This window comes from Saccostrea cucullata, unplaced genomic scaffold (genome assembly GCF_032062105.1).
Source record: "Saccostrea cucullata isolate Sc308-1 unplaced genomic scaffold, CSIRO_AGI_Scuc_v1 ctg454, whole genome shotgun sequence".
Taxonomy (NCBI): domain Eukaryota; kingdom Metazoa; phylum Mollusca; class Bivalvia; order Ostreida; family Ostreidae; genus Saccostrea; species Saccostrea cuccullata.
The window spans coordinates 16,678-88,766 of NW_026933264.1; the positions used below are offsets into that span (position 1 = coordinate 16,678).

Here is a 72,089-nt window from a genome sequence, read left to right on the forward strand (position 1 = left end):
TTTAAAGGATCACTACTTAAATTACTAGGGCAAAATTCAACAAAAATCCTTTAAGTTCAGGTTGAGACCTTATATGATCTAGACGTCTTTGGAAGGCAAACAAAGTAACGCACATGCAATTATTATACCCCCGCTTGAAAAGTGGGAGGGTATACAGTAATCGGTATGTCGGTCCGTCCGTCCATCTGTTACGTTTTGGGGTACCCATCTCTTATCCGCAACTTCTCTTATACCACTGAGTGAAATTTAATGAAACTTTCACAGAATCGTTATTACATATTGCCATTGTGCACCTCCTATTTTATTTTTTGATCCGACACATATTTTGTGTTTCCCGGCCACAGCAAAGCATGGACTTTGCCATTTTAATTATTAATTTCAGTACCTGTTAATTTCAATTTTGATCAAGACCAGTTTAAATATTGATATTAATTCAACATTTGGATTAAAATATATATGAAAATAGAAAATAATAATACACTGTAATAATGTGCAGATCATCTACATGTATATAACAGTCTAACACTTGTCTTACAGATACTTTTTTCTAGTCAGTTTTGGGGGATCAGACATTATCATATTTTACGTAACTGCTAATCAAAGCTTGTGAAACTTCTTGTTTGTTAAATTGTTCACATTTATACCGTCATTTTAATAAATGACATTATTCATCTCTATGAAAGTGTTTGTTGACTTATACAAAATTAGCAAAAACAAGCTGCGATGTGCATAAGAATACATAAAGCTAAATTCTATCCATTAACGGGTATTGCTTATGTTGCAAACCAGCTGCATGTTGTTATGTAAAAAAGTTCAATGGATCTTGAGTTATGATCTGAAGATCTAACATTTGATTTTGTTACTGATACTCACTGATTTAAGTGACAAAATCAGTAAATTGTGGCAAAGGTGTGCACAAAATGTGATTTATGCATTTAATATAAATTTTCACAGCGCAGAAATTACTTTTCCTAGATAATTTGCTTGGCTAGGATAGTACATAGTATGCTCATACTTTAGAATGTATTAATTTGAAAGAATGACAGCTAGATCTAAATATGACAGATATTTTTAACAGTATTGTTTTTAATTATAACTTTTTTTTACATAGGTGTGTTGTTTAAAACTTGAATATTTTTAATTATTATGACTTATATTGAAATATTTAATTTTAATGTTGATTTTTTTACATTCGATTTCTTTAATTAAATCTCTTTTTCCTGAAACTGGTACACTTGTGTTATTTGAGTATCACTGAAAGTATTTTATAGTGTATACCCATTTCATATTAGCCAATCTTTGCTGCTTTGAAAAATCGAAAGGTATAGCTAAGTATTATAATTTATTAAAGTATTTTGTTTTGCTCGGTTACTTTAAAAAAATAATAAGCGTTCATGTGATAGCGTATAGGAAAAAGAAGACCAAATCACCGGAAGTTTACATCTGGTTTGACAAGATGCGTGGAGAAGAGTACTTAATGCGTATCGTTACCCAATTGGCTGAATTCAGGTATGTAAAGAGTTTCATTTTAAATTAAAAGTATTAATGTTTGAAATATCATTTAAAATGATGGAATGTAGGAATGTTACAGAAAATATAAAAATACCGGGAGAGATTGTAGGAGTGGGGATTGTAAATAACTGTAAATTTTTTGGCGTGGGTTTAATAAGTGTCAGAATGAAGTTTCAAATTACTGCCTGTAAATAACTGTAAATTTGACATATATATAAGACAATTTTTTTTTCTTTTTTTCATTTTTGGCAATAGGCCACATGTACTAGGAATATCATTTCTTTAGCAGAATTATCCCACTGAATTATATTTTTGTAGGCTCTTTGTCAACATGTGAATCCCACGTGCATTTCCCTGGGTTTAATAATTTTTGTGCATTAATCTTTATTTTCTCTCAGAATGAAGTTTCAAATGATACAATGGAAAGGGAATCAGTTAACACTGCTTAACACTGGGAGGGCATAAGGTTTGATAGAGTTCTATTGGAAATTAATTGGTACTCTTTTCCTTATATTGAGATTTTCATTCTAAAAGCCTTTTCTGGCTTTAAAATCAACTTGATTCTATGTTTAACATGTGTTTTTTCCAATGTCTTATACAAACAGTCAAACATCATCACTATAATTAAGTATTGAATAAAAATAATAAGTGTATACGTCCACATTTTAATTTTTTACAGTTAAAAAAGGAAATTTAAAGTTAAAAATAGACCCCTTAATAAAAATAATTATAGGAAAAGTTACAAATTATAGAATAACCTTGGATGCATGTATCAAACACATTCCTCAATGTACTTAGTCAAACTGATTTGATTTATGTTCAACAGACCAATGTAACATACGGGCTATTTCTAACTTTTCATGTCACATTAATTGTATTTATTAAAAGTCCACGCCTTTGTTTCACATCCCTTCTTTCAAGATAAAACAATGTTTTCAACAACTGATCACAAGGTACAGATAGAACATTTAATTATTGCCTTACAGAGCCTGGATAGCATTAATTGCTTAAATTGCGTGCTGAAAGTTATTACACATTCGATTGTTGGATGCCATATTTGATTTGTTAAAATGTGAACTGAAAAACACTTAACAGTTAGCATGTTAGTTAATAATCCATCGTTATGGAACAATGTACTTATCTTTCACCTTGACGGTTTGAAAACCCGTATTTTATTTGTGTTTATTAGTATTTTTCATTACATATAAAGAAAAAAATATTTCTAATAAATCTTAAAAGACGTAAATATGTGTTTTATTTAGTTAATAAGTCACCGTGGACCTCGGTTCTTGTCCATAACTTATTAGTGTTAATCAATATTCACCGATATTCTTAAATAAAAAATCTCTTTAATGTATCTTTTCTAGTATTGATATTAAAACCCACTGGAGTTGTCATTGACAACATCTATGTAGTATTTGGAGATTAGGTCTTTCACCTGAAATGCTAAATGGATAAACTGTGTTCATCAGTAACTAGCCTTTCTAATTTTTAAAAATTTTTATGAAGCAAAATTTTTCAAAATCCTCTACATGAGCTGAAGGGAATTCAATTCAACAAAACCATCACTAAGTAAATGAACTAGTTTAATTTATATATTGATACGTAAAATCCCAGCGGCATTAAAGGAGAAATATGTGATATCTCATAAGCAGACGATAGTGGAATATTGATATTAATTCATAAATGAGGAAAGTTGACGACAAAAAAGCTTTTTGTCATACAGTTCAGTTGTCAGTTGGTCCTTATCCTCTAAAGTCAATTAAACATTCAAATATGAACCTGATGTGGCATTCCTTTCTTTTCAGTTCATTAACTGGAATATATGGTGACGATATAGAAATGACAAGCAAATACAAATAGTTATTGCCTCCCGCCTTCGGTGGATTACACTCTATTATTTACGGCATATTGTGTCAAATATGCACGCCCTATCATATGCCATTCAAAAGCAATCTTCAAAGTTGTATCTTTTTAAATTAGGTCAAGATGAAGGTCAAAAATCGTATTTTATTTAGAAATTTGTATTGTAAAATATGAAAGACTTATCTTTTCTATTTCAAATTATGACCAATTTAAAGTAAAGTTAATGTTTTGGAAAATTAGGTCAAACCTCAAGGACAGAGATTAAAAAAAGCATACTTAGTATATTTGGATAGGTCTTATCACAGGTATTGAACATGTGATTATGAAAGCCCAGTAACTCCTCTATTCAAAAGCTACGATAATGTCTCTGTAACAGACTGACTGACGGACGGACTAACATCCACGAAAAGGCAAACTTTAGCTTATTAAGTCGAAAAAATGATATTGTCATTAACCTTTCTGGAAAAAAAGATAAAATGTAAAATATCTATTCATTTTTGTGAATTGCAACATTTTTCAGGTACAGTTGCCTTGTCACTTTGTATTTTTGAGCCTAAAAGTGCATGTGTTTGAACTACTCCTGCATGCTAGAGGCTTACAGCGAGATACTTTTACTTTAAACATATTTTATCAAATAATACAATAAGGATTGGGCAAAGGCAAGGCCTATGTTCACCCTCTCCTTGTATACTAGGTCAAGATACAGATATTAAATAATGATACTTATACATAATAATCAATAAGGTTAATATGGAAAATATAAAGATTCACAATCAAGTAGAGAGACTTTTGACCTGGCGACGCATTTTCTTTTCTTTGAAGCAGAAAATGAAACAAGGTGTCTGTTTAAAATTCGGCGATGGAATGCAGACAATCTGACGAAGCGAAACTTTTTTTAACAACAACGAAACTTTTATATTTTTCTGACTTGCAAATAGCAAAATTAACGTGAAGTCAAATTACTCCTAATTGTATAAAAATTTGTTTGCGTCAAATGTCGTACCCGCCATGCAAACAACAGAAACAAATCTACAGTTTTACAAAGTAGACTAGATGTACAATTAAAATATAACATTCAAGGTTCAGCATTAAAATTTAAAAAAAAGCTCAAAATGAACTTAGATTATTTACTGATGGGACAAAGGTTAGAAAAAGTTTTATGGCAATTTGATTATATTAAATTGGGAGAGAGATTTTCAAAAAGCGATGGTTCACTGCTTAGAATCAAAAGACTAAACCAATATATACACATTTTCCACGATAAATCGGAAGAAAGTTTACATGTTAAACATGTCATGAAGCAAAAATCGATGCTTTTGATTAAAATCAGTGAATCACCGGATAAAGTAGGAATTCATTCTGCGTCCTAAATATACCATTGTACTGAGACAAAGGTTAGAGAAAGTTTTATCAATTTATATATCTACCGGTTTATCATTGCATGTTCTTTTTGATACCGAATAATCGAATGAATCAATAATGGTATAATTGACTACCTTGTCTGATTTCTGATATCATTTCTGTAAGCTTAAATCATACTGCGATATCTTTCAGTTTTAACATTATTGAATAAATGATTTTTTCATAGGATAGAAAACAGAAGTTTGTGTTGAATCTCACTACAGAACGATTTATGAGAACGCTTTATTCGTATATTGAAATAGAATTTTTGCTTACAACAAAATCTCTCGGACAGACTCTTAGCCAAAGATGCTGTTGGTAATAAAAGTGAACAACCCTTAAAAATTCTTCAGATCTTGATTGCTGCAAGCTATAACATGTGCCTGTGAAATCAATTAAACATGCATAATAAAATTATTTCCTGCTGCGTATAATCATAAGTTGTTGGAACCATGCGTATAGATGATACTACAGAGGGTATATAATTTGAGAAAAAAAAGGGAAAAAAAGGTCTTTCAAGTGAAAACGGGGCTAAATATCGGATACAATATGTGTATAGGATGATAGATAATGGAATACTACAAGGTAAGTTTGTCAGTTTGAGACTCAGTATCTGACTGTCTCTGCAGGAATCAAATAGTCTGGTCCGATTTATAGAAAAAAATACTTCTAACGGCAAATAATTATTATTTGGTCCAGCATAGTGTCTTAACCTATTTTGAGTATGCTGAATCCGAAAAAATATGCTGGCCTTCATGAAAATGGCGTTAAATAGGTCAAAATGGCGATTCAAAATGGCGGACATCAAAATTTTCTAATTTTCTCTTAATATCCTTCAAAAAGGAGAAATAATGTGTGAGTATCTCACTGAGTGTAATACAAGTATAAAAATGATAATAAAATGCTAATATTATTAGTTAAACTCCGAAAATTCAGTCGTTTCTACACTTAATTCGAATTTTCTCTGATTTTTTTTGTCTATTGTTCTATATTCTTCTTTGTTCAGGATTTTGCAAATATCCATACACTGCAGATTTGTATTTTTCCTCTGCATCTCACTATTCTACAACTGAATGATGGTGCGGCTGTAGGTTAAAAGTCAAAATGGCGATCAAAATGGCGGATATTCATATCTTTTTTTCACATTATTTCTTAATGTCGTTTACATAGGAGAGGGGATTTGTGAATATCTTTCTGAGCATAGTACATATGTACAGCTTTGTAAAATGCCAACAGAACACTTATTTGATCACTTTAAATCGGAAAATTAAGTCGTTTAAATTTGAAATGTATTAATTAGCTCAAAATGGCGATTCAAAATGATGTCTTATACACTCGAATTTCTTATAAACTGCTTAATTCTGAGTCGTTTTGCAGAAAATAAATTACAGTTTGTTTTTATATATATAGTATATTGATTAATCCATTAAATATGAACAAACAAAAAATACTTGAAAAGATTCATTTTTTCTGGAAATAGTTAAAACAAACTCGACTTAAGAGTTTCCAATTTTCCCCTTCGTATTTGACCGTGTCCCAAATCCTTTGAGCCGCCATCCACCTAAAATCAATCCTGAATCCTGTCATTATCAACTCGCACTTGTACCTCAACATCGCTCGGCACACCATCAAATATAACTGATGAAATTCTTGTCCAATTTCATCGAACGTTTTGTGCTAGCTTTTTAGCACTTATAAGACCTCAGCATTATCCCCTAAATTCTTCTATTCCAGCTTTATTTGCTATATGTTTCAGTCTGTCTTCGAAATCTTGGTATTTTCAACAGTCAAGTAAAATGATGCCCCGTGTCAAGGATGACAACCCCCTCGGCACGTAAAAGATCGTTTCTCTGGAGTTTGAAAAAGAGTAAGGTCACTGAGGGCCGCCAGAGAAACCAAAATCCTTCAAAAACCGATTATTTAATAAAACTGATAGTCCGCCGAAACATGGCTGAAAAATTGCCGACTCGGCATTAAACAATATACATTCAGTCAACCAACACTCAAGGAACAACACATTTATGTTCAAATGTTAAAAGTCTATTTTGTTTTCCAAAATCTTATGCGGAATGAACTAGAGGAACTGTGAGCAATTAGCTCCCATATGAATATAATGACAATGTCTATGTTTTGCTATGGGAAACCCAAAATATGTGCCGGATCAAAAAGTAAAATAGGAGGTCGTAATGGCAATATGTAATAAAGATTCTGTGAAAGTTTCATTAAATTTCATTCAGTGGTATGTGAGGAGTTGCGGATAAGAGATGGGTACCCCAAAGCTAACAGACGCGGACGGACATACCGCGATTACTCTATACCCTCCCGCTTTTCAAGCTGGGGTATAAAAAAATCTCTGATATTCAAGACATGTAGCTCTTTATTTTCTGACCTCGTATAGATTTGTTGTCTTTTAGATTAGAAAAGTCATTCTATTAGCAAGAAAAAAACTTGATCATCTGGAATCACATTGTGTGCATATTTTGGCGAGAAAAGTTGTAAAATGTAATTTAAAAGCGCCTGCAGATTCCTTGTGATTGCTATCACTTACAAGCTGTCGTACCAATAGGCCTAAGCCATTCTTGATTTCGATCTAGTCAACACTTCTCTTGACAACAAAATTTTCTTAAACACTTCAAGAACTTTAGAAAGCAGCTTGACCCTCACTATTCTGTTAGGATAGTGTAAGGCTGTATCAAGAATCGAGGGGGGATTGCTTATTTAAGATTTTGTAAATTTTGAAATTTTTAAATTCAAAAACACTGTTCGATACAAAATTAACTATTCACATCATGAAATATTTAAGAATGCAGTTGAATTTTTTTGACTGAGAATAACAAAATGCAAATGTAGGGACACAGAATCAGAGCTGGACAATCAAGAAAGTTTATGGTTTACGTATATTATAAGTCTTAATAAATATGTGTATATTTGGACATATAATATATTCAGATTTATATGATGTAACAATTACTAGCCCTCTAATTGGTCGTGGTCAATCATTTTAAAAATTATACTAGGTTATGTTGCACTAGACCTTCCACATGGACATAAACATTTATTTTTTTCTACACTGGAATAAAAATAGATCAAGAATTTCCAACAACTGAATGTTCACTCGCCTTAATGCTCGGGGAATGCTGCTCTTGGGGTAGCTTAATTTTCATATTGTCCTCAGAACAACAATTATAGTATTTATATTATTAACTTTTTATATGAAGAGGCATGGTGGGAAGGTAATAGGTAAAATGTCTTTGGAATTGTCGTCAAAAATTTATCATAACAATAGAAGTAAATAAACAAAAATTCGTGCTATAAAAATCCTAAGTCATTAACAAAAATATCCTCCAACTTTCATTGAATATTTGAACATTATATTATGAATTTAAAAAAAACTGTAATTTATTTTCTGCAAAACGACTTAGAATTTAGCAGCTTGGGTATTTTACGAAATTAGAGTGTATAAGACGTCATTTAAATGAATTGCCATTTTGAGCTAATTCACACATTTCAAATTTAAACGACTTAATTTTCCGATTTAAAGTGATCAAATTAGTGTTCTATTGTCAATTTATATAGTTGTACTACGCTCACTAAGATATTCACAAATCCTATCTCCTATGTAAACGACATTACGAATTAAATAATTTGAAGAAAAAGATGAATATCCGCCATTTTGAATCGCGATTTTGACTTTTAACTTACATTGCATCATCATTCAATTGTAAAATAGTGAGATGTAGAGGGCAAAATACAAATCTGCAGTGTATGGATATTTGCAAAAATCCTGAACAAAGAAGAATATAGAAACAAAAGACAAAAAAATCAGAGAAAATTCGAATTAAGTGTAGAAACGACTAAGTTTTCGGAGTTTAACTAATAATGTTAGCATTTTATTATCATTTTTATACTTGTATTACACTCAGTGAGATACTCACACATTATTTCTCCTTTTTGAAGGATATTAAGAAAAAATTAGAAAATTTTGATGTCCGCCATTTTGAATCGCCATTTTGACCTATTTAACGCCATTTTCATGAAGGCCAGCATATTTTTTCGGATTCAGCATACTCGAAATAAGTTTTAAAACTATGCTGGACCAAATAATAATTATTTGCCGTTAGAAGTTATTTCTAGCCTTCTTTTTAAAAATCAGAACCAGACTAAAAGGGATGGAGGTAACAAACAGTGACCTATAAACAAAACATTACAAAACTGTAAAGAGGGCAAACACACGGAACCCTGGAAACTCCAAAGGGGGGTCAAGTGTCTAGAAAGAGAAACTAGACCGTCACACCCGACATGAGCCCTGGGTATTATTAGGATGGACGAATCATCCAGTACACAAAATCAGTATAAAAACAAAGACCTTACTATAGGTATGAAACAAGTCAGCCAAAAAAAATCGACCCAATAAGAGGTTATATTTTCTAAAAATGTCATTATAACAGCTATAAAATTTTCGAAATGCCGATTTTTAACGAGGGCGTTGAAACGTCAACTTATGTTTCAGTCGCCTGTGTCGATCGTGTTCGGAGCATGCTCTTATGTATCAAACAATTTGGGAAATGTAAACATTATATATGAGGTAATATGAAATTGTTTTTTTTTATTATTTCAGGTTCACTGGGATATATCGAATGGACATATGAATGAAAAGAAATATTTGCTAATTGATTACTTAGTACGTATCGTTGATATACCTCTAAGTCGAGGTGAAGGCCACTGTAAGTATTTTCTTCGTCTCATGTAGATTTTTCTTAATAAAGTAAACTTTATTGTAACAAAAAATCAGGCCAGCAAATGAAAAAGCACAAAAAGTTCCCATCGGAATGCCAACTGATTTTAAGAAGACCTGGTCTCCGAATGCTTTTAAATATATTGTCAACAAGAAACTCCAGCGTCGTTTTCATACTTACTTCAGAGTACTTTTGTGTACAATCAGAGTGATTTAAAAAGATTTTTTTTTATCGTAGGCTTATTGTTGGCATACTTTTTTTGTAGATTCAAAGTTTTTATGTACTTATTGTCTAGCGAGTACGTAGAGAGGGACCAAATCCTATCAAAAAGTATTTGAGAAGAATAATTTCAAATATTCGTATAATTAAAAGTTCTCATATGCCTTTAAATTCATTATTGTGCTTGTTAAATTATAAAATAATCATCATGATATAAAACATTTTAACATAAAAAAAAATCATATGATTATAATTTTTTAATGAGCAGAAGTTTAGGTAAGAAGAGTGAGTATGGATGTTTTAACAAAACTAGAGGAGGAAAACATCATTATTTACTTTATTTATTTATTTATTTTGTCCTCTTCGTGCTGGTCAGCACATAAAAGCCGTCACCAGAGACTTCCATGGTATACCTGCTGTCTGTCTTTGGATCTGCTACCTTGACCAGACTTCTCTTTTATTTTTATGCCTTAGTAATCGAAGATCAGGGATATTTAGTTTTTACCCTGTTCGTCCGTCTATCTGTCTGTTTGTCCACAAAAACTTTAACCTTGCTCATATCTTTTGAGTGGGTGGGACTATGAATTTCATATTTCACAGGTGCATTCTTGTAACAAGATCTTTCTTTGCATACCACCAAACTTTACCTCTTGACCTTTGAGTTTGACCCATTTTTACATGCATTGGAGAAACTTCAACCTCATCATAAGCCGCCATACGAGGGTATCAGTGTTTCTCAAATTTTTTAACACATCTTGCTCTCTCTGCAGGTCTTTTTTAAGGATACATATATAGAGCCAAGCTATCTTAGGGATTAAGCTATAGTGTGTGAAACATGGATCTTATGGTCTATGTTTGAAAGTTTTAACAGTACGTAATTCAATATTAATAATAAAATCTGACATTTTGTAAAAAGCAGGAAAGTGATGGATTTAACCATTTTTTATTTTGTATTGTCTGAAGCACATCGCTTTTCATCTCAATAAACAAAATCGTTCTTTTTAATGCGATTTAATTGAAAAAAAATCCTTTTTTAGAATATCCCACTTTAGTAAAGTTTTCTAATGTAACATGCATCAGCAAAGAGAAAATATATGTATCACAAATTAAATGTATCACAAATAAAAGCTCTGATTAGAATTTACGATGTAAATCAATTTAGGGTATTATTTTTATTGAATATACTGTTTGAGTGCATTTGAGGAACAAAGACTACATAATGGGGAAGATGTCAGAAATGTTTTTGTCAAAATCATTATTATATTTTGAACGAATAGGACATTTAAGTTTAAGAACATATTCTGAATTTCTCGATTCCAGTATAAATAGAATTATTCAGGATGCATGTAATGTGTATTGATAATTCGTAGTCTGTCTGTGTTCCTTTGACAAAATTTAAATGAAGTATACTCTGGAATAATTTGCTTTTGTTGGGTCAAATATTCATAGTTTGATTTGTAGATGTTTCAGATTGTTGCTAACAAAGTGTTGAAATGTTATTTAATACATTTCAACAATGAAATACTATAACTGATTTTACTTGAAAAAGACGTTAATGGTAATCTAACAATTAAGATTTATGATAAACGTGATGACTTTACATTTAACTTTGTAAACATCAGCTTCCCTTACTTATGCAGCGATATATCTTCATCACCTGTATATCTATACATATAAATTAATACAGTTTGCAAATAAATTCCAAAATGGGTGCACCAGAGTCCTTACTTTCTCCTCTATTAATACACAACATATGTATATGCAAGACGATGTCCGTAAACTGTATTTAAATTTCACTCGTATAGCAAGTATCGCACAATAAATTAAAATTCTAATTTTCTATGAACAGCCATGAAATAGCAAAAACATGAGTAAGATGGCGTTCCCGGTTGGCGGATCTAAGTTATTCGCAATTTTAAAGAAACTGGCAACAAGCAATCATTAATTTTATTTATTTCATAATACGTCATTAATCCGAATTATTCAGTCAAAACCTTATCTAAATGATATAAGAGACATAAAAGAGGTTGTGATAATAGATTAAAAAGGGAAATGTGCATATTATTTTTGTCATTCACCAATCTTAATATTAAAGAAGGTTTGAGAACATTATACATGTATAGTATCGAGCCCGATTTTAAAAGATAAACGGTTTTAGCTCATGATCATAAAGAAAAGCTTTTGTGTGAATGGTCATTGAAATAATAATAAATTATTAATAACACTATAAGTAATAAATATAGAAGGTTTTTCTTATAAATTTATCGGTGAAGTTTGAATTATCCTTACTGACAGCATCGTGGCAACGAAAATTGAAGTACAATATGTACTTCGTAATTAACTTGCCTACATGAAAAGAGAAAATTACAATCTGATTAAAATCAGATCCTTTGATTTGCTCACATAAATCACATCAATCTTTACTGATAAATTTATTGGAAAAACCTACTAAATATATGTAAATCAAAGGATCCGATTTCAATCAGATTGGAGGAAATTAATGAGTAAGATATTGTTCATATACAATTAAAGCTGTAAAGTTTTGTGCTTTAATTAATTCATTTCAGTATTTTTTCTGAATACAGCCCTTTATATCAAATACTCGGCTACTTCATGGAGCGCCAAAAGCCAAAAGCCCTTGGGTCGTGGTTTATAAATATGAACATGTTTGTACCTTAAACAATATTTTTTTTCACATCAATAAAGTACATACATATTTATAAACTAAGTCCCAAGTAACCCCCCCCCCCCGTTCACCGCAAATCAATTTATCCGTAAAATGTGCATATTCGCTGCTTGTATCATTTACAGAAATGAAATAAAAAGCATCTGAAGTACAATATCCATAACATAGTAAACAGGTTTCATAATAAACGTCAAATAATAAAACTGTTGTTTTACAAGTTCTTACACTAAAAGGGGGTGGAGTGGAGACGTACATCTACATGTACTTCATGTGTACTTCATGTGGGATTTTGAACAAAGAATTTCTTCCTTCTATAAGCCTGTAGGCTGTCAGTAGAACTAATGGTAACTAAAAATTCAATTCCCCGTGCTTGCGCGGGGTTTCATCTAGTGGTGTTTATATCTCTTAGTTGATTAGATACGTAAGAGCATGCTCTACGTATGAACAATTTCTAAAACGAGGTAAGTTATTGGGAAACAAGTTGATGAAACAAGAATATCAACAGTCTCGTTTCAAGTCATAATTTCGTAAGTTCTATGGTCGACACAATGACCTTGTCAGCAAATACAACTTATCAAATTATTATACACCCACTTGAAAAGTGGTAGGGTACATGTATATAGTAATCAGGATGTCCGTCCGTCTCTCTGTTACGCTTGGGTACAAATCTCTTATCCACAATTCCTCTCATACCACTGAATTAAATTTAATGAGACTTTCACAAAATATTTATTACATGTTGCCATTATGCACCTTTTACATGTATTTTCCTTTTTGATCCGACACATATCTTGGATTTCCCATAGCAAAGCATGGACACTGCCATTATATTCATAAAGGAGGCGGGGGTATCATTTATTGAGCTCATTGCTCTCAGTACCTCTAGTTTGTTGTGGATTTCTTTGGGTCAAATGCTAACTGACGTTTTTCATGCTTATTGTTAAAAAATTACTTAAACACTGAATTGTCGACTGATTATTATTGTTATTTCCTGATCATGACAAGGAGCACACGGCGAGTGTGACCGGTCGGCACGAAATGCTTACTCCTTCATAGCACCTGATCCCACCTCTGATGATTTGGAGGTCCGTGCTTGCTCTGCTCCAATTTTGCATTGATTTAAAAACAAGTTAATGGAATATGATATTAGCTATTTCTGTTCTTTGAAATTTGTTCACACTTTAACCGAATGTTTCTTAAATAAATAATTACAATCTTTAACTGAAAGTGTATTAAATAATTATATCTTTGTAAAATTGCCCGCAAATGATATACAACAACAAACTTTATAATGAAAAAAGTTACATTTCAAATGTTATAATGCCACTTTGAAGAGGAAAAAAGGAAGAATAAAGTCTTCATAGAAAAAGGCAAAAACTAATGAAATGGCAATATGTCATAAATGAATATCATGCAGTAATCTGTAATTTTCGTTGATCTTGATATTAAAATCTTAATATTATAGCTACAATTTGGTGTTGTTTGACGATACAGCTTATCAAAAATCGATGTCAAGTCCTCAAAAAATGCTTAGTTAAATATCAAATGCACAAATTTAACAAGTGGCCCAGGAGCTACACCACCACCTGCAGATGCTTTTATATAAATCTGACCAATAATGACTTCACTGTTCTTGAGAATAAAATTTTTAAAGATATTTCCTATATTTTCATATGTAAAACTTTGATGAGCCATTGCGACCCCACCCTACCACCCGGGGTCATGATTTGAACAAACTTGAATCTGCACCACCTGAGGATGCTTCCATATAAATATCACCAATCATGGCTATGCTGTTCTTGAGAAGAAGATTTTTAAAGAATTTTCTATATATTCCTATGAAAAATTTGATCAGCCATTGTGGCCCCGCCATACCCACGGGGGTCATGATTTGAACAAACTTGAATAAACACTACCTGAGGATGCTTCCACATGAGTTTCATCTTTCCTGGCCCAGTGGTTCTTGAGAAGAAGATTTTTAAAAGATGCCATTATTTTTTCACTAAATCATAATTATCTCCCCTTGGAAGAGGGTGTTGCCCTTCATTTGAACAAACTTGAATCCCCTTCACCTAAGGATACTTTGTGGCAAGTTTGGTTGAAATGGGCCTAATGGTTCTTAAGAAGATGAAAATGTGAGAAGTTTACAACGACGACGACAACAACGAGAACGACTGACAACGGACAAATTTTGATCAGAAAAGCTCACTTGAGCCTTCGGATCAGGTGAGCTAAAAAGTTCATAATATCATCACGCATTAATGATGGTCAACAGATTTCTTATACCTACTGATCAAAAGAAAGAGAACAATGGATTGGTGCAATGGAGCTTAGTTTTGGTCTAATCATCTGTTAATTTATATTCGAGTATACTGATTTATAGAATAAAAAGGTACGCATATTTTGTTCTCATTTTTTATCTTTTATATCTGGTGCGAGAGAAAAATCGATGTTTTAATTAGTATATGCCTCAATGCCTGTGCAGCTATAAGTTAACTGACAAAATAAGTGAGAATTCGATGCAAACCAGTTTGTTTGCAATCAGAATTTGAGATGGTTGCAACAAAAACTTATTGCTTAATTGCAGTTTTCCTTTATATTTTATGCAAAGGAGATGGACAAAGTTATTCCAGAAAAAGTAAGTTTTAATTTCTTTATCAGTATGGCCATTTACCTTGGCGGCTTTAGACAATTGAAGACATTACTGATGTCATAAGTGTATGTACATGTATGTTTACATTGAAGTCCACCAAAAAGAATGTACTTTCTTAATGTGCAATTTTTTAAATGAAATATTTTTTTATTCATATCAGATTTGACTTTTTTTTTCCTTTGAAATTTTATAATGCACGAGCAATAATTGCATATAAATAAGTGTGCAGATTGGATGATTGTCTTAAATGTTTCATATATTTGTCACTTACGTTAAATAATTTTTTGTTGCCTATTATAATGAAGTTTTGATAATTAAATGAATCCTAGTCACTTAAACAGAGATTTTACATTTTGTTAGAATCAATATTTTTACCCGTGATTCTCCAGTTTAATATCTTGACAAAAATATATGCTAAGCTCAGATATAATGATTTATGGAAATTTCTTGGCTGTGGGTTGTATCAAGGTATAGATAAACAAAATATTGATTTGTTTCAATATTTTTATGCACTAAATTACATAAAACAAAATGTTTGTGCATTAAATATTGGATATTTGGATATGGCCAAAATATTATTTTTTTTTTAAAGAAACAATGAACTTCCCGAATCACTAAAAATCAAAAAACCAGTTTTTGATGTTGTTCCTGTCCTGTGATAAAATGAAAACAAATGGGAAAAGTACCAAATGCTCGAAAACGTGTAATTATTGTAAAAGCTTGTAAATAAAATCATTTCAGAAATTGAGTTTAAAACCATTCTTTTTTTCGAGTTGCTTTAATACATTTGAACATTAGCTTGTATGGTTGACTTGTCAACAAACAATATAAATCAGGTGCAGAGCCATAATCGACCTCTCAAAACATCATTGGTGGGATCAGGTGCCATACAGGAATGAGAATCCCCTAATGACCAGTCACACGCGCCGTGTCATCTTCCAAAAGGGAAAATCGTAGACAATACAATGTGTAAATAATGGCTTAACAATAAGTAGGAAAACGTCAGTCAGCATTTTAATCAATTTTTGCTGACAAGGTCAACGAATCAAGCAAAAATCTTTCACATTGATGACTTCAAACTAGATTGTTGATATCATTGTTTCATGCGTCGCTGATCGATATTTCTAAATGTAGAGTGAAAATCCACAATAAGCGTTTTATTTCTCTGATGTGAAAGTTTTGAAAAAAAATCTGCTCTATATGGACACAAAATAGATCTGGAAAAATCGGGGCGCAATTGGGCTATAGGAATCCGGACAGATTATTGGAGGGCTTGATCTCCAAAACTTACATTATATAAATGTACTACATGTCATGTTCAGCATGGAATATGGAGATAAAGAATAGTAATCGAACTGGAAAAAAAAATCCACTACAGTAATGCAAACATGGAACTCTAAAAAAAAACTTTAGAGATTGGAGCAATTGCCATGCATGAGTGAGCATCCCCTGTTAACAGGTCTCTCCCAAAGCTTCTTCCTGATCGGGCTAATTGAAAAATTTTCTGACAATTAATTGTGTAAATAATTGCCTAATGATTTATTTGAAAAACGTCAATCAGCATTCGACATAGATTGATAGATTGTATGTGCTGACAAGACCATTATACGAACAGTTGAATTGGTAAAATATGAGACTGTTGTTATTCTTGTTTCATCGACTTGTTTGTCAATGGCTTAGGATATATTGAAACAACTTTGAATGAAAATGTATATAATCTAATAAATTGTAAGCATATAAATATCGAATTAAAGGACACACCAAGTCCAAGATTTTTTTTACAATAAATTCTGCTTTATATAAATACAAAGTTAGATTTGCTTATTACGCGGTACAATTGGAACCATGGAAATTCCGACGGATTTGGGGGAAAACTTTTTTATTTTCCAAAAACTACTATTGTCAAATTATTAACAGAAGTTATTTTGTAAAATTAATGAAAAATGACTTATTACATTTTTATTGATCAGACACAGATATGGCGAATGCTATGTCATCCATATAGCAACTGGTACCAATAATGACATCCACACAGGAAACTTTGCCACATACGATCCATATATTATCCTCATATGAAAGGCAATGCCCATGTGGATCATAGGTAGCGAAGTTGCCAATGCACTTCTGTGGCATTTTTACTTAACAAGTTAGACAATTGAAATACATGAAATGCGCTTAAATTATATATATATTTTATGTTAAATGACTTTTGAGGCGGTTTTTGGTGTACTTTCGAGGGGCTAAAACTACCAATTATAAAAATACGTACATGTATTGAAGGAAAAGAAGACATTGAACAATAAAATTCGATTATATCTCACGTTGTGAAAACGTCTTCCGCTATTAGAACTACGGTATTTTATATCCGCTTGAATAAACAAAAGTCATCCACTATAAAAAAAAAAACACCCATAGCTATACGAGACCGATTTTGTCCCTTGATTTCGTTTTGTTAATTATCATGTGTTTACGGTTCTATCATACAGCGATGGCGGAAATGATTTTTTGGGGGGGGTTTATAATTAGTTTTATTGAATTTTTTTAATGTACGAAAAAAAAGATCACGTTTTTTTCCCCTCTACTATATATCTTTATTTACAGCCAACATTAAATGACAATGTTAAATTAACTTTTTCTGAAGTTTCTGATATTCTTACACTTAAATGCACTTTTGCAATCAACGGATGTAATAATTGGTTCGCTATTTTTTTCTGTAAGACAATAAAGCTATATATGTGTATATATGTAACTTATTCTGATTTTTTTATTTTGATATAATATTTCATTATTATTTCTGATGGAAAAGTAATACACTAAATACATGTAAATGTTAGCTAATGATGAAAAATTACCTGCTCGATTTTAACAACTTATGATAACTAACAGAACTTTGTACCTATGACATTTAGATCATTAACAAAATAGTTACGGAATTAGAAGAAAAATATCACAAAAATATATATCATCAGCAGAAAAAAATATCTGATTTAATTTTATTTATTAATTTTTTATGTTTATGTCTACACTATCTTTTAATTATATATTAAAAGTTACACTCTCCATTATTTTCTTGTTTTGACAAAGTTTTGAAAAAGATTTATGTTCTAAAAACATTACAAGAACAATATTGGATATTATAATAATGCCAAAATTCTATCAGTGAAAATCTAAAGGACCATAGATCCAAAATAAAACAAACACTTGCCGTGACCTTCAACTCGACATATAGATATGCCGACGACGTATTGTCAATTGACAATCATGGTTATTTCCATTCTTATGTCGATATGATATATCCCATTGAGCTTGAGATAGAAGATAACACAGAGTCTGATACTTTTGTTTCATATTTGGATATTGTACTTGAAAAATATGTTAATGGTAATCTAACAACCAAGCTCTATGATTAACGAGATGACTTAAACTTTTCAATCGTCAACTTCCTTTATTTATGCAGCAGTATACCTTCATCGCCTTCATACGGAGTTTATATCTCTCAGTTGATTCGATTTGAAGAGCATGCTCTACGTATGAACACTTTCTAAAACGAGGTAGATTATTGTCAAACAAATTGAAGAAACAAGAATATCAGCAGTCTTGTTTAAAGTAATCATTTTGCAAGTTCTGTGGTCAATAAAATAGTCATAATAATAATGGTCATAATGATTATTGAATCAAAACCCTATTTTCTCATGCAACTTTGTAGTGGTAAGCATATTATATTACATTATTGTTTCCTTACATATATATTTACCACTAAGAAGTTGCACGAGAAAAAGGCTTATGATTAAGTTAAAGTATATAATATTTATATCACATAAGAATTGAATCTTATTTTTGTTCAGATTTTTTCAAGAATCTGACCTACAATTCATCTTCGATTTTTTTCTTGGTACATTAAAAAGTAAAAGTGCAACAAATCACACATATTCACGTGAATGAAAAAAAAACGCATTAACGCATGATTACAATTCACACACCTACGCAGCTTTTGAGTTCAAAGCCCCATAAATACCAAATAGTACACGTGTTCTTTTTTTCCTCGTTTCTTAACATCAAAACCATATGTCAGTTTTGAATATTTTTAATACTTCAAACAACCAAAAGCAATTTGAATTACCAATCTATGTTGGATTCCAAAACTTCGTAAAAATCCTTAGAATAAAAAATACATAGCGGGTTCCAGCAAACGTATTACAAAGCCTCTTTCTTTACTCCTTACTAAGATAATAACAGTAGAGAAGGAGGAACTTCAAGTACTAATGTACTGTGCAACAGTATATTCGAGAAGTCGTATAAACCAGATGTGGATGATAAAACTTTTGAAATTACAAAATTTTACCAGAATTCAACAACGTAAAAACCTACGACTTTTCAGCTTTATATAGAACTATTCCCAACGATAAATTAAGGTGTATTCTTCTCATACAAAAATGTATTAGTAATGAAATATTCACAGAAACAAGCGAAATCACTAAGTGATGGTATCAGTTGGATTAGTTTTGACCGTTTTATATTAGATGCAAGGTCTGGTAAAGGTTATTACCATTTCCCTGTGGATACTTAAAAATTCCAAAGAACTTCTGGACAATTTGAAATTACAAGATATCAGCAAAGTCAACAGCTTAAAAACTTATTATAAGACTTTTCAAATTTATGCATAACCATTCCCTACGATAAATCGAAGTCCAGGGGTTTTTATATCATTGACAACTGCTTTTTCAATGAAAATGGAATTCGTAAATTTACATACCTTGTCAATTGTCATTTACAAAATTATTTTGTTAAAAAACATTCTGATTTTCCACACAAGTACTCTCAAGTTGACATAAAAAAGATGCTTCAGTTTCTGATTAACAATATCTATGTCGTTTTAGAGACCAGGGGGTCGTAACATAAAGCATGCTAAGTTTTTGTCTTAAGTACGTATTAAGCACATTTTTAGGACCTACATAAGTACTACTTAAGTATGTCTTATACCGTAACATACATACTTATGTATTGAATTAAAATATTACACAGTGTAAAAGTTCATAATGTAGCGTTAGTTATTACATGTAAGTGTGATATTTACTCACAGACTGAATATTTTTTACTTCTTTAATCACGCCTGGCTATTGTCACAGTTGTCCTAAGGGACTTTTAGTCTTTAAAAATTCCGTCACGTTCTTTTTCACTGGGGTTTGCTTTTCGTTTATGGAAGATAATGGCAACTGTATCCTGTGACTGATACACATATTGTGCAAAACCGCTGTCTCAACTATCACCATAAATTGGAGGGAACATTTAATATAGTATATCAAAACATATTATTGGTTTTAAAAAATATACATTTGATATTTTCATAAAGTTATTTGTTTATACCTTGCATGCATTCGAAGGATGAAATAACAGAGGACCTCCAGTTTTATCAAGACAGCGAAAACGGCCCTTCACACACCAAAAGATCTTTCAATAGAGTTTCTAGTTTTCATATGACGAGCATAATACTATCATAGTATTTTATGATAATAATCTTATGAATATCACATTCTTGTTTAAATTAAAATGGGGTTGTACTAGGGAAATCGAACAAAAAAGGGGTGGGCGAAACCCCTTCCTCAAAGAGGTTGGTAGTGTTATGCTCCATTTTCTTCAACTCATTTTTCTCTTAAAACATTACTAAATTTGATACCATGATTAAGATATATAAAATAGAAAAGTAAAATGTTAAATTTGAAAAAATATATATATGTGTGTGTGTGGGGGGGGGGGGTGGGAGGTCCTTAACTGCTTACTCAACATCATACAATTTTCAAATGTTAATAGATGCATGAATATTTTATATAGGAGAAATTAGCTAGGGATGACTCTTGGGTGATTCAGCATATCCACTAAGACCATGGATGATGACCCCATATTTACAGCCTTCTACTCCCTCAGAGCATCGTTCTTTATCCTCCCACTTTGTAGAAATATATAAGCAGACGCCATTCGTGTAATAATTGTGTATTCGAACTTAACATCTTATATCTATTGTGAATAGTGTTTAATTGTGTCTTTATTCACAGACCTCTGAATACTACTCTTAGTTTCTCTGTGATTACCGGCCAAGTTAACCTGCCACTGATTTTCAATCATAATTAATGTACACACATGTATATCCTATGGGGTTATTTTGCTTCCTGTATATGTTTAAATTGCTATATACATGTACACAAGACATAATTGCTATTTATTGACTTGAAGAGGTATTAGAGTATCTTATTAATTAATAACAGATGAAATAATTACAATATTCATCGTTATATTTTAACAGTTTTACGTATAATGTGTTCATGTTATGTATAACACGCACTTAAGTCACCTATGTTGATCGCCTAAGTTTTGCTAAGATTTGTATTTCTTAACATCCTTTATGATACGGACTTAAGACAAATATTGTACTTATGTCTTACTTAAGGTCAAGATCTAGTAAATAACTTTAGACTAGTTTTTTGGTGCTAGATCCATTATGACGTCATAATCAATTTCAACTTTCTTTTTTCCCGTACTTTACGACTTTAGCAGAATTATGTTGAAAATAGGGTATTTTCATGTCATTCAATTTGAAATCATATGAAAAGTAAACCGGATACCTATATTAAATTTGATATTGATTTAAAGAAGAGGCCACGAACATACTAATTACCGTTTTCTGAGAGACTGTAGGCAATCTGGATAAATTTCCTTTGTCGAATATTAAAACAAACTCCAAAATTCATGACTGGTTTTCTTAATTTTTCATTGAAAATGACAGTTTAAAATACAGTTTTTCATCTTGTTTACCCACATTTTATTTAACGAAACACCTTATTTGACCAAGCTAAAGTTGTAAAGCATCAATAAAGGAATTTATTTCTTAAGTTTGATAAATCTGTAGGCACCTTTCATTTACTAGATCTTGACCTTAAGTATGGTCTTAGACTTAAGTAATTTGTATGTTACGTGCCTGGTCTTTCAACAATCGATTGGACTTCCCATGTGTACTAATTGCACCCCGTTATTAGCAGACTTATTTTTGTATTCATATGAAGCAGAATTTACAATGCGCAATATTCTAAATATTAAGAGATATTAGCAATTATACATTGAATATTTCATCTAGTCAGAAACAAAAGAAGAATCCTTCCTTAGCATTCGGGCTTTTTGATATCACTGACAGCTGCTTTTTCAATAAAAATGGAAATCATAAATTAACTTACCTTGTTATTGGTCATTTGCAAAATTATTTGCAAATGAATTTTGTTAAAAATTTTTCTGATTGTACACACAGGTACTCTGAAGATGATATTAGATGATGTTCGACTTTCTGAAAATATCTATGTGGTTTTTGGAGACTATATCTTCCAACAATCTATTCGATTTCTCATGGGTACCAATCGCGCCACGTTATTAGCAAACCTATTTTTGTATTCATATCAAGCATAATGTGTTCAAAATCTTATACCTGAAAAGAAGTAAACACTTGGCCTTCAACTCGACATTTATTTATATCGACGACGTATTGTCAATTAACAATTTTTATTTCCATTCTTATGTCGTTACAGTATATCCTGCTGAGCTTGAAATTAAATATACCAGAGTGTCTGACTTATCTGTTTCATTTGGGTATTTTATTAGAAAAAGACGTGGTATTCTAAAAACCAAGCTCAATGACAAACGAGATGACTTTCACTTTTCAGTCGTGAACTTCCCAGCATTATACCTTCATCACCTGCATTTTTATATAAATGACACGCAAGAGCATGCTCTATAAAACTATAAGGCATTTTTCATTCAACTTGTTCAACACACAACTTACCTCGATTAATACTTTTTCGAAGATTTTAAATCGAGGTAAGTTATTGACGAACAAGTTGCTGAAACATGAATATTCCAGGTTCGTTTCATTTCGTAGGTTCAATGGTCGATACAATGACCTTGTCAAGAAGTACAATTTATCATTTAGTGAAATGCTGACAGGCGTTTTTCTTACTTATTGTTCGGCCATTATATACCTACTGGGTTGTCGACGGATTTTTTTTTTCAAATGAAACATATGGAGATAGCGAACAGTATTCAAGATCAGTTTTGAAGATCAAAAGTACAAAAACAATACAAAATAGGAGCAGAGCAAACATGGACCTCCAAAATATCAGAGGTGGGATCAGGTGCCATGGAGGAGTGAGCATCCTCTGCCGACTGGTCACATCCATCGTGAGCTCCTAAACATGATCGGAAATAACGGGAAAATCCGGCGTCAATTCAGTGCATAAATAATGGATTAACAATTAGTATGAAAAACGTCGGTTAGCATTTGACTCAATGATAAATTGTATTTGCTGAAAAGGCCATTGTATTGACCATAGAACTTACGAAATGATTTTTTTAAAAAAGACTACTGATATTCTTGTTTCATCAACTTGTTTATTGGAAGTTGGCGATAGAAAAGTTAAAGTCATCACGTTTATCATAGAGCTTGGTTGTTAGATTACCATTAACGTCTTTTTCAAGTAAAATATCTAAATATGAAAAATTCTAAAGACTCTGTGGTATTTCCAAATAACAAGGAGCAAACGGCAAAAAGAGTACAAAAACAATACAAAATAGGAGCAGAGAAAACAAGGACCTTCAAAATATTAGAGGTGGGATCAGGTGCCATGGAAGAGAAAGCATCCTCTACCGACCGGTCACACCCGCCGTGAGCTTCTAAACATGGTCGGAAATAACGGTAAAATCCGTCGTCAATTCAGTGTATAAATAATGGACAAACGATTAGTATAATAAATGTCGGTCAGCATTTGACTCATTCGTCGATGATTTACCTCGATTTATAATTTTTCGAAGATTTTAAATCGAGGTAAGTTATTGACGAACAAGTTGCTGAAACATGAATATTGCAGTTTCGTTTCATTTCGTAAGCTCAATGGTCGATACAATGACGTTATCAAGAGGTACAATTTATCATTTAGTGAAATGCTGACTGGCGTTTTTCATACTTATTGTTTGGCCATTATATACATACTGAATTGTCGACGAATTTTTTTCAAATGAAACATATGGAGATAGCGGATAGTATTCAAGATTAGTATCAAGATCAGTCTTACTTTGGGTATCAACATGTCTGATTTGCATTTTAGAAAATTTAACATTCGCTATGTTGCATACGGTGCTATCAGTGTTTCACAGACACATTTTGTTTTAACCTTGGATTTCAAATGCTTGTTATTACTATTTTATTTTCGGTAAAACATATATATCCTTGTTGTACAAATAGTTCGGTTTGTTTCAGGTACAATGTTTTATGAAAATTTGAAAAAAGACATTGTGTAAATATTTCTTTCCTTTATTCTAGTTCTAGTGGTTATGACAAAAAAATCCTCTTTGGGGCTAGAGGAAGTTTGGAATACTTCCCAGGGTATAAATCTCGGAAACGGAAGTACAGAAACACTTCCGGTAGAAAGCGTGATACTAAATGGCACCTTTAGATCGACATCGGTGGATAACTGGTCTCAGTGACCCGCCAGATCATGTATCACTTTATTAACCTCGACAGACATCTTTATCTACTTTTATTTCTTTTTAATTTTATTTAACGCATGTTATGAAATGAACAGACAGAAGTGGCAAGTGAACAAAATAAATGAATAGATTTGTAATAACAAAAAATGTGTCTCTTATGAATTATAATGCTTGAAAAAATGTATATAACTGGATGATAAGTTTACCTTGTATTTATAAAAGCACGTTTTGTTGATTTTACTACAAATTAAAATTTAGGCTTCCTTGGTGGTGACGAATGCAATTGGCGACACCTTGTGGTGGATGTTTTTAAATACTTCCGGTACCCACAGTCCTTTGTCTTCTTGGATGACAACTTCTAATATTCTCAACAGTTCGGCCAATTCAGTCCCTTCCATTCATGAATCCAGTTTTTACTTCAAGTATAACAAGTTTAATTTGTCTAATTTCTAATTCTAAGTTTAGCAAACTTTTATTAATCTATTATAAAACAGCATGAACATTTATAAAAGTTTACAAAATATGCATTTACAAACAAAAAAGAGAAGCTAATCTCCCCACTTCTTTATTACAGTCATGACCCGTTCGACCTTATTCTGTCCCTCAAATCAAATCCGGATATGGTTTGGCTTTGTATGTATAGAAATTCTTCCTGTTCCGTTTTCCTGTTTACATCTCCACAGATACCCCAGCAACAAAGTTATCTTGGTAAGATTCTCATTTATAAATTACTTTATAAATGTCTGATATTTGCTTTTTAAAAATGCACAATGAGATGCTATAAAAGGCATTTATTCATTCCTGATTCAACACACAAGTACTCAAAAGTTTTTTAGTAAATTAAAATAGAAACAGAGGTTCGTGATAATTTGTTTTATGTCCCGTCAAGAATTTTCCTCTCAAGAACGCCACCACTTGCCGGTGGAAGCTGTAAATTTAGACCTAGATTCGACATCAGGTCCTTTGAGCAGTAAGAGAACTTTTTTTGTGACAGCACCTACTGCGACACGTAAGACGTCTCTTCTGACTGACAGGCCTCCAAGTTTCGCAGTGATATTCAGGATCAACTCCCAATTCCAAGACCCCAAGAGCAAACGTTAACGTTCTTAAAACTGTGCCAATTTTAGCGACTAGGTCTACCTAAAATTCATGGGGAAAAACTTTCCTGTGGGCGCAAGCTGTTTTCATTTATTACATACAGGACAAATAAAAGTACCTCTTTCGAAGCAGCATTTTTCAATAAATCTTTGTACGAGAAGAAAAACCTGCTTTGGCATTAAATATGTATTTCAACTCTCATGTTTATAAAGTATAACTTGTTGAACTCCAAATAAAAAATGTCACAGATTCCGCAAGATCTTTCACATATTTTGATGCTTTAGCTATTTGCATAACTGCACTATATAAAACAGGAAGGATAAATTATTTTTTTTCAATCATCTGCTTCCCTATGTAAGCAAATAATGACTTGTCTCCAAACCTAAAGAATTTAAGAACATCTGTATATGATAAGATTTTAAACATGGACAAACCATATCAAATACGGAGCTCAACGGTCAGCATTTGATTTTTGTTCGAGAATTTTTCACTCCTATATAGACGCCATGGCTTGCTGATGGAAGGCTGCAAATTTAGACATGTCATTATTCGGCAAACAGTTTTCACGATGTAAGGGGTCATTTTTCTACCAACACTTACCTTAACACTGAATCTGGGCTTATACGGTCTCCTCTTAAGGATCGAGATCGGTCTCTACATTCCATATTCGGACTCGAACCCACCACGACTCCTTACTTTAGCGCAAAGGCTCTAATCACTGCGACATCATTGGATTTATGAAAGTTAACACTAATTGTTTTCCTCATCCTTCTTACCATGTACTTGGTAATGTACATGGGTAGCAATTAAACATGAATTATATTTATTATTTGAAGCTCTTTATTAAACCTTTACTATAAGTAAAAATTGCAATTAAACATGCTCCTATATTAAAATCAGATTTTAAAAAGTTCTTTGGTTCAAATATAAAATTTAACCTTTTGATTTCTGTCTCCCATTGCTTTTGTTATTGCTCTGTCATCCATTTATAAATGCAGAAAAGAAAATTCCTGTTTATTTTAAAAATATATACATTATTTATATATAATAAGCCCGAGTCTTGTTTCTTGTTTTATACAGGGACAAAGATATCATATTATGATAATCATAGCTCGACTGGATATTCTGAGGTAAAATTAAATCAGTTCTTAAATTCAATAAAACATGAAATTAATGATTTCGAAATATGTATGATTCTTGCTATAAAAAAAAATATTGCTTCCTGTGTTCATGATCTTTCATTTTAATATCACTCTTAAACAAATTTTTGTATGTATGTAACATGTGTTTTTAACATTTTAAAAGAATTTAGCTTATTTAAACCTTTAATTCAAAAAATAATAAAGTATTTGTCACACCAACTGCTTTTTATGCATTATTTGACTACGGAATGATCAATACATAGGAGTATAGGGAGGATGTAACAGATGAACAGGTTATTAGGCCTTCTTCTCTTAAGCACCTGATTCCACCTGCAGAATTTCAGGAGTTCCCTGATTATCGCCCTCTTTTGTAGTTTTTGTCGTTTGTTTTTTTTTTTTCTGTAATTTTTAACGTTAAAAGTTCTATTGGTATCCTTCTTAGATGGCTGTTTACGATGATGACAAAATTATCAAGATAGATCAATTAATGGCCTGCGCCAAAGAAAGCTTCCTGGCCAACATAGTACGATCTTACATTTTTACCATAAAACACAGCATGCTAAGATGTTCATCCACAGCTTCTCTCGAGTACATTCTGGAAAATGGAGCACCAAAGGTGAGTACTTCTCTTTCATGCAATGCTCATTTTTATATTCCTCATATTGTATATCAAATGCATATAACCTTGGTTTAAAAAAACTCAATAAATTATTTGCTGAACAATTGCTTAACCAATACCCCCGGACTGACTTCTTTATTTCAGCGTTTTGAGACCCCTGGAAGTGGATTCTGCATCACTACACCGTATCAAACAATTCAATCTATTTTCGTCCGTTGCATTGTAGTCACTGTACTGACTAGTGAGAGTGATTTCTATTTTCAGTTTAAAACAAAAGACTTAAAAGGTATATTACAATTTGAATACAATAAATGTCTATTTCGATGTTGCATCATTAGAAAAGATTAAATAACATGTAAATATAAATATATTTCATAACGCATTATCATTATTTATACTCCTCACGCAAATTTCTTACATTTTGGAGGTCCGTGTTTGCTCTGCTCCTATTTTGTACGTTTTATAATGGTTTTATGGTCTTTTGAGCTTGAGTACTGCTCGTTATCTCCATATATTTCATTAATAATTCTAGGCACCTTTGTTGCTGGAGATGCTGTGGTCATCACTGGATATTGGTTACAAGGTATTCTCTCTCTCTCTCTCTCTCTCTCTCTCTCTCTCTCTCTCTCTCTCTCTCTCTCTCTCTCTCTCTCTCTCTAACACAAAGGTTTTTGTTTCATTTTAATGTTATTATGTTATTGAACTTGAAGGCTGTTATTTTCAGAACCATATACACAATATTTTACAACAGGAACAGATATTGTTTCTTCCGAAAATGTCACAAAGTTAGATGTTAATACGACTTTAAATGATTTAATGACAACCACTGTAATATCTTCAAATCATACTGAAACCACATTGGAGACTGGGTCTACAGGTTACATACCAGATAGCACAAGCTCGTCAGACAAAATAACAACTACCTCAGAGGGGACGGTTGTTGAAGCAACGACGATAATGACCACAAGTTCAGAAGTAGAACTTTCTTCTGTCACAACATCTACGTCTGAGCCTTCAAGTACAGCTGCAGTGATCACGGCATACCAAAATAATACTGAAGAATACTTAAATAGTACTCTGAGTACAGGATTATATACAACAGAATACAATAACGTAGATAACTTTAGCACGCAGGTAGGTCATATATTATCATTTTAGCTGATATTATAATCTATACATCTCCAATAAACTCAGACTAATTGCAAAGATTAATTTTAATCGTTCTTACACTTATGATTATGTTTCATAAAAAAGATCACCGATTTTTCTTTGTCATTGGTTTATATTCAGCAATTCTCATTTTAAAATGTTACTAAGATTGATTTCGTTTTTATCTTGTTTTTTAATAAGATGATAATCTTTAAGTAGCCAGAAGAACATCTATATATCATATTATCTCTCGGGTTTAATTAAAACAAATATACAAATAATTTGTTTTCCTTTCTCTTTGTCCTTTTATTTTTATCAAGTATCATTATGAAGGCTTCATTGGAAAAAAAATTACGAGAATTTTCAGTCCAGTAAAAAATTATTGGCTTACCTTCTGTGCACATATTTTATATTAACAGACAACATTAGAAGAGGAAACCATACTCGTTGGATTTTGTGTCTGTAAATGTACCGGATCAGGTTACAAATGGACAGAGGAAGAACTGGCTGATAGAATACTCCAAAGAAAAATAGAGACTCAGCTGATTAAAAAGAACCTGACAGCATATTACAGAAGCCTGACCTCAGCAAATGACCAACGAATGTCATCTCAGTGTATAGGTTATATAGGATCAGTCATACTGATTTGTTTTCTTTGTCTGCTTATATTTTGTGATTTTCGAAGGTTCTTGTATTACTGCATAATAGAGAGACACGCCGAAAAACATGTTAGTTAAGTATTAATTACCATATTCAGATTCAATTTGTATATACATGTATTCTGGAGTAAAATGCATTAAGTTAATTTTTATAGTCGATAAAACGACTTTGTTAGCAAATATATTATTATAACGTCTATATTTTCTATATTATTTAACGTCTTTTTAATCTATACAAGTGTCTCAGAACGGGTGTGACCGGTCAACAGGGAATGCTTACTCCTCCTAGGTAACTAATCCCACCTCTGGTGTTCTGAGGGTCTGTGTTTCTGCTCTGTTCATATATGAATTTGTAAAGATTATTTTGAAATTGATCCCTGTTCGTAATCTTCACCTTTTTTCATTGTTTGGGAACGTTACTGATCCATTATAAGAAATAGATAATTTATATCATTATCATACTGCAAAACATTTATCTTAGTATTTAGAATATGCTTTTACTGGTGATAAAACTGAAATAAATCTGAAGACTTTGAAGTATCAATTGCTGTTGTAGGTTTCCATGGTCTATCAAACCTTACAAAACTATGAACCGCTATGAAGACGTTATTCGGTACAACTTATCTTGTGTTTGTTAAGAGTGGATTCCTGTTAATATAAAAGAAAATTTGAATCCACATTCAAAAAAATCAGATCAAAAGCATGTGTTCTTTTATTTGCTGAAAATCTTCTACATGTGTGTGAAAAGAAGGAAACATTTTCTGTGGCCCTCTCCTCGACATTTAGGTATAACGATGACGTATTGTCAATTAACAATGGTTATTTCCATTCATGTGTCGACACAATATATCCGAAGAGCTTGAAATAAAAGATACGAGAGAGTTTGACACATCTGTTTCATATTTGGATATTTTATCAGAAAAAGACGTCAATAGAATGTTACAACGAAGCTCTATGATAAAAGTGATGCTTTTAACTTTTCAATAGTCAATTTCCCTTACTTATGCATCAATATACCCTAATCGTCTGCATATCGGGTTTTCATCTCTGAGTTGATTCGATACGCAAGAGTATTCTCCAGCTTTGAACAATTTCTAAAACGGCAAACAATTTTATAAAACAAGAATAAAAACAATGTCGTTTAAAGTTTTAATTTCGTAAGTTTCATGGTCGATACAATGACATTGTCAGCAAACATATATACATCAAACTATCATTAAGGTAAATGCTCACTGACGTTTTTCATACTAATTGTGACCATGGCTTACACACTATATTGTCAAAGGATTTTTCCGTTAATTCCCGATCATGTCGATAAACACACAGTATGTATGACTGGTCGGCAAGAGGATGCTCACTCCTCCATGGCACCTGATCCCACCTCTGTTTAGGAGGTCCGCGTTTGCTCTGCTCCTATGTTGTATTGTTTTATGAGTTTTTGATCTTGAATACTGTTCGTTATCTCCATATGTTTCATGAAGGCAAATGACAAAGCTAAGGAACTGTGATCGATCTAAAAAAATCTTATGTGAAGAGGACATAAAACACGGATCCCTGGAAATTCAACACGTGGGATCAGGTGCTCAAGATAAGTAAACAGTCCGTGTTAAAAATCAAACGTCTTTTAATTGATTCGAAAAAAAGTCAGCAGGAATGAGACAAAATATATGTATTTTATATTTGCTAATAAGGTTATTATAACGACCATTAAATGTACGAAATGCCAACTTTAAATGAGAATGTTGATATCCATGTAACACAAACTTATCAGTGAGTAGCATGCCTCTATTTAAAAACTGATCCTACTCAAAGAAAGCTTTTGAGTAGGGAATAAGTTTGGAGAGATTTATATGAAGAAGGATATGAAAAAAACGAACAGTATTCAATATCAACGTCCATAAAACAATACAAAATAGGAGCAGAGCAAACACGGACCTCCGAAACATCAGAGGTTGGATCAGGTGCCATGGAGGAGTGAGCATTCCCTGCTGACCGGTCACACAAGGTGTGCTCCTTGTCGTGTTCGGGAAATAACGGAAAAATTCGTCGTCAATTCAATGTATAAATAATGGACTAACAATTAATATAAAAACGTCAGTCAGCATTTGACTTAATGATAAAATGATAAACATCATGAGTTGGTGATAGTGGACTATAACTACATAGATAAGAAAAGTTGAGGTCTTCTCGTTTGCCATACAATCTGTTGTTAACTGGCCTTACACGTGTTTAAGCAGTAAACATCTTAATATAAATCAGATGTGGCAGACTCTTTGGTGTCTTTTATTTCAAGTTCACTGGGATATATCGAGAAGGCATAATACGAATAAGAATAGCTATCGTTAATTAATGAAACAACGTGGATATATCTGAAGGTTTGAATTGAGGGTCAAATGTAGTATTCTCCGCTTGTTATGAAGAAGTTTTGAAGTATTTTTTTCTTCATTGGAATATTTGCATCAGGTCGGCAAATAAAGGAACACAATTAGTATACAGATTTTTGTTATATAATATTTTGACTTGCATGTATCATTTATGTACATTTTTAACATTTTAATTTGTTGTTAAAGCAACGGATAACTCATTTCCTTGTTTGTGTTAGAAGGCTCAGGCCTAGGCTGACGTGACCATCTGATTTGTTGTCTTGATTGTCAATGATTTGAATCGTAATTTTTTTTTTATTGAAATTGCTTTTAAGTGATAGAGGTCACTTTCTTTCATTATTGCTTTATTCGACTTTAAGGAGAAGTTGATAGATAGCAATCCTTTATCTTATTTATGATAATATCAATTTTGTCAGACACGTTTTGCTGTATTCCTTAGATTTCTCCACTTGTGTTTCAACATATTAAAATGACTTTTTAATCTTCACATCATGATTTACAGTAATTGATCGACAAACAAAATCATAAAAGATAGTTCAAATCAAACAACAATAATTCAGTGTATGTTCCAGTCGTGTAATTTATCCATTAATTATGTGTTTTGTACAAAAGTCTTTTGCCCAAAAGAGACGTTTATACAGTCCAAGTACTAGTCTTCTTTCCTAAAGAGATTCATTAAACATTCAGACAGCAAATAATTTAGTAATGAAAATTTATTATTATTGACATTTATATGTACGTTTTTTTTCTTTTTGGGGCATTTTATTCATTTATCATCCAATAAATAGAGGTCAGAGGCAAAATCTGTTGCATTTTCAACAGAGCTAGGAAGATGTATGTGCGTCTTAGTTCAACAATGGTAATTAAAGTTTACTTGAGAATGGAATGCTCCAAAAATGTACTGTAGATTCATCATTGTAGTTGATAAGTTGAAATTAAAGAAAAAATATTTAAGAAAATTATTAATAGGTCACATTTAATAGCCAACGTGAAGGAATGCTTTCTAAGGTTAATCAAGTTAGGGGTCATGGTTCTTAGAGATTGGGATAAGTCTAGATCTTTTTCTTTGATGTATAAATTTATAATACTAGAAAATACTACCTTGAGACGATTGAAAAGCATTCTTTCATTATTGTTCTAATACGGAGTTATTTTTTCAATGTCAATCTTATAAATATTAGCAATGGAAATAATTAAATTCAACGAGGAAATAATTAAATTTAAGAAGGTTAGTTCCGTCATAATATGCCTGTAACATTAATCACAGAGGAATATTTACAGCACTGAATACCAACGCTTCTTGAGGTTGTATAGACACGACCTTGAGAGAGGGGTTGTTTTGTATTATTATGTTCACAAACAAACAAGTGCAATAATCTTTAATCTTCAAAATCTGCATAATTTTTTTTTGAAATCCCAAATCATTTGAAATGAAAAAGGGAAAGCACCTAAAATGTTCTACCGAACACCTGACGATCTGTTTTCGTTGCACCATATCAAAGAATCGTTATCATTTTCGTTAAGTTATACAATGTACCATGAACACATGGAAAGTACAATTAACATATTGAAACATGTCCTATAAAATAAGAAAAAATCCTTGTTTGTTTCATCATTTTTTTAAATTTTCAAAAGCATTTAATACCCTTGTATAATGTATACCAAATGAGCTTAAAACTGAATATTTTAGAAGAATCTTTAAAAAATGGTAAAATATGTTGAAAATTAGTGATGTTTTAAAGATGATATTTAATATAGGTCAAAGTATATCACATGTTCTAAAGTCTCATATTATCATAATATTCCCCCAACATCGAAGATAATTTCTCCCATTTTTTTTTTTTTAGAAATTATTTATTAAAAGAACTAATATTGAGAGCTCTTTTACATGCCTTCCGCATTTTCCTGTAGATAATATAATCGGAGAAACTAAAACTGCACCCACTTTATCTTGAAAACACGTGTACAAGAAGGAGTGCACAGAAACGCCATAATTTACGAGGTCTTGTTGTACGTGTAAAGTGATTATTACGTTACTGTGAGGTGAAGGCTGCGGTCTTCGTTAATTCAATTAATTCATTAAAAGTTACTTTCATAATAAACGAAAAAAAAGTCTTTATATTTAAAGTTGCTTATATTGTCTTCATTATCTTATTGTAAATGGACAGACCGTTTATTTTGTTTTTAATGACAATTTTGTATCAAAAATGTGATGTCGTCATTTTTCTATCGCCGATTTCCCGCATTTCTGCAGAAATACACCAATAACACTTGCAAATGAAGTTTGAGTCTCCTATAGTTGATTCGACATGCAAGAGTATGTTCCAGTTCGAACAATTTCTAAAATGAGACAGACTGTTACACATTTAATTAAAGATATCAACAACTTGTCTAAACGAAAGCATTTTTCAAATTCTATGAAATTATCAAGGGCAAACATGACATAAAATGTAATTTCACAGTTAGTGGAAATGTGTCAAAAATTGCAATAATATGGCGCTTAGTGAAGCTTTGCAATGCAACGTTTAATTTGGTAAATTATTGCATGAATAGTTAACATTTTCAACAGCTTATTGATAAAATTCTTGCATTAAGCGGCGATTTAACATTAGTGTTTGAAATGTAAACTATTAATTTAATGAGTTATAATATTAAGCGTTGCATTGCAACGTTAAATAATATTTCTATAATTAAGCTGGGTTTTGTGAGTAGCGGCTGCTACAGCGCACCAAATTATTTTGCAATAATGTGTAAGGAGGGGTATAAATCCTGTTCAGAGAAGAAAGAGATGAAAACGATGAAACGACACAATGATTGTCTCAGACACAGAGTTCTAACTGGTGAAAGAGGTTCAAAGATGACTCTAAACACTGCGCAACGAAGGCGAATTTACAGGAAATAAAAGACAAAAAAGGAAAATATATCTGTTTTATATTTGGATGTTTTACTTTCTTTAGTCAGTATGGGTAAATTAACGCCTTAAGTGGACAACAAATGATCGATGTTGCCTCAGATTGCCGAAAAATGATATCTCTGTCCGATTAATTTTAAACACGCTATTTGCAAATAAACTGATTAACGGGGATTCAAAAGACTTTGTTTAAAGTCAGCAATTCATTTGTAATAATGATCTAATGTGCAAATATAACCGATCATTCGGTCATATTTTTCTGCGTGTTTAACATCAATTTTTAGGCCTTTTTTATATTAGATTTGACTACGAAATATTTAAATAAATTTATCTGATCAATATGCCAGGGTTATGGTGGATTTTGCTGTTTGGCAGAAAATGTATACCCCTCATAGGCACCTGATTCCATCCCTGAAGTTTCCGGGGGTCCTTTGGTATATGTTAAATGTTTACAGATATGTATTACTTGTAGCTTTCTTAATCAATCACTTTTTGTTACCTTCACATTTTTAATTCGTTATAGAATGCAAGATCCAATTTCAAATGCATTTATGTAAATTGCAATTACTAGTAATTATGACGTTTTTCATAAATATGATCTCAAAGAGAACTTTGTTTTTTATGTTAATTTACTGAAGAAATGTTGTATTTACCGAGTTTATAAATAGTAATATTATTTCTCTTGCAAAATATGTGTTGTACATGTATTCCTATAGCAAAACATTAATGGTAGGATTAAATGGTAAAGGTATTTTAAACAATTTTATTTCGAAAATAAACTTAAATCTAAAACAACTATAACAAAACAAATATATAATAAGAATAAGATTATAGTTTTATGTCTATACAAAGTTATTCGCTATAATTTTTTCCAATATTACCAAATCGAAACATCAAATACTTCTAATCATTGAAACAGATTTATTTCCATAATTTAATTGCTATATATCATTTCATTTTTTTCTATACCGACCAATGCTATTAAATTAAATTTCAAAATTTCCGAAAGATTTCACATGTTGTTTCTATACAGAGTGTAAATTATAGTTAGTTGTTATTAATTTTAGTTATCAGCGAGACTGCCAAAAGTCAACAGGATAATCTTCGTGGGGTTGTGAAAATCCGTCAAACTGAAGAAAAACTTTGTCCTGAAATATAATGGAAACACTATACATCTAAAAATATTTCAGTGTATTTTTGAAAAACACACAATTCTACGGAAGCCCTGGAGGGACATTGACTTACTTGTTATGACTTATTTGTTTTAACTTTTTTGTTTTGACTTATTTGTTTAGAATGTTACGTAGCTAGTTATAACTAAGTGTAAGAAAGCTATTGAAAACCTGTTGCTCGGCTTACTTTTATGATAAACATGATATTTACTCCTATTTTAACTGGTTTTAACGTCCAGTACAGTTGTGATTTCTAAAGTAAATATTATTTTTGTTGTTATAACTTAATTCTGATTTTCTAAAAGTTATTACTTAATTCTTATATGTAAATTCCAGTTTGCATTATGACTGAAGTCAAGAACGTGACTACTATTTTATCTTGTCGTTAGTAATAAATTCAAGGACAATTTTTTTTTCTTTTTTCTTAAACTATACGTTGTCTCCATCTTTCACTCCACTTTTTGTAAACTAAACTTGTCATAACAAATTCAAAATAACAAGAAATCAAAGTTAAGTCATAAGAACTAAGTCAAAACACACAAGAACTAATTCAAAAAACATAAGAAATAAGTCAAGACACTTAAGAAATAAGTTAATATCCCTCAATGGCGTCCGTAATTAACGGATAAAAATTCAGTAATCACATCAGTTTTGTACGTTTAACTACAAAACTACAATTAATCGTTCTCAATGGCTTACCTACACTTAGTTAGAACTAACAAAAAAATATCTCAAAACAAATAAGTCAAAACAAAAAAGTTTTAACAAATAAGTCAAAACAAGTAAGTCAATGTCCCTCCAGGGCTTCCGTACAATTCAGAATATGTATATTAAAAAAAAAATTTTTATTCCACTACAATTTTAAAACCTACCTAGCAAAAGTGTTTTTTTTAAAGAAAGATATATTTAAAAAGTTTAGGAGTTTGATCGGTCACTTCCATGGTAGGAAGCAATATTTTCAGGGGAGGTAGAGAACCAAATACTACCTGATGTTTGGATCCTGATAATGTTTGTTTTTTATGTAGAATCCTGTTGATGGCATTTATTAGGACATCGTTTTCGGAGGACACCATGCTTCGTCGCGAGTCTGTTTTTGCTGCATATCCTTTTCTATCAAGCCTTTAAAATTATAAGATTGCTTTTTAAAAATATATTTACATTTTCGAAGTAGTTTTTTTAAAACACCTAGCTTTTCAAATACTCTGATAAAAATTCAGATCCAGTTGTGTCAAGAAATTTCTATAGCTGTTCAGTTTTGATTTTATCTTATTTCTGTAATTAATCAATCAGTGTTCTGACTTACAAATCTTTTAGTTCCAACAATTTAAGTTCCCGATTTTTTTCTGTATTCATATTAGCACTAACGTCTCTTTTAGCAGCTACTCCCAAACATCGGCGAGCAAATGGATATACTCTGAAAAAAATTTTTTTTAGAACCATTTTATGATCTACCTTATGAACATAAACTGTATAAATGATTATAAGATAATGATTTGTCTAAGTAGACCATGTCATGTTTGCTGTTAAAAATACATAAATAAACCAATCTGAGCTTCAATAATTAATGTAAAATATTATACTGAAATGTACTAACTCTACATGAAATTATTTTATCCTCTTGCAACTGAGTTGGAGAGGATATGTTAGTGACGCAATCGTGTATATGTTTGTTTGTGAGTGAGCGAGTTAGTGAAGTACGACACGGAAGTAAAGCAATTTGCATCGGGATCGGTGTAGAATGCTATTTTGAGTTATGGATATGCTCTCTGAGAGGGGATGCTCCTTTGCAAAGCCCTTGTTCATAGTATTTTACTAATAACACCTTCTTAAAAAGCTAATATCGATAAAATGCTCTCTTTTAAAATACATTTTATTTATATTTATCTATATCTACTAATTTTAGAAAAATAAGTTTACCAAATTCATCTCTAGAAAGTAATTTTTCCTTCCCAAAGTGATCAACTCTCTTCCCTTTGTACAGGAAATTCGAAATACTTAAAGCGAGACTCATTATATAAAGTCATCTAAGCAGATCAAATTTCTATATCAATTTTAAATTTACAATACATGTCCCCGGCGCCTCGTAGTTGATCATATTTAAATCATCTTAACTCTTTCAGTAAAATATTTTTGGCAGCCCTTGATACTAGTTTATCAAATATAAGGATTGATCAAGGTTGTTGGAATGATATATTTGATATGAACGTCTTCAAATTACGGCTTCTAATTAAGTATGAAGGGGGCGAATCCTTCTAAATCTACTATTTTGGGCACTGTATAGAAAATCTTATACTTTAATCGGAAAAAGACAATATGTCTTGATATTGATCATTCTAATATGCGACTTTTTAAAAAGTCAAAGCGTTAAGGCATAAAAGTTGATTGCTTCTCAAAATGCATTTTTCATTCCTTTTATGTATTTACATTTTTTAACTTTCAAGCAATTTAAAATAAATTTTCTATGTTCAACCATAACTTGGTATCCTTACTAGCTGATTTTATTAATGTTCTCTTGCGTAATTAACTGAACGAAAACCATTTAAAATTAACAAAGAAAAACAAAAAAGTTTTATTTTTGTATTAAATCTCACTCGACCATTGAAATTAGGAGACATTAAAAGTAACCCTGTTATCCTCAACTTTTCCTGAAAGCTTAATATCTGTTTTGAAAGATCAATCTTGAGTCTTACTTCTATTCACATTTCAAATTGTACCGTTTAAAAGTTTTTGTCAAAATTATTTTAACTTCACTTTCTTTAAAAGTTGTCTTGCTTTCTTTAAACTAAAAGTACTCACTCGCAAAATCGTCGTCTTGGTCTTCGTTGAGCTGCTCCCGTCATGGTGAATAAAACAATCGCTAGAATTATGTTCTCAACTGTTGCCACTTGCATGCTCTGAAATATTAAACAAACAAGTAAACTTAAAGCTTCCATTTTACAAAAAAAGTAAGCTAAAACGATCCAGGGTCTTTGAAAGGCATAGCTCATGCAAAAATTGACTCTTGACCGTACAGTGTTGCGATTGTGATACCTTGAGTACGAGTAACAAGCTTAAACCATACAGAACAAGATGTGTTTGTGAAACACTATGCACCTAGCGGTAACAAAGTTCGAAAAAAGCTATTTTTAGCATATAGGTCACAGTCAAGTGAAATTTGACCTTGGTGTCATTTCAAAGAACTTGATTAGTAGAATATGCATACTAAATATGAAGTCTCTATCTTTTATGGTTCAAAAGTTATGGCGAAGGTTAAATTTTAAAAAAAACTATTTTTAGCATATAGGCCACAGTCAAGGTCACAAGGTCATTGACCTTGGTGTCATTTGAAAGAGCTTAATTAGTGGAGTATGCATATTATGGCGAAGGTTAAAGTTTGGGAGACAAACAAAAGACTTACAGTAATTAAAGACAGACGGACAGAAACAGACAGACAGACAGGTTAAAAAATATCTGGTCATTCGGGCGCATAAAAATTCCATATGCAATACTTTATCCATATTGTTTTTCAATAAAAGTGAAATTTGAAAAAAAAATTTGAAAATCTTGGGATTAAGGAGGATGGCCTGTCATTTTGTTGCTTTATAGAAAATAAATAATTAAAAATAACAATGATATCCTCTTGCGGGGTGAGCAAAGTCCTCAACACCTTTCTTCGGCAACTTTGCTTTCTGAGAGTAACGATTGAGAGAAACACAAAAGGCTTATTGTAATTAAATATTAGAAGGAAAGAAAATGTTCCTGCCACCTGTTATAAAATAATCTGGTCGTTCCCTTTCATTCAAAGTTTGAGATTTATCTCTTAACATTAATATAAATATTTTTCTTTTGAAAAAAAAAACATTTATAGAGTTTACTTTAGAAATGAAAAATGAATGAAATATATCCATCTGTATGTTTGGGGTATATCTTATTAAGGCAAGGGTTTGTCAGTTCTCAGTGAGCTCTTTATATTTTTAAGGAATACAAATAAGCACCAACACGCAAGGATTTATAGTCCAATGACAATGTCAAAATCAAGTACGTTATTTCTTTTTTTTTAATTTATCAACAATAATCTGTATCAAAAGTAGAAACATATTTTACGTAACATAGATTAAACGTTTTCTTGTTGGCAAATTGTAATGTAAAAAAATACAATTAAAAGAAAGAAAAAACAACATCAAGCAAATATGATGTCATCGGTGTGAGATTTTTAGATATGTTTTTTTTTTCAAAGTCCTTGTAACAAAGCAAACATTCATATTTTATTATTGAAATGGGACATGAAAGAAAGAATGAAAGTGTAAGTGGAAGTTTATGTGTTTAGGGGAAATCATGTAATATTTAATAAAAAGATTTTAATTCATTGTAACACTCCTGTGTTTTGATATATCCCTCTGATTTTTTGCGTGCTTCAGAATGTGTTAACACAGCAACATATAATATCAATAATCATAAATATTGATAGATCATTGAAATGAAATTTCATCTCCTCTTCATCAATTTGTTCTCACAAAAATGATTTTAAAATTCATTAAATCTTAATTGATTATTGATTCACCTGGTCTGAACTATTGCATATTTTTTAAATATACCAAATTTAATTTGGATGGCGTATACTCTTCATTAGCCTGTTGGCATGACATCTTTATTAAGCATTTTTGTGTTGTCAAACCTTTTGCATAGAGAACAATGAAACTGCAATATCTTTTACGCTAGATCTTTTCCTCGTAGAACATTAACACCACGTGTATATAGCCCCTGGGTCAATAACAACTCTAAGAAGCCTCTTCATTGACAACCAACGATAATTTCTACTGTCTCTTTTAATTTCCTTGACTTTTATTGAAACTAAATCTCAATCCCTTTCTTTCACAAGTTCTAGCAAACCATTCATTCACTTTCATTGTGTAATTTCATACGTGATTCAAAAAAAAAAATCAAATAATGCGCTTCCACTGCAACGCAGTTACCACGAATTACACAAATACTTTTATAAACCATACTTCTGTAAGGAAGGACGACTTATGATGCAATTGCAGCTTGTATAATTAATTGTGATCAATATCATGAACTTCTTTTCCGATTTGATTAACAGCTTGCAATGCATATGGTTAAATTTACTCAATTAAAGCTTTTGACATTAATTAAAAATATTCAGTTTGATACTGACAATCCTTGTTCTCATTTGATGTTTGAATGAAAACTTTTTAGCTTCGATCTAACATGTACCTTTTTTTAAAGCAATTTCATTGGAAAGAAATATAGAAAAGTTGCAGCTTGTATAATTACGGTGTCAATGATTGTCAATCATTGCCGAGGTTACAAAAGCCATAATTTATACACTTTTGTTGATTTTGCTAATTACACCTTTCAGAAATATTGATTAACAGCTTATTACTGATTGATTGGTTGAGAGATTTAGATTTGGTCCTCGCACACTAATAAATGCTTTTAACATTAACAAAAAAAATTATCATAGTTGTTACACACTTCTCGAGCGATTAGGGTTAGCCGCACTTATTGGAGAGGTTAGGGTTAGTTTTCGCATAATGATATCCCGGTATTTATATATACTCAGTTAAGACCTTGGCATGATGCAGCATTGCAGTTCTGCGCAATAATACTATGGCTTCATAAACGTTATAATTGTTTTTCGGATTTTGTGAAAGAAATCGGAAAGGAAAATTGATATATAATATAGTTTTCAATAATTATAAAGTGGGATGGATCTAAAGGGAAAATGCTACATAATAGAAAAAAGGATTTTTAAAACAAATCATTCTCAGAGGATACCCGGTGCGGAGCAACGTTTTCAAAAGTGAAAGGAGAGTTTAGAACTAACAAGCTATAAGACAAAGTAGTCTTAGAAAATAGTATTGTTCATGTAGACTCAATGTTTGATAGTTTAATTAAGTATGAAACAAAATGTATGAAAACAGTCAACCAACGTGCGATCCAGAGATAAGTTGTATTTGTTAAGCTCTCAAAATGACCATAAAGAATTACGAAATGCAGACTTTAAACAAGGTTGTTGAAATCTTTGTAAGATCAACTTATCTGGCTCGGTTTAAAAATGTGTCATACTCAGAAGATTTCTCTTGAGTATCAAATAAAACTACATGCATATGCAGGTGCCAGCGTTAACTACCATTCATGAGAAAAGTTGTCCGTGGAAAGCCGAAGTCGCCTTGTTTGTCGTGCAATTTAAAGGTGCACAGAAACAGATTTGAAGTTAATATTTTCTCAAATGTTCTGTATAATATCATGACTTATATACAGTATTGCAATATTTTTTCTCATGAAAATATATTAAAAATGTTATTTCATCTAAAAGTTATTGAAACTCCAAAATTGAAACTTTAAGATGAATCAAGATTTTTAATATATATTTTCGTGTGAATTGCTGTTACAACATATAAGTCGTGATATACAGAAAAAAAATAACTTCAGATCTGTGTCTATGTACCTTTAAATACATGTCGTTGTTGGATGGCCTTTGTCGGCTATCGTCGGTAAAATTTACAAATTATATGAAAGAGATGTGACAGACTCTGTGGTGTCTATTATGATATTTATTTCTAACTCATTTGGAATTCTCCGGGTGTCGACTCAACATACAAATGGAATTAACAATAATAATTAATTAGATATCGTCAATATATCATGATCATCGAGTTGAAAAAAACGAAATTAAAAAAAATATATTATAGGTAAATTACAAATCATTATTTTGTAAAACCTTTCTTTTGAAAATATACATAAGGAAGCATAAAAGCAAATTACATGTATAAATCATTACTGATGTATAGATTATACTTTTAAGAGAATATACATACTTGTTTCATGTTTCATACTTAGATATTTTACTTGAAAAGATGTTTATGGTTCTCTTACTACCAAGCTGTATGATTTAGGTGATTACTTTAACTTTTTAATTGTAAACCTCCCTTTCCTTACAGCAATATACCTTCATCACCTGCATACGGGATTTATATCTCTCAATTGATTCGATACACAAGAGCATGCTCTACGTATGAACAATTTTTAAAACGAGGAAAATTATTGATAGACAATTGCTGAAACAAGAATATCGGCAGTCTCGTTTGAAGTCATCGTTTTGTAAGTTCTATGGTCGATACAATGACCTTGTCAGCATATACTATTTATAATTGAGTCCAAATTTAATGATGTCGGACAATTTTAATACTAATTGTTAAGCTATTATATTCACACTGATTTGTCCATAGATTTTTCTTTATTTCCCGATCATGACAAGTAGCACACGGTGGGTGTGACCGGTCGGCAGGGGATGCTCACTCTTCCATGGCACCCAATCCCACCTCTGATTTTTTTAGGTACGTGTTTGCTCTGCTCCAAATTTGTATTACATGTATTTAAGGGACTTTTGACCTTGAATACTGTTCGTTATCTATATATATTTCATTACAATATCTTCCCTTACATAATGTTTTAATTTATTAACTTAAACTACAAAATACGAATATATATATATATATGCTACTGATTTATTCCTATACATTTCTCAAAGTAAAAATAGAAGATTTTTTGAAAACATTACATGTTATCCTAACAATAAACAACAACGACTTCTAGGAAGGACACTTGTAAATTCACACCCTAAAACTTGATTAGATGTTCAAGAATAAAATAATTAGTTCCACTGTGTATTCGTTATTAAATTTGTTTTGAAGTGACCTGCGGAATTTGGTGTTTATGAGTTGACTTCATTCATTGCTTTGTGGCCATTCATATTACACGTGACATTAGTATAAGTGGCTAGCTGATATTTTAAAAAGTAATTTCATTTTATACATTTTCACGGGAAAATTACTCTAAAAGCCTGTGTGAAGTTAAAATATGTGATATTTCTTAAAAATAAGGGAAATAATCAACTGGAAATGCGATTGTCAGAATATTCCTTGCTATGTCACTTTAACAATAATGTAAGTTACGAAAATCTACACGTGCGGCTATTATCGGGGAGTCAATGCCTGTACGGGCGAAGGATTAATGATCAAGATAGGGCGCTAGGAAATTGCTAGGAGTTTGTTTTGTTTTGGAAAAATACAAGCATTTATCTGTCAATGCAAAATTTAAAAAAGGACTTGTACAATTTCATTGTTAATTGCCTTTTTCTCATTTACTTATAAATTTTATAGAGAAAGTACAACTTTAAATTAAATTACAGAATTTTAAAGAAACTTTATCTCAAAATGTAGTCGTTGTATTAACTTAAAATCGATATAAAAATGTCAATAACCGGCATTTATGTGAAAACATGCTTCTTAACTGAATTACAAAAAAACGTGCTTGTTTTATATGCATATTTATACACATATATACACTTAAAAACAAATCGTACACTTATCTTTATACAAGTATAAATATTTATAAAATTATGCGAAACATGTGCTTATTTACAGAACAATTCCAACTTAAATTTATTTGCAAAGTTATATGTGCTTCGTAAATTTTAACTAAAGTTAGATTTAAGAGAATTTAATTGAAATACCCTTTGTCAACTAATGAATTTCCAAATAGTAGCAATTAATTTATCATTTTAGCCGTTTACCAAAACTATAATTTTTTAAGTGATCCCGACAATAATTTAACAAATAGTTTCTTTTACCTTAGCACTAATTTCTTCCTTTGAATTTTTTTATAGGGATATATATAACAGCAGTAAGATTCAATTAAAAGAAGGATACACATATCTGTTGGTTGTGTATAAATTTATTATTAAGTAAGTAGTGCTTATATGACAACTATTGCTCAGATGTAAGTCCGTTTTAGAAAAAAATAAAAACGTTCTTTGGGAGTAAACTTAAAAATTCTTACATTGAACCATTTGACCCATTGATGAAGATGAGAAAATCAGAGAGTCATATTATGCAGAGGATGTAAAAATAGAACCATTTATTGACTAGATTTATTAACTCCTCTCAATAAAGGTTATATTATCATCAATTATCAATTTTTAAGTGAAAAAAGTAAGTAGCATTTCCTTAAACTATTTTCTGAATGAGCATTCTCAATGAATTCTAACCATAGTTCAATGTATCGAATTACAGTAGGCATTTTTGTACTTTTTTAAAATGTGCCGACACAAAGTTTCTAATTTTACAGAACATATCAGATTCATTAAATAATGATAACAATATAAACACTATATTATGCAGATGAATGATTTGATGCTTCTTGCATAATTGTGCTTATTTTTTTTTTTTGGACTGACACAAGACAAATGTTACATTGTCAATGTTATGTTTGTTGTTAAGATTAACACGTACGTTCAACTGTTTTGTATGATTGATTTAAAAAGACAGGGATCTGAATCCAAGTTATGTTTTTTTTAAAGACAGTTGATCTAAAATGGATATGGTAGAATCATTAATAAGTTAAAGTACTACACTCTTTGATGAATGTTGTTAAGCCTTACAAGATCTACTCGTATTTTTCATTCTTCAAAAAAAAAAACCTTTGGCCTTCAGAATTAAGAGGCACCGTGCGTTTTGTTCTTATACACTTTAGATAGCTTTCTGTGTTATCTTGATTCTCATCAAATCGGAGAAAAGAAACGAGCAATTGAAATAAAAAAGAACAGATTAAGGTGTATCTTTGTCTTGTTTCTTCTAAATTGCTGTCGACACATATTTTGATAGTTTTAAGGTTCAGGGTGAATTTTTTTCTTTCAATTCGATGTTGAAAGTAGGTCGCTTTGATAAGATTTAAATGATTTGAAATAAATACCAGTGAGCCATTTCACTGTGAACAGATCGTTGATAAAGAATGTACCTATTCTATGAGGAGTTGGTGAAAATTTTCGAATTTTTTCCATGTGGATTTGACGTCATTAAAGATAAATTAGGAATTCAACAATGTGAAGTAACCATGCTATAAAAAAATGTAATTGATATGTTCTTTACTGTCAAATGATAATTGAAACTTTGGATATTTAGATATTTCATCACTCAGAACTGCTGTAAAAGCGGAGTAAAAACCAAATGGATTGGTTTTGCCACTGATAAACTGTTGATATTACATTTAAACAAGACAGAATAAAGCATTATTCACTACCAATTCTGACAACGGTTTCCCAAAGAGTTTTGTTTTGACCTGCTAAATTCAGAAGCGATTTGGCTTCGTTGGTGGTACAAATGGATGGAAATGTATATTACATGTAAAATGCAACAAGACATCAGTTTGCAAATACAATTTTTTACTAGACAAAAATTCCATTCATTAGTACTTTTTCATAAAATAAATGCTTCTCTATCTTATTACATTCTGTTAACGATAATCAACATTCGACGACTCTTCCATTTTTATTTTTCTCAAGCCCCTTGAATATGATTATTTTGAAAAGCAAATTTCAGAGCTTTGATGCTATTGTAGAAGGACTGAGGTAAATTTAATTAAGACGATTACATTAGCTTCTCATCATATAATTTTGCTTAATTAAATCAACCAAAACACTCCAGTGATATTTACATGTATTTCTCGAGAGGGTCACAAGACTATCCTGAAGACTGTATCCCTAGACGTAATATAGTATGCATTTACAGGTGAAGGAGCACAACACCCTTATACCGGTCAAAAGATATTTAATCTTTCCAATTCAATACAATAAAGTTATTTCTATTATAAATACTTATAAAAGAATCGTATTGACTAGAACTTTTTAAACTTATAATAGTGTATTATTTTTCTCTTGAAAGTTTATTTTAGGAAAAATCTGAAGCCTGGTTGTAAGATTTTTTTTGAAAGACGTCAGTTTCGACGTACCCATGTCAGTCGCAGATAGATTGAAATGTCACATGTTCAATGTAGGTTTCTCGTCGGTGTTATATACTGTAGGTTGTTATCCTAGTATATATTTACGAGAAATCAATATGTGTTGAGTTTCACAAGAAAATTTTACTTTTTTCTGCGTTACCTACAAATATTTTGAGAATGATCTTGAATAAACTACCAAAAACGAGAAAAAAAATCACTATGCACTACGGTTCGGAAGTTTGTTTTTTTTTTTTTTTTTTTTTTTTTTTGCACTTGCATTTTTATGAGGTTTGTGAAAAGGAAATGTATAAAAGTTTAAGAGCTGAATAGAATGTTAACGTTAGGACTGTTTGTGTCAAGAAAATTAATATTAATTCAGTTTATAACAGATAATAGAATACTATATTTCACGGAACAAAAATAATACTCAAACAGTTTTCATTGTATTTAGGGAGGTTGGGTGGGTGTTTTGTTTGTTTAACTTCCTTTTCGAGATTTTACAGTCATCTTGAGGCGCCCCACCTGCCGGTGGAGGCCATTGAGCATTGATCGAGAGATTTTTTCCTGCCTACACGCTCGCTCCGTGATCGGGAGGTCGTGAGTTCGTATCTCGGCCGCGACTGACCCAGTCGATAAAATGGGTAGCAACTGTTCCTTCGCCATGCGCTCGGCACCTTGAAGTGAAAGTTGCGGGTCCTTCGGATGAAACCTTAAAAACCGAGGCCCCGTGTCAGCGGCAGGCGTTGGCACGATGAAGATCCCTCACTGCTCAATGGCCCTGAGTGCCGAGTAAAGGTCAAAATTTGAAGCCCTTCACCGGCATACGGTGACGTCTCCATATGAGTGAAAAATTCTCGAGAGGGACGTTAAACAATATACAATCAATCAATCAATCCTGCTTACACCTATTACGACGCGGGACCTCGGTTTGTACGGTCTCATCCGAAGGACCAGTCTCCAAAGTGGGATTCGAAATCGTAACGAAATGATCATGTCTCTGAAGCAAACACTTGAACCACGCGGGCGACTTTTATTTTCTGAATTTTCTCATAACTCAAAGGGTTTACCCTAGTTCATTGTATAACTGCAACAAACGTAAAAGTATTTAAACTAAATCACGTTTAAATTAAAAGTTTCATAAAAATAAGAAAAAAATTAACTTGATGAAATTTTAGCATTGCAATAATTGATTGTACGAGTTTCAACTTAATTTTATTTTCAATGTGTTTGAAAATAAAGGTTTTTTTTCGATGTTGAAAACCGAAAATGTTGTCTTGATGTGCTACACCAATAACATTCACATCCTTCACGCCAATCCTACGTATTTTGTCATCAGTCCAAAGTCCCTTGAATCCAAAAGCTTATTCTTCATTAACTTTATTTTACGTCATAAGAAAACAGTTTTAGACTAATTCCACTTACAGATCCGGAAAGACTTTATTCAAATTGCATATACTACACCTTTTGCGTCATCTATTCGATCTTTATTTCAAACAATAAGTGGGCTTTGGGATATCGAGTGTTTATTTGGTATCTATAAAGAAGTAAAGCAAAAAGTATGCAAGACATTTTTAGATACATTGAAAAGCCTTAGTATCCAAATATTTGCCCCTGAGGTTTTGAATTTCTGTTACTCACCCGCAACATACTATGTCACAACAAACTGTATTTGAAACTTAACACATTTCCAATACTCAGACATAATAAGATACATTATCTTATGTTGATATTCCTGTCTTCATTACAAAAATCACAATCACATGATACCGGCTGCCTCAATCAAAAGCATTATCAATTAAGTAATGTGTTTTATTCCAGCACAGTATCTGAAATAAGGAAATCAAATAACAAGTTGTCTGATACGGTTTCATTGGATATTAATTTATGAGAACCGTATTCAAAACATTGGATTGGCAAAATATTGTTTGTAGAGAATTGTAAATCTCAAAGGATCAAACGATTGCAAGAACACATCAGTCAATTATACAAAAACCCTTCAAGGTTAATTATATAATTTTTACTAATAAATATTTACATGTATTGTTTTTCTTACCATATATGAACCTTTGCACTGGTGAAATCGTATTAAATCTTATGTAGAGTGAAAAACCGTAAGAGAAGTCTTCAAATGAATGCTTTTTCGTCAAATAAAAACAATTAGTTGTTACACGTGTTATGCGTGGGGATTATTTTTCTTGTCTAAATATTATTGCAATGAAGAGATAATGTGTTAGAAGATATTAAACGCGCGGATTTGCGAAAATACCTTCAGATGAAAAGGTGACGAAGAGGTGAGACGCCATTTTGTCGGAGGAGTTGTTCAAATTGAAAAAAGGTGGTTCTATCATTTACAAGTTATGGTGTCAAATGTGAAATTTCTTGTCATTTTGCAAGTAATTGCTTGTTAACATCTAAGACTTCCATCAACTTTTTCCCCATCTAGTGATATTTGGAATCATCCTAATTTTGTATCAATTACAAGTGATTCTGTACAAGAAGAGAAAATTTAGATTCAGTTTTTCAGCTCTCTCTATGGACATCTAACATTTCCAGTTATTAGAAAAAAATATATAAATGGGACAAAACATTTATTTACCGTTAATCTGTAATTCTATCTTGAGCAATATATAATTTTGATGCTGAATTTGTTGTTGTTGTTGTTGTTTTTTGAATATTTGTTTCAGGGATTATACTTTTTCTGTGCATTTGCATAATTAGTGCGTCTTAAAATACTAGTATTAGCACGGGGGTTCCAATCGCATGATCTATTGATTTAATATATGTGAAATGATCAATATACAAAGACAGCTATGTTATATCATTTTAGATAATTATATATAAATTCATCTCGATTTGTTCAGGAAATGCTTAGCAATCTTTTGCAGTGAAGGAAATATATGTTCGAATTGGAACTCTTTTATAGATATGAGCCTATTGTTCAGGGAAAAATTATACGTGTTAGAGAAGGTAAAACTTTCCCAAACTCTGATAGCATTAATATAAGAACTTTGGGTTTTTTTTCATTGGTTAAATATTTCATCTTTTAATTACTGAAAATAAAAATATGCTTTCCTCTAGCAAAATACAAATCTAGAAAGTAGATATATCGAAACATCTAATTTAGTTTTTTTTTCTCAATATTTCTATAAGAATTATAGAGTATAACAAGAACAATTCACACTGTTCCAGTATATTGTATTTTTTTGAACGGTAAAATACTCCTTTGCTTGAGATTAAATAGAGAAAGAAAGAGCTGTAGAGTATTCTCGTAACATTTTGACAGGAGCGCCGCCATCTTAGAGTACTGACCATCCGTGTTTTTTTTTTATTAAAACATATTTCAGTTGACTACTAGTATGTTCAAACCAACCAAATCATGACAGGCAAATATAAAGCAGTGTGTTGATAGACAAACATAGAGCAATGTATTCAAAAAGAATTTTAGAATCTCATGCAGCCAATTTAATTCTGTTTAACCACTCTACTTTTCCAGTAATTTCATCACAGGAACTTGTCATTTTATTAAGCTTTCCCATATAACAAAATATTTTTATGTTAATTTACGTTATTTTTTTTTCAGTGTGAAATATATGCAGATGCATATTTATTTATAAACATTTAGAAAAACAAAGTGTGAAAGAGAGAGAGGGGGAGAACTTATTCTGGAGTACATAAAAGGAAAACGATTCTTTGATAAACATATAAGAAGTGCAAATAATAATCAAATTAAAGTACACAAATATGTAAAGGGCACTTGCTATAATGAGGGCGCCATATTGGTAATTGATAATAATTAAAATAATCCAACATTAAGCACTATTTAAGAAACAAATATGAAAAAAATTAGAAAATAATTTTTTATTTTTATTTTACTCACCTGAAGACAGATCTTTGTCTATTAGGTTAAATTTTCCTTGTCAAGTCGGATTTGTTCAAAAACATAAAACACTCCTGAAATTAAGTCTTCAAATGAAAGCTTCTATTTATTTTCTGTCTTTTATTTTCTGCTCAATTTGAATTCGCCCACTTGACACGCGTTGTCAATTCTGATTAAATTACACGCGCCAAGTTAACACAATGAACTAGTTCCCATCAGACCTGTTAATACGTTTATTCTCTGTCAGCTCGAAGACAGGCTCCAAGGTTTCCTTTAAACAAGCATCTAGAAGATCCAGACAAAATGACGTGTTGCGCTTCCTCTCCTTTTTAAAACCAATAACAATTGTCTCTGACTGACATACAGTCTCAATGAACTTGTAGACTTTTGAGTTGGTCTGATTGATTGAACCTTTGCTGGGTTAAGGTTTGTGTGTCTGATAGATTAGTAACAGAATAATCGGTAATTAAGATGGTGTTGCGATTCTCTCTACAGGGTGTTACACAAACAGCTACAGGTTTAATTTATCAACAATGTCAGGCTTTATCAAATCAGTTTCCGCTATTATTTATGTCCAACTTGCATAACATACAGAACGAATAAAAATTTTGATTAAGGCTGATTTCATTACACGCTTTTCACGTTTTAAGAATGCAACCAAGATTGGAAGACATGCCTGGCAAAAAGCAAAAGAAGAACTTTGATTAATTTTGTCTTCCTGTTCTTCTGTTGGTCTTACAAATGTAAGGATAGTAACAAAGACCCCAAATCTTCTATCTCCGTCCTCGAAGCATATTTCCATACCAATAAATATTTTGAGTTTACTCTTTAAGTTGCTAATCAGCTTCTAGATTTGATAAAATCTACTTTTACTATACGATAAATGTCCAAATTTTGGTTTTATTATTTTTTATTATCAAGGATGTAGTTTATTCAGATACCTGACGGAAATATTTCACTGATAAGAATGAAAGCCATCTACTGTACATGCATGTAGAAGACCTGTCTTTGTACAGTTATTATTCGTTTATAATAACTAGATCAGAGAATTTTTCATGTTTGTTTGATCTGAGTCTGACACATCTGTTTCATATTTGGATATTTTACTTGAAAAAGATGTTAATGGTAATCTAACAATCAAGCTCTATGAAAGACGTGATGTCTTTCACTTTTCTATCATCAACTTCCCTTACTTGTGCAGCAATATACCTCCATAACATGCATACAGAGTTTTTCAATCTCAGTTGATTCGATGCGCAAGAGCATGCTCTACGTATGAACAATTTCTAAAACGAGGTAAAATATTGACAAACAAGTTGATGAAAAAAGAATATCAGCAGTCTCGTTAACAGTCACAATTATGGTCGATACAATGACCTTGTCAGCAAATACAGTTTATCACTGAGTCAAATGCTGACTGACGTTTTTCATTCTGGTTGTTAGTCCATTATATTTACACTGAATTGAAGACAGATCTTTTCCGTTATTTACCGATCATGACAAGGAGCACACGGCTGGTGTGACCGGTCGGCAGGGGAAGCTCACTCCTCCAAAGCACCTGGCCTGGGGGCCATAAAACTTAGACGAGCTCACTTTTGATCTCAGTCTCACTTTTCCACTGTTTATTCCTTTGGAAAAAGTGAGACTGAGATCAAAGTGAGCTCGTCCAAGTTTTATGACCCCCAGGCCTGGTCCCACCTCTGATGTTTTGGAGGTCCGTGTTTGCTCTGGTCCTGTTTTGTATTGTTTTGTGGACTTGAATACTGGTGGTTATCTCCATATATTTCATCTGAGTATTTCTAGCAAAGAATTTCATCTTTTACTACATGGGCAATATTTTCATTATTCACAGAATATGACAAATACAAAATCTTTGGATAATGAAATATTATGAAAATTAATAGATTTTACATTTAAAAAAAACTTCAAACTATCAACTTCTTAGTTACTTCAATCTGAATTTCTTCAGGAACTTTTTTCGTGCCAGTACCTACTTAAACATGGGACTTTGATTTATTCATGATGAAAAAAATTGAAATTTCTTTAGGATTCCCTACGCATCATTATAAACTTACTGATATTATTGCATATTTTCTTCGAATAATAAATTTTCAAATTGATATTAAGTTAAAATATGGTTATTTTGCCCATTTAAAATCTCTTTTGATTTAACATTTTGAACTTTATTTTGGTTCAAATTTTGTCACCTTGATTAAGGTTTTTTTTAAAGGTCTGCTTATATATCGTTCATAAACACATTGTACAAAAAAAACGCTAAAAATAATGTTCTTCTTTAACGCGCAATAACGTGTACATTCTGATCCTTTCACGTTTAGCGCGCTTTAGCTAGTTTCCACTTTCAAGTGGCACAACACACAGTATATGTTAAGGCCCTTTCACAATTGACGCACGAGCACTTTGCGATCGGAAAATTTTAGCTTCGCACGAGCTATCGCATACGTTGCACGATGTCTCGCATTCATTGCATGTGTTTTAGTGGTCGCATCAAGTCTCCTCAAAATAGTCAACATGCCCACATGACGCGACCAAATGCGATCAAAATTATCGCAATTCAACGCACGAAAATTAGTACGAACGTCTTACAACGTTTTATGTACTCGTAAGAGTGATGCACGATTTTTTAAGATCGTAAGATGAATCGCAGCTGTCTTTGCGTGTGTTTTGCGACCATGAGACTGTTGCTCAACATGTCTCATGTAATCTTGCAACGTTTTACCATCATTGCTTGATTTATCACCTTCAATTGCCATGCTTTGCAACAGGCATATATACCGTGTATAATTATAAGCATCTTAACTATGTCAACTGAAGAGCGTCGGAAACGGGTGGTATATATACCCGGCCCTCTGACTCGCACGAACATTCGTACTATAGAATGCATGAGCGAACGAGCACCGCACGTCCAATTGTTTTGTCGCACGTTCAATCGTCCGATTACCTGATCAGTCGTGCAATCCTATCGCATTATCTTACAACACTCGCTTTCATTCAACAACAGTCGCATATAGACGCAAGATATATCGCAAGATTTAATGCACAACAGTCGCTTTAGATCGTGCAAATTTCGTACGAACACTTTTTTCATATGCGATTATTTTGGCAACAGTTGACGATCCTAACCAAAATTATTCGGTCGCACGAATATTTTGTCGCTTCTGCTCGTGCGCCAATTGTGAAAGGGCCTTTATGATATCACATCATGCGTTCAAGCTGTCGTACACTTCACCTTTTTAAACGCTTGTCGCGAAAATGTCGCTCTTTTGCACACGACCCTATTGGATCCAAAATGAAGAACATTCATTATAATGGTTAATTTGGAATTTGGACTACAGACATGTCTTTGTGTTTGAAGTGAATATTACAAAGAGAATTCATTAAGCTCTTTTGTCGTTTATTGAGTGACTGGTAAATAAACTCTTGGCACTCTATACAGAAATGAATATATTCATAAAGTTGCATCTTTTTGAGTAATTTATCAAAATGTTTTATTGCTTATGATTTGAAGTCGTATGCACAGTTTTTCAAAAATATTTTTTTTTATCTAATATGATCTTCTTAGGATAATAAGGTATGATTACCATCTAGATGTTTTCCTTGTAAAACCGTAAAATAAGAGCAAATTTAATGTTTTCTAATCTTTTTGCTCTGTAACTTAGTCAATAAAAAATTATGCCACATCAAAAATTCTGATCAAAAGATTTCTCGAGAGAAATCATGTTTCCATATGAATTAATGTTGGAATAAAAATGCGCATATTATATAGATTGACATTCTACAAGAAAAAGTCTCTTTCCCCCTTTTACCGTAGGGGTATATTTATGTGAAATGTTACGTGTCTGAGACTGTTTTCCCCTTCGAAGGTCGATCAGCGCTGCAAATTAATGCTACACGTAATAATCCTAGCTAACTAATGCTGATGTATGCTTTAAGGCACTTTTTGTTTAACCTCACTGGTAATCCAAGGCAACATAATAGCTATATCTTCTTTTTTTTCGAACAAATAGAACAGAATGACGTAAAGGTGCTAAATACGTATTTATTTTAATGTTTAATGACGACAAATGTAACCCATGAAATAAAAACAAACAAATATGGTTAGGAGGAATGGGTGCGTATCATTACCGCTACATTTTCAAAATTGTTATTACAGCTACATAGTCATTACCGCTACAAAAACAATACATTACCACTACATATAAAAGTATACATTACCGCAACGTTGCCTATTTCGTTAGCCAGCCACTTGTGCGTGTACAGATCCCACATTCACACGCGACTCCAAAATATGTAAAATAAGATACAACAAATCATGGACTACGTATTTTATTCAAATATTTGAAGCAGTTTATGCTTATACATGGCAGCAACCAAATATTTTATGTTACACTGCCATATATTTTACTTCTGTCAACATTGCAAAAAATTCTAAAAATTTAGAATGAGAACTGTAAAACGTCGTGCTGAATTCTTTGTGAAAGCTTTGTGATTGGAACTTTAATATATTCCGTACTTGTATATCGGCTGATTCCATAAGTAGCGGTAATGAGTTGTTTTTGACTAAAAAAAATGTAGCGGTAATGATCGGTCGAAATTTTGAAAAAATGTAGCGGTAATGATCGGTCGAAATTTTGAAAAAATGTAGCGGTAATGATTTGAAATATTTGGCGATGTAGCGGTAATACCTGAAACAAGGAAAGACTTTTGATATGTACGATATTTGATAAGCTACAGAAATGCAATTCCATTAATTATAAGCCTTGAAAGTATAAATGCCGTAATCTTCATTAGTTTTTTGTTACTCATGTAAATAGTTTTTTTTTTTAATTCTCAGATTAATATTTTTTAAACTTAGTGCACCCACAGATACAAATCCTATCCTAATACATACAACCACAGAGGAAAAGAGGTGCTTTTGTTTTCTGTTTTGTTCATCACTCTCGTTTTGATTAAGAGAGAGAAAAGAAAAAAAGCTTTTTTTTGCTATATTACAAGTAAACACTCCCTCCTTTGTTGTTTTGCTCATTTAAATACAAACCTTTTGATTTTTTTTATACTCAGTAGTCTTTATATAATCTTATGTAGATAGAATTCATGTCACATTTCCAGAAGACCTTGTGTTTTTACTGTAAGGCATATGTTTTATTATCTTCATCTAGAGATTAAATTTAATAATTCAACCCCCATGAGTATCTTTGAATGAATATAAAGAAGAAACCAAGAAAACTATATCATGAAACAAGGAAAGGAAAAGCTGACATTCATCACATTCATTGTTATAAAGAGTTAAATATATTACATTCTACGAGCAAATGTGCCTCAAAAGGCACTCTACCTTCTGGAAGAAGAATCTTGGAACCGTTAACTGATTTAAATGGACTTTTATAATCATAAATATACACTCTTGATAATACATCAAATGGTCTTCATTTTTATTAATTCAGCAATGGAATTGAGATATCATGTGTTTCACATGCTTAAAAAAGCATATTTTTTTCGTATGTGTTAGATATTACGAGTTACATTAAAAAGAATCTATTAGAGCAGTTAAAATTTATAGCTATAATAACCTTTATTCTGCACAAGTAGGTTTTCTTTTCATTTCAAAAAATGTCTGTATTCCACAACATTTCAAGTTGCATTCCACTCCTTGCATTCCCTACAAATACCCCCAAACCATTACTTGATGAAACAAGAATATCAGCAGTCTCTTTTAAAGTCATCATTTTGTAAGTTCTATGGTCGATATAATGACCTTGTCAGCAAATACAGCTTGTCATTGAATCAAATCCTGACTGACTTTTTACATACTTATTGTTTGTCCATTACACTGAATTAACGACGGATTTTTCCGTTATTTCCCGATCATTTCAAGGAACACACGACGGGTGTGACCGGTCGACAGGGGGATGCACACTCCTCCTTGGCACCTGATCCCACCTCCAATGTTTTGGGAGTCTGTGTTTGCTCTCTTCCTATTCTGTATTGTTTTATGGACTTTTGATATTAAATACTGTTCGTTATCTTCATATGTTTCATTCCACAAGGCACATTTTCAAAGCTTTATTTTAGGAAAAAAAGTGTTTAATAATCTATCTTTCAATCGATCTAACGCATTTGGCGAAGATTTCATGTTGGCATTTTTTGCAAGGGAGTTGAGTTCACAAAAATAAAATATCGCTGAAAATTTATTCCACATCATAGTTTACTGTTACCCCTCTAGAATCATTGTCTGTCCTCCTTAATTCATATATTTAATAGATTGAGTTAATTTATTCTACCTATACAATGCATGTCTCTTATTTTCTTTAATCTATAAAAATCTTACAAACAAAGAAACATTGCTAGGTTCAGCTAATACTATAGACCAAGTCATCTTTAATCCTCACCAAAAATATCAACTGCTGTAAAGGAGAAATCATATATGAATATTCAAGAACTTTTTGAAATTAAAAAATATTTTCCATCTTTTCACACTTTATACAACTCTTCTTGACGATGAATTGTTCAAAATTAGTATCTTTGATATTATAAAAAAAATGCTTTTTTAGTAAAAACAGATGTTGAAAATTTTTACATATGATGACTTGTCATTATCAACATATGCTATTTTTTTCGGATCATGACAAGGAGCACATGGCGGTGTGTCCGGTTGGCAGGGGATGCTTACTCCTCCGTGGCACATGATCCTACCTCTGATATTATGGAGTCCCGTGTTTGCTCTGCTCCTGTTTTGTATTGTTTTTTGTCACCAAAATGTTTCCATAACTAAATATATACATTTCCAATAAATTTCCCCTATGATTCTTCACAAAATAAAATGCAGTTCATTTTCTCATGAACTACCATGAATATCTCCATTGTTACGTCATAAAACCGCACTTGACGTCAAAACATATAATATAAACAGATTTCCTTTAAAATGACAGTTGAATGGCGTAAATTTAAAGCATCTCATCGAAAAAATAATGTAAATATAAAAAATGAATTTAATTTTTGAAGATTCATGAGGTATATGAACTACAACGTTTCACGCTAACGCGTTTCATGAAATATACCGGCCTGAAGCGTCGTAGTTCATAACCTCATGAATCTTCAAAAATTAAATTCATTTCTTAAATAACTTTAAATTTTCCATATTTTGTTTCCATAATATATACCTTTTATTTGTCAGCATGAAACAACCAGTTTTGTTCTCCATTGAGTCTGTTTTGTATTGTTTTATGGACTTTTGATCTTGAATACAGTTTTTTATCTTCGTATGTTTCATCTCTAAATAATTAAGTTGATATTAACAGGAGTTGGAGTTCCTCAATAACAACATTTATGTAGTCTTCAGAAACTATGTCTTCCATAAAAAATGTTCAAATTTCGATGGACACAATTTGTTTTTGCTATCAGACTTGATGAAAATGAAACACTTCTTGTAGATATAGCCTTCACATTTACATTTAGATAATCGACGACGGTTTATATGTCGAGTTGTTATACCCACTGATCATGAAATAAAAGATACCGCATAGTCTGTTACATCTGTTCATTTTTGGATATATTTTACAGACTATGGAATCAGCTAACAACTTAATGAGATGACTTAGACATCCGTCGTCAACCTTCTTATTTCTTTAGAAATTTCCTCTATCGTTTGAATTGGCATGGGTGTTAACCTTTCAATATTTATTTGTTTCTCGATCAAAAGCATGCTGTAAGAATAAGTAATTTTTTTTAACTGATCTTAATTTGTTTTTTTACTATTTTATTCAAGAGAAAATATGTGTAAGAATCTTTTAGATAAATTTGACGTTTTGTGTGAAGATGAATGTGTTCAGTTTTTATACTTTGTAGGCACATGACTAAATTATACAAACGTTAAACTTATTTAAGAGAAATTTAAGTGACATTAGAAAAATATACATATTATGTTCTTTAATTAAATAATATTTTCATCAAAACGATATATTGATATTGGTTTAAATGAAAAGCTTAGGAACAATTAAGCCTTCATATGTACACAGACATACATCTTGTTACGGTTATATTGCTTTATGTGCAAGAAATTAAACCAAAAAATTTGTTCATCTCAAAAACGCATTTACCAAACAATCATCCTCACAAAGAAATAGTTTATTCTTATTTCATTTCAACATTGGAACTTGAATTTCTTACACATCATTACCAATTCCTTTTCTCCATGTCTACTGAATTTATTTAAAATGAAAAATAGTACGCATACGTGCATATCTTCAACCCAAAAACCTGATAGTAAAGAGCCTTCATATTCTTGATGTTATATTAGAATTATATCTTTTTGAGAGATAACACTCTTTTGAAAGATTTACTACATTTCATGTGATATCTTAACTCGCATTTTCTTCATTCATATCTTTCAATGGTGATTTAAAACTTTAATCACTCTTGTCGATGTGCATCTTTTTAACAATATAACCTGATCTTTTTTTTTTGTTTCATAGGATTCTGAAACGTAGAAATGTTTTTGAAACAAAACGTATCTTATGCAATTATAAACAAGAAGTAAGATAAGATCAAAGTCCATATTGTACTGATTTAAACTGAAATATCGTTGTCTATCAAGATGCTGGAGTTTGTCATATTAACATAATGTCCATTCTAATCAAATGTTCCAAAGTCTTATTCGTGAAAAAGAAATCAATTTCTCATTTTTTCAAATATGACGATAAAATAAAATAATAATCGTATATTTCACTTTCTAAAACCATTCTCTGATACGATTTTTACTCATAAATGAGGCATGGCACGTTAAGTCATAGAATCTTTGCAAACCAACAAAGTTAATACCACAAACATATGCAATTTTCAAGGGTTAGATAAGACTGTTTTGTATTATGATTACCATAGAAAGATACCCTTAACTTCAAAACTTGCATTTTAAGCTTGTACAGATGTTGTGTGACGTTAAAATGTCTAATATTCTTATTATATGAAAAAAAAATTAATATAAAGACAGCCGTTGCAAAAAAATAATAATAATGAAATTGTTTAGATCTTTTTATTTTATTCAGAACTTCTTCACGTATTGAAATGATCAAATAGGTCTATTGCGGTATGTCAGTTTTCTCTTTGAATAAATGAGCTGAAATTATTGACTATAATAATACACTGAGATACGAAATCATAAAAAGCAAATAAAACAAAAGCTTTCATCTATAATCACACAAATACCAAGACATAGATAAATAATAATACATTAATCAACTGGAATTGATCTCCTGATTACGAAGATATTTAACAATACTTCAATACGTTTCATATAACAATGAACACAGCAGACGAAGAAATGTTACCGTTGACAAAGAAATTAAAACAATGGAAAAACTCATACTTAATGAGGAATAGGACGATTTTACACGCTTGGTGTAGGGTGTAGTGTTTGTCAATTTCATCAAGTTGTTATTTTAAAAGTGTTAATTGCATTGTAAGTTGACACGGTGACCAATTAGACAGATTCTCCTCAAAAAGAGATGTACGTAGACGATCCAGATAAGGATAACTGTAGAACAATTATGTATTTTTTCTATTAATATATTCACGTATATTTAGTCGTCAGCCCTAATCCTGAAATGTGGATCTTTTTCCACGTTCCTTGTACTACAGCTTTCTTTAACATTTCTTACACTAGAAGTTGCAAAAGAACTTAAAGTTCATTTTTGATTAGTCATTTTCATGAATATATAAGTACATCTGCTAAATCCAGTACGGCAATACTGTAGATTTTTAAATGTACACGAGGAAATTTATCACATAATTTCGCGAGAAGCACAACTTGGCGCTGATATCAGATGTAAAATCCTGTAATCAACTGTTGAATTAAGAATTATTGTTCACATGATTTGACGTCAAAAAGCCATTTCACGATAATTAGTACATACGAAAAATTAAGGAATCTCAAGTACATGTATTCCAAAAGTGAGAAGAGCACAATAGTGTTTTTTAAAATTATAATTGAGTGACAAATTCTATTTTTAATTAAAAAAAACCCCATTTTTTGTCTATATGGCATAATATAATTATATAAGTGATTTCGCGATGAGACATTGCTCAACATCCCGCAACAAATGTGTTTGTAATTCAATTGTTTACACTTCTCTCCGGAAGGCTAGATTTTAACCAGAGGAAAAACTTACTAGTATGTTTTGCATCTTAATTAAATTCACATTTGTCAAAAATCAGAACATTGTTTTTTGTTCAAGCTTTCCTAGGTATAAATTTTCCGTTGTTATTTTTATTTTTGGTATTAGCAGCTTTTTTTTAATCCAGACCTTTTATTTAAAAACATTTTCCTAAGATCATTATATAATTTGTATTGAGGTTAATTTAGCAACGACGAAAAATCTCTTTAAAAAATGATAACCTTACAATGCTAAAACTACAGATCTTAGTAAGTGTTTATGTCTAAATATTTTTCACATTGTGAATAGCTTGTTCGAAATACAGATACAAATTGTATCCTTTGAAAAAAAAGGTACGGAAAAGTATAGGTTTTATAGGTTTCTACACATGATCTGTGATAAGGATAAATTATAACACTTTTTAAAAAAAAATCAGCAATATTTCTAATAGAGACGTTATAATTGGCAACCTGAATAATGTTTACCAGGTTAAGTGGAGTTTTTTTTAAAAATATTCTGCATAAAGTGAAAAGTCGTGGAAGATTTTGAATGGAATTATACAGAACGCGAAACAAAGTATCTTATCTAAGCACCAAAAAACTTTATATTTTAGGGATTATTATTTCAGCCATTTCTAATAAAAATCAGTCAAAAAATATATATAAATCCGTGCATCTAATTTCATTTTGTGTTAAGTATCCTTCAATGTACTTTCTTTCTTTGCATTGAATCAGTGTTTAACATTATTTCAAGCACACTGTTTGATTTTTTTTTCAAGAATCATACCACCTTAAAAAATACTTTTTTTTTCCATATTGATATAAAAAGTCACTGGAGGAGTGAAGAAATTGTTCTCGACCAGTTTCGCGTGGGTGTATATGACGTGTGAAATGTGACAACAATTCCTCCAGATTTAGTAACGGAACATGTACATTTTACGACAACTAAAGTGTCAAAGTTTGCTTGTTGATCATAGAGATGCTACAAATAAATTGGAGAAGAAGGGGCTGAAAGATGGTCCTCAATGTAGCAAGTGTCAATTAAATTCTTATTATTTAGAAAGTCTATTTAAAATTTTATGATTTCTTTTATTTTGAACTGCATAAGCAAAGTCACAAGTTAAAATCGAGTGAAAGTATTTTACAAGCAAACAAAATATGATAATTCAAAACCCGTATCTTTGGGTAAATTTACTAAATATTTACCAATATAAAACACTATAGGAGGGGTACTGAATACGCTTGCCCCTCCAGTCTTCAAAAGTGTTAGTTGGGCAATACCCCTTATGACTACGCCCATGATCTAACCACTGATATTACCCCCGCCCCTTCTTCAAAGCCTAAAATAATGTATTCATGGAGAGAACGATCATAGGCATTTATGCCTGTAAATTCAATCCTACATGTATTCACTGAATAAAATATATTTTAAAATAAAATGATGTATGTATTATGCTATAACTGCACGCTCTAGAAAATATGTAACATGCTATAACTGTACACTATAGAAAATCTTACCATGCTATAACTGTGCCTCCTAGAAAATATGTAACATGCTATAACTGTACACTTTAGAAAAATCTGTATCATGCCATGACTGTACATTATAGAAAATATGTAACATGCTATAACTGTACACTTTAGAAAAATCTGTATCATGCCATGACTGTACATTAGAGAAAATCTGTATATCATGCTATAACTGTACAATCTAAAAAAAATATGTAACATGCTATAACTGTACATAGAAAATCTGTATCATGCTATAACTGTACACTCTAGAAAATCTGTATATCATGCTATAACTGTACACTCTAGAAAATCTGTATCATGCTACAACTGTACATTCTAGAAAATCTGTATCATGCTATAACTGAACATTCTAAAAAATCTGTATATCATGCTATAACTGTACACTCTAGAAAATCTGTATATCATGCTATAACTGAACATTCTAGAAAATCCTAATCATGCTATAACTGTACATTCTAGAAAATCTGTATCATGCTTTAACTGTACACTTTGGAAAATCTGTAACATGCTATAACTGAACACTCCAGAAAATATGTAACATGATATAACTGTACACTATAAAAAATAATCATGCTTTAACTGTACGAGTTCTTTCTAGAAAATCTGTATCATGCTATTGTACACTCAAGAAAATCTGTATCATGCCATAACTGTACATTCTAGAAAATCTGTATCATGCTATTGTACACTCTAGAAAATCTGTATCATGCTATAAATGTACATCCTAAAAATCTGTAATATGCTATTGTACACTCTAGAAATTCTGTATCATGCTTTAACTGTACATTCTAGAAAATCTGTATCATACTCTAACTGCACACTTTAGAAATTTGTATCATGCTATTACTGTACACTCTAGAAAATACAGTTTGTGTCCTTTAATCCCTTCTGAAGTGACGTTTTATTAGCAGCCCTCCCCGAAGAGTTAATCAAATAACAATAGTATCTCGCCTTGAGATGCCCACGACCTTTGTCATAACTCTTTCTCCCATCGACTTGAAGTCTAAATAGGAAACCTACTATATGACACATTTAGGCTTCAGTAGAAACTAAGGTTAAATGCTACAATGAAAGCAAACCCTCATCTTTTTTTTTAGCTCGATCTAAAACCTGGCGTGAACTTTTCTGAACAAATTTTGCCAAAAATCCATCTAGCTGTGCGTTTTTTTTTCTTTCCTCCTTCTGTAAACATATCAAATTTTTGACTTCTCCAAAATGACTTGGAAATTTTTAAGTAAACTGCTACAAAATACCCTAGAGTTCAGGTAAATAAAGTTTGTTCCAATGAAGGGCCACTCTTTCTTTCAAGTGGAGATAATTAAGAATTAGTAAAATTCGCTGGCATCTTCAAAAATCTTCCCCTGACGAAATATGGCTGAAATATTGCCGACTCGGCGTAAAATACCAATATTTAGTCAATCAAAAATCTTCCCAGCAATCACAGGGCCAAAAGTTAAAACTTACGTGAAAGTACATTACATAGTGTATATTCAAACGCGTTCAAATCATAACCCCAGGGAGTTATGTGGGGCCAAAATTTGAGTTAGATTTACATAGAAAATAAAGGAGAAAATTTTTTATATCTTTTCCTCAAGAATATCAAGGCTATGATTAGCCGTATTTACACATATCACATTCAAATTAATTTGTTCAAATCGTGACCCCACACAACCACACCCCACACCCCAAGAAGGGTGGCCCATAATGGATGTTCAATGTTTTACATATTACACTATTGAAGGAAAAATTTATTTAATCATCTTCTCAAGAACAACAAAGCCATGGTTTTACATACTTACGTGGAAATATTTTCAGGTTTGTGGATAATTGTTTGTTAAATTCCTGACTCCCGGGAGTTGGATGGATCAAAATATGGGTTCAAAATTTAACAAAGGAATTTACAAGACAAAAAATCTTTCAAAATATTATTATCAAGAACAGCAATGCCATTATCAGACATCTTAATATAGAAGCATCCTCAGATAAAGTTCAATTTATGACTCCTGAGGGCATTCTCACAGGAATATGTAGGATTGTTGTTCAATCTTCTTCTCAAGAAAAACAAAGCTATACATACTCATATTTATTTGAAAGGAAATTCAGGTAATATGGATTCAAATATTTTCATGAACCCCTGTGAAAAGACGAGGCCAAAAATGGGGGATCAAAGTATTACTTAGGAATAAAAAGAAAGATATCTTCTCAATAAGAGAGCAAAATCATTATGTCAAATTGATATGGAAACATCCTCGGATAGTGTATATTTAAAGCTAAAATCGTAATGGTGCAGAATTTTCAACTGGGAACAGATCTAAAACGGACATCTAATGACATCAGAGACGGGAACAGGTTCGGGGAGGCATTGACATTTCCTGTTGTTCAGACTCGTTCGCCGTGTGCGAATTGTCATGAACAGACAAACGGAACAATTGGTCAATTTGTGGTGAAAATAACGGAATAATAATTTGTACGAAAATGTCATTCATTGCGGTCCTATGAAAACATCAAAGGTGGAATCAGGTCCTTGTATGAGTAAACACAGCTTTTTATGATATCTCCACCCCCAACCCAAGAAAAATATATGTCGAAAAGTCAGTGGCCTAACAATTAGATTGAAAAATGTCAGTCAGTCTTTGAAATTCTTCATATATTGTATTTGCTGACAAGATCCTTGTATCGACCATAGAAATGACAGTTGGTGGCTTTAAACTAGACTGTTGATATCTTTGTTTAACAAATGATGGACATTTCGGACCTGAAGTACATCAGAGGTAGGATGAGGTGCCATTGGGGAGTAAGTATCTCTGTCTACCGGTCGCATCTGCCGTGTTATCCTTGTCATGATCGGGAACACGGGAAATTTCCGTAAAAAATTATCAATAAATTATATTTGTTAACAAGGTCATTGATCGACTAAATATTAAGCGTTATGTTTTTACTTTAAATGAGAATGTTGGTATCCGTGTATCACCAGCTTTATTTCAATAGCTTGTCTCGTTTTAGAAATTGTTCATCTGTGGAAATATGCTATGATTGTGTATCAAATACACATAACATTTTTGATGTTTGTTGGCATTTTTTAAGTAAAATGTCTATATTTGAAACAGATTCTCTGGTATATTTCATTTCGAGTACTAGCTCAAAAGATCATATATCGAACCCAACGTAGGAATGAAAACAAATATTTATAAAAAGTGGAATTGAAGACCACAGAAAGAAACTTCTATTTATGAAGAAGTTATTTTTTTAAAATTCGGCTACTATGATTTTTTTTATAAAGTTTTCTAATAGCAGAGTGGTTTATCTCCAAAAATTACAAAGATATTGTCAATCAGAAATACAAGCATCTTTTAGTATATTAATTTACAAGTTCCATTTTCTATTTATCTCTTCTTTTTTTCAAAAAGCAGTTGTCAATGATTTTTAAAAGCCTAGATTTAATTAATTGTGTTGAATTGATGTGTAAAACGTTGAGAAGTCGTAGTTTTGCTGCTGCTATTGATTTGGGTAATTCTTAGATTAATAAATAGATTTTCATGTTTTAAAATAAGTTCCTTGGAAGTTTTCAGCGTGAATATCTGATAACCATCATTTCTCAAATATGTTATTGTGCAGTACTCCTTTTCAGCTGTCAATATTTTGGATAAAAAAGTACAGAAAGAGGCTTATGGATCGTTTTTGTTTACCGGGTATTTGTTTTTTTAATTAAAAAAATTATTTACAGTATTATTTTCTTTCAAGGGACTCGAATCGGGAGTCTGCAGAGAAATTAAACAAATCTTTTTTATCCCCACTATTCCCCATACCACCAATAGTTCAACTCTTTTTATCAACAGAAATAGTACTTTTCCCTTTTTAAGCAGCGACTTTCCGGAACATCCATATTTGACGATATTGAAAACGTGACTCTTTTAATCTGTTTTTAAGCGATGGAATGTGTTATACATAACGATTAACGCAATATCTTTACGATTTTTTCAGAATATTGGAACCTTAACGATAATTATGGTTTCTTTGTTCCCCAGATCTCATCTTTGACAATGATACACTCTTCAGTCACGCGTCTGCTTCACAAGAGTCAATTGTTTAGATTTTACAACAAAGATGGACAAGGACTATCAGTTTATTGTTTGACTTCAATTGACACAACTTTAAGGGGTCTTAGTATTTAAGAATGAATATGGTCTGGCCTTACTCCTCTAGAGATTATCTTTCATTATTTCCTACTCTCGTGTAAAACTTATAGTTTCTATTTTTTCCTGCGTTAGTTCCTTTTAAAAACCATCTTGAGAAGGAAATGTTTTTGCATTAATGTTCCCAAACTACACCTAGGGAAATAATTTGATCAAATTTGAATCCTTACCAACTGGCCATGAGATGCTTATTTATAAATACAATTGATTAAAATTGAACAAACAAACAGACGCCAAACAATGGGTGCTCAGAATTTAAAGGTCGGCTTGAGCTTTTAACACACGGTAGATAAAATGTTAACATTATTAAAAGTTTATTGAAATTGTTTTTATAACAGAGTATGAAGGAAATAGCAGTAAAATTTAGCTTCATATATGTTTTCTTTCAGACAAAAAAAAAACACAGAATGAAGCTATAAATTACTGTCATATCAGTGTATATTTGAACTGTATCAAATACTTAATTACCAGTAATAACAGACAAGTTTGAAAATTTAAACGCTGACATTTTACATTTTGTTTTAACAATTCTGGTTAGGTTAGTCATTTACTGCTCTGTAAACGTTCTCAATGGGTTAAAATCAATGAATCAGATAGATACTACGTATATATACTTTATTTTACGACCACCAACCTTGATGAACGTGAGGTCTCTTCTAATCTGGTCATCCGACACCTTCCATCGTCCAAGTCATGTTAAAGTGCATTCTCTAGCAAATCCACGTGTTTTCCTACAAACTTTTCTGTATAATGTATCGTAAGAGAGAAAAAAAAAACATGAAAATTTTCCCCAAGTACATTTGTTTCATATTACTGAAAGTAATTACAATGTACCTTTAATTCTAATATCTTTGTTTATTTGAGTAAGTTAATTCATCATTCTTTTATCAGCGCCTTATCTTCTTTATTAAAATATAAATTCAGATTCAGTTCTAAAATTATGTTTCTATTTAATACTGTATGTTTTTTTTCTTCGATATAATGTTTGATGTCCATAGTTAAGGATTGTTAAATTTAGTGCATATAATTTTATTAAAGATGTATACCAGGTAATATTTCAGGGTTTACAGTTTTAGCAAAAATAGCTAAATAATATGTACATGTATAGAGGATATCTAAAGTACATAGTTTATGACTTAATGCCACCATAATCGAAGATTTAGGGGTATATAGTTTATGTTCTGTCCATCTGTTTGTGTCTGTTTTTGTCTGTCTTTTGGCAAAAATCAACCTTGCCTAAATTTTTGATTTGGTGTAGTTATGGTTTTCATATTTTTCTAACAAATGAATTCCTTGCGAAAAGTTCTTTTTTGGATATCATCATACAATCGCGTCATGGATTTGACCTCTTTATTTTGATCTTAAAGTTTGACCAATTTTTGCTAAAAAAAAAAATACCAAACCTCAACATTGGCCATTTTTTAACAGTTTGTGCAAGGGCCTTCAAATACTTCAAATATATTCATTTTGACAAAGCCTTTCCACGAGTATGAATAAACTTTTTTTTACCTTTTAACCTTCAAAGTCTATTATTAAAAGGTCACTAACGAAATAAAAAAAACATCAAAGAAATAAATATTTAAAAAAAATAAGCAAATAAATATACATTATATATTCATATTATGTGTGCATATGCAAGATCTCTCTTTTTAAGATCAGACGATATGTTCCTCGGTTATCTGCTATGTACATCTTTGTAATGTATAATAACCTTCAAAACTTATTTCTAATTGTCTTTAAAAATTTACAACGCTATTTGTTTGTATTCTTTTGGCAATATAAAGTTTTATTCCAAAGGAATTATACATAAGCAACATTATCCTCTGATATCTTGCACAAACGCCTGGTAAGGTACCCCAATTTTTAATTACAAAATCTTGGAAAAAACAAGATGTGTTTGTGAAACATTGATGCCCCCGTATGGCAGCTTATGGCAAGAATTGAATTCTCTCGAATTCATGTCAAACTCCAAAGGTCCAGGTCAAGATGTTGGCATCCAAAGGAAGGTCTTGTTGCAAGAAATACACCTGTGAAATATGAATATGAAAGCCCTAGTTCTAACTGTTCAAAGTTATGACCAAAGTTTTAAAAAATTGGGTCAAACTCTTAGGTTAAGGTCGTGGGGTCAAAAATATTTATACCAGCTGAAAAGGTCTTGTCACAATAAATACACATGTGAAGTATGAAAGCCCTCGCTCCAACTGTTCAAAAGTTATGGACAAGGTTATAGTAGGGTATTTTTTAGTAAAAGTATGTCAAAGGTCAAGATCAAGAGGTTAAATTTGGTGGTACCCAAAGAAAGGTCTTGTCAGATGGAATATACCTTTGAAATATAGAAGTCATAGCCCCACACATTCAATAGTTATGGGCTAGTTTAAAGTTGACAGCAGACAGACAGGAAAACAGACAGAAAGACAGACAGCGCAAATATATACCCCAGGATCTTTCGATCCAGAGCATAATTTTATACTATTTATGAACGTATCTCTGTCCTTAACACTTAGGCTTTCATGGGCAATATGAGCTGTTGCTAAATTTAAGGATGCAAACGAATTCTACAAATAGAGATGGTGGCTGCATATCGGTCATTAAACGTGTCATACTGATAGGCTACCAGTACTTTTTTCTGTCATTCTTACTTTATTGTATATAGACATGTTTCATTTTTTCCCCTTTCTTATATACATTTCATGACACAAGAACTTTCATCACAAAAATCACATTAAAATAAAGTGAATTATATATAAAATGGAGTTTAACACATCGATACATCTGTAATGTCATAAACAAATCAGTTTTTGAGATATTCATTTTTTATGAACTTGACAAAAGTGTAAATTATTTATTTTTCTTGTTCCCTTCAGCTTCTATCAATTATTACGAAGCTGTTGAAAATCACATCGTTTACTGAAAACGCACCTACCGCCTTAAAATGAAAGCATCTATGTGCTTATTTGCAGGAAATCTTGCTGATAATATTGATAAACCAGAGTGATTATGCACTATGACTTGACATATTGATAGTGGAAGTGCAAAGCGCTACTCGTGACGGCAGTCATGTAATGCACGCCCTGAAAATCTAATTGAAATTTACTAGGTTGTTTTGTAATTTAAGCAGGTCAAAAGAGATAGGGTTTGTGCAAACTTTCCCGTCATATTTGTATTATTTAAAACTTCCATTCATAACAGTAATATGGGAAAGTTAGGAAAACCTTTTAGTTGGCACCAAATTAAAATTTTATGACGCCGAATTTTCCAGTGAACGTGAGATAAATCATTATCAAAACGTTTTCCATTCACTTTCATTAATACAGGAAGCTCATTAAATTATAATATCTAAATTAGTCTCTTTTTTAATATGATTTCTTTGAACTGCGAATCATCAAACAAGTTTGAAATTGATGTAAGATATAATAATTTAAAATTTACATTGTTCAGTTTATGTGTCTGAACTCAGGCAAAAATTAGGTTTAAAGAACTTTTGAAATTAGGCGTAGGTCCACATTTTAACAAAATTTAAAAAAAAAAAAGAAGCTTTTTAAAAACAATTTCAACAGAGATAAACTTAAGTTTGTTTTTAACTTTATCAATGATATTGAAAGAGTTTGAGCTAGAGTCTTTCATTTTTTACGTCTTGTGACTAGATTTTTTTTTGGGTAAACCTACGTTTGCAGAATTTAACCAAATTTAAACCCTGGCTAGAACGTATGAACAATGCAGGCTAGGGATTTCATACTTCACATGTGTAAATCCTGTAAATAGTTCTTTCCGAGAGCACAGATTTTTTTGTATCTTTTGACTTTAGAGAGTTTTAATTACTTTTGAAAAGTTTAACTATGGCCTTAATTATTGAGTTTTAGGGTTGGATCTCAGGATTTCATTTTTATGCCACCCTAATCGAAGATTCGGGGGTATATAGGTTTTGTCGTGTTCGTCCGTCTCTCTAGCTGTCTGTCTTTCTGTCTGTCTGTTTATCCGCAAAAACTTTAACCTTGCCCACAACTTTTGATTTAGTGGAGCTATGACTTTTATATTTCACATGTCTGTTCCTTGTGAGAAGATCTTTCTATGAATTCAACCAAAATTGACCTTTTGACCTTGACCTTGGAGTTTGACACACTTTTACAAAAAAATCCAAATTTTTACTTTGGCCATAACTTTTGACCGGTAGAAACTAGGACTTTCATACTTTAAATCTGTATTCTTTGTGACAAGACGTTTCATTGGGCATCAACAACTTAGAATTTTTGGCCTTGACCTTTTTTAAAAAAAAACGTTAACCTCGGCCATAACTTTTAAACGGTAAGGGCTAGAGCTTTCAAACTTCAAATTTGTAATTCTTGTGAGAAGACCTTTCATTGGTCATCAAGAACTTTGACCCTTTGATCTTGGAGTTTGGCCAATTTAAAAAAAAATCATTGACCATAACTTTTGAAGGGTTAGGGCTAGAGCTTGAGAAAAGAACCTTCATTGGATACCAACAACTTTAACCTTGCGTAAATTTTTTTGAACGAGTAGGGTAGTGCTTCTATATTTCACATATGAAATCCTTCTAACAAGACATTTCATCAACAACTCTAACCATCTGACCTTGACCCTGGAGTTTGACCAACCTTTTGAAACTTCTCAATGGCTATAACTTTTGAACAGGTGGTGCGAGGGCTTTGTTTTTCATAATTGTATTTCTTGTGAGAATACCTTCCTTTGGGTGCCAACACATTTAATATTTGCATTTAAAGGTTTCATCTTCGCTATGTGGTCATCCGGGCGCATCAATGTTTCACAAACACATCTTGTTTATAAGTGTATTTCTTGTGACAAGACTTTTATATATCGCATAGCCTATTTTATGTACCAATACTTTTGACCTTTTGAAATACCACTTAGAGTTTGAATTAAGGTAGGGTTCTTCTCATATTTCAGGTATTTAAAAATTTATGAAATTTTAACAGAATCAAGAAGACAATATCGCTAAATGATGGCATCAGCATATTAGAGGCAAGGTCAGGGCAAGGTCATTATCTTTTCCCTGGACATTAAGAATAAAAAAAAATTACAGTAGCCAATCATTCGCTACTTACTTGCATTTCAGACGATTAATTTTTTTTTTTTTTGCATAAAAAGATACTACCGTATAGGGCCTATAAGATGATATTACCAAACTGACATAAATTATTTTACTAAAATGGATATTGGCTAATCCAAATTTTCTCTACCTTTCTTAAATTTTTAGAATATATGTTTTTTTTTCTATCTTTTTCTTATATTTATTTTTTTCATTTTCACATATAGTAAAGTTGTCACATAAAGATACAAAATGATACAAAAACGAAAAATTTTGATCATTTCCTAAGAGAGAAAAAATACTTTTTACGGATTTTTGACTCAAACCTGTACTTAGATTGGAGGCTTTTAAAAGCTAACATAGTTCTAAATTGTTTGCAAAATTGCATTTATTTGATATATCTGAAAGACTAGTCCTATACTATTAATGCGACTTACATTTGTAAATTTCTTCAAGTCTTCGATTGTGTAAAAACTATAACTTAATTCCTTGTTTTATACATATGATAAATTGAGAGACAGAGAAGAAGATATTTTCTTACGCCACAATTCTGCCAAAAATAAAGTCCTTGCTTGTTTTTCAAACACAATTAACCATTTCTATTATTAAAGTTGTACAATTGTGATGAGGAAAGAAGTATATACTCTTTTAAATTTCATTCACCTAAATATATAAAAAATATAAGCAAATATACTTTGAATATTTCATCTAGTCAGAAAGAGGTAGACCTTAATTAAAAACTTTTGGT

At 31.6% G+C, this 72,089-nt stretch overlaps 3 protein-coding genes across 3 annotated transcripts; 2 read left to right on the forward strand and 1 right to left on the reverse strand.

Moving 5' to 3' along the window:
• Nucleotides 1-27,276: 27,276 nt before the first annotated feature.
• On the forward strand, nucleotides 27,277-28,244 carry LOC134237816 (uncharacterized). The gene is made up of 4 exons (XM_062719964.1): nucleotides 27,277-27,451; nucleotides 27,599-27,740; nucleotides 27,987-28,037; nucleotides 28,165-28,244. The coding sequence occupies exons 1-4, from the start codon at nucleotides 27,278-27,280 to the stop codon at nucleotides 28,242-28,244; spliced, it is 447 nt and encodes a 148-aa protein (XP_062575948.1). The 5' UTR covers nucleotide 27,277.
• On the forward strand, nucleotides 28,205-29,346 carry LOC134237817 (location of vulva defective 1-like). Its single transcript, XM_062719965.1, has 2 exons — nucleotides 28,205-28,588; nucleotides 29,023-29,346. Exons 1-2 carry the CDS (start codon nucleotides 28,271-28,273, stop codon nucleotides 29,338-29,340), a joined length of 636 nt encoding a protein of 211 aa, XP_062575949.1. The 5' UTR covers nucleotides 28,205-28,270; the 3' UTR covers nucleotides 29,341-29,346.
• A 5,959-nt stretch (nucleotides 29,347-35,305) lies between these two features.
• Nucleotides 35,306-50,894, reverse strand: LOC134237818 (uncharacterized). Its single transcript, XM_062719966.1, has 5 exons — nucleotides 50,386-50,894; nucleotides 38,526-38,623; nucleotides 37,033-37,143; nucleotides 36,716-36,848; nucleotides 35,306-35,705 (listed from the first exon to the last, which is right to left on the reverse strand). Exons 2-5 carry the CDS (start codon nucleotides 38,618-38,620, stop codon nucleotides 35,628-35,630), a joined length of 417 nt encoding a protein of 138 aa, XP_062575950.1. The 5' UTR covers nucleotides 38,621-38,623; nucleotides 50,386-50,894; the 3' UTR covers nucleotides 35,306-35,627.
• Nucleotides 50,895-72,089: the final 21,195 nt, after the last annotated feature.

What these genes read in the sequence shown, in the direction of transcription:
- LOC134237816 (XM_062719964.1), top strand. Translation starts at nt 27,278, where the DNA reads ATGGCTGTTTACGATGATGACAAAATTATCAAGATAGATCAATTAATG. An exon ending in TAAAACAAAAGACTTAAAAG is followed by an intron (nt 27,741 to 27,986) that starts GTATATTACAAT and finishes TAATAATTCTAG; the next exon opens with GCACCTTTGTTGCTGGAGAT. An exon ending in CACTGGATATTGGTTACAAG is followed by an intron (nt 28,038 to 28,164) that starts GTATTCTCTCTC and finishes TTGAACTTGAAG; the next exon opens with GCTGTTATTTTCAGAACCAT.
- LOC134237817 (XM_062719965.1), top strand. Translation starts at nt 28,271, where the DNA reads ATGACAACCACTGTAATATCTTCAAATCATACTGAAACCACATTGGAG. An exon ending in TAGATAACTTTAGCACGCAG is followed by an intron (nt 28,589 to 29,022) that starts GTAGGTCATATA and finishes TTATATTAACAG; the next exon opens with ACAACATTAGAAGAGGAAAC.
- LOC134237818 (XM_062719966.1), bottom strand. Translation starts at nt 38,620, where the DNA reads ATGCAAGTGGCAACAGTTGAGAACATAATTCTAGCGATTGTTTTATTC. An exon ending in CCAAGACGACGATTTTGCGA is followed by an intron (nt 37,144 to 38,525) that starts GTGAGTACTTTT and finishes AATTTTTTTCAG; the next exon opens with AGTATATCCATTTGCTCGCC. An exon ending in TTGTTGGAACTAAAAGATTT is followed by an intron (nt 36,849 to 37,032) that starts GTAAGTCAGAAC and finishes ATAATTTTAAAG; the next exon opens with GCTTGATAGAAAAGGATATG.